At 41.0% G+C, this 72,089-nt stretch overlaps 1 protein-coding gene across 1 annotated transcript; it reads left to right on the top strand.

Annotated features, from left to right (window-relative positions):
* Positions 1-56,712: 56,712 nt before the first annotated feature.
* LOC130177555 (insulin-like growth factor-binding protein 5) lies at positions 56,713-71,406 on the top strand. The gene is made up of 4 exons (XM_056389406.1): positions 56,713-57,437; positions 66,512-66,726; positions 66,938-67,057; positions 67,934-71,406. Exons 1-4 carry the CDS (start codon positions 57,104-57,106, stop codon positions 68,066-68,068), a joined length of 804 nt encoding a protein of 267 aa, XP_056245381.1. The 5' UTR covers positions 56,713-57,103; the 3' UTR covers positions 68,069-71,406.
* Positions 71,407-72,089: the final 683 nt, after the last annotated feature.

The following is a 72,089-nucleotide window of genomic DNA, read 5'->3' as shown; positions in this document are numbered from 1 at the left end:
GTTGTGTGACTTGTTCACTTCCACTGGGTCCTCTCTGTTATTACACCATGCTGCAGTAAATGCTTTGTCAGGTTAAACTTCTCCTTTGGATTAGTTTTTGCATGTTTTTAGCAAAGCACTTCACTGTATCATCACTTTGACAGATCTCGTCTCCCGTTTAATAAACACTATGACAAGACTGACACAGGGGTGAGATTTATGCTGCACAGTGTGGAATGGGCTCGTATGACTGCTGGTGGGAGGCAGCACACAGGCGGACACAGCAGTAGAGAACTTCCTTGGACAGAGAAAAGACTTCAAGGATGTAGACTGGTTGTTTTGGCAAATGCACGTCTAGTTAACTTCCCCACCTCTGATAAAGGGCAGTAGACAGCTGCTTCACTAAGCTTTTCCAAAGGGAAACATCCACGACCGTCTCCCACGCAGTGGATGAGACTGTCCAAAACGGAGCGAGTGTAACTGTCGAGTTGCATAGAAGCACAAACCAAACTTAACATTGGGGGATTTGATATGTGAGATTGAAAAGTATGTTCTAACCTATGTGTGTTTGAAAACCTCTTAACTGTAATTGAGAACACATGAAAAAATGAAAATGATGAGCCTTTTTGAGAGAAGAATTTGATTTCTTCCACTGTCAGTGCATTTAGTTTGGCAGCTGAGAGGAACGTTTCTTGGAGACAAACAAAGAGGAAGGAGCAGTCAAGAAAAGCAGAGTGAAGGCACCTCAGAGAGCAAGCCAGAGGCAGCCAGAGAGAAAGGGAAGAAGGGGATAGATGGTGCGGAGTGAAGAAAGAGACAAGGCGGAATGGCAAACGCTGAAGGAATATCAGGACAACTGCTTGGAAAAGAAAGAGCAGCTCCTCTCACCGAGCTCCTATTTGCTGTGGTACAAATCACTGCTCGGCCCGGCAGGCCCAGAGGGGAAAGCACTTTTCTTCACCTCATCGTCAGGCCTTGGAGTCCCGTTCCACTTTTCCAGATGGCTTCAGCAGCAGCAGCAGCAGCAGCACACTGAGCTGGTCCTGCTTCCTCTGACCCGCCCAGTTATCCCATCTGTCCAACCCAAGCAACCCAGTCACTACTGGCTGCAACTGTTTGGGACTGGGAACTTAATCCTAGTCCCTCACTGGAGACCAATTTGTGAGGTGGTTTGATGGAAATCCCTTCCCCCCTCTCTCTGGCCCTGCTTCTCCTGTGCCCGGCAAATAGCCCTAATTGGTTTATGATTAACCAAGGAGTTGGTGGGAGATGGAGGGAGAATAAATGTCATTTTCTCACTGTTCGTCTGGATGTCGACAGTGTATGCGATGTAACGTGTAAAAGTTTTTTATTTGCTGTAGCTCTATGTACATGCAGGTTGCAGCTCTGGCACATTTATTCCTGGCAGACTGAACACAAAACTCATTCTAGAGGCAGAACGACTGCAATCTATCCGAACTGAGAGACGCAAAGTGGACGGCCAACAGATGCACATTTCATCTGGGGAAACATCTAGCACGTTGAAAAGTTCAGTTTAAAGCTGTTTTATGAATGAATAGAGACAAAAGCTGAATTTCCAGGTCAATTTTGAAGTCAGTCGGTCTCTTGAGTTTCCATTCAGACATATACACAGGCTCACTCTGTGTACGCGGTTAAGCTTACATCTGCACAGTTGGTTTATCAACTGTTGGTGGCAAAGCGAGCAAAGTCGCAATAATTAAATCCTGTCTGAATGAGCCTCTACAGTTCTCAGATTGAGTTGTTAGCTGATCTTTAGCCCCATGTGTTAGCACAGCTTTTCCTTATGTTACTCTGTCACATTGCATTAGGTGTTATTTTTCACCTGTTATCCAGCACTGGATTCTACCCAGAATGATAAAGTGTAAGCTTCGAGCTGCGCCACGCCACAGACAGTTGAGAAAGGAGACGGCGGACTTACAGTCATTTCCTGTGAGCGTGTCACGTAGGTTTCTCCACCTCCTCGCCCCTTTAGGCGACCAGCGGCAGAGGTCTGAGTCTGAAACATGATCACAGATTATGACCGGTTCTTTTGCCCCACAGTTACCCAAATACATATTTTCATTTTACATTTTTTCACAATCCAAAGATCCTCTGAACATTCTGACATCAAAATTGCATTTTTCAGACCCACAGATCAGGAGGAAATTAACTTGAGGCCTGTTTCTGTCTCAGCAACACACTCTTGCGTGATCTGGCAACACAGATTTCTTCCCTCTGTTGGTTCTGGTTTCACAGCTGCAGTGCTGCTGATGTCCCTTTCCAACTGGATAAGCAGAAGTTTAGAGGGACTTACACATGAAACCATGAATTAAAACTTCAAAACTCCAATAAAACTCGTGTTTCTTTGCGTAGTAATACTAGTATTGTTCTTATTATTGAACTGTTTTTGGAGAGAAAACAGGGAGTATTATTAGACTGATATGATCTTGTTTTGTGCTGTATCTTGTTTTGTATTATTGTTGTACTACTTTGACGCAGACAAGGAATCATGACCACGCCCACTTAGGAGACAGGAAGTGTATACCATTTCATACCATTGGCGCTGCTTGTAATGCGTTATCTTTGTTGTACAATGTCTTCGGCCACGCCTCCGTTCTTCTGCTTTAGTGGAAGCAGTGGCCAGTGCAGTATGAGGAAATATTGGGTTTAAATGTTGATTTTGCAAATCTGGACCTGACCTTTCACCTAAGGTTCACATAGAGAACGCTATATGTAACCTAATTAAAATATTACAATAAACAATGTCTTTGTGTAATCAAGGGGGTAATCTGTACAATAAAAGATTCTGATTACCTTTCTAAATGATCATATTTCCTCTCTTGGTCTTGACAAATGTAATAAGTATCTGAGTGACACACTACATCAGGCAACTAGTGTGACACAAATGCTTAATTGAGACGTCCCCCACTCTGCATTCGAGGGCATTTGAGACTATTTATTGAGGCTTTTGGGTCTCTAGGAGACCTCTCAGTTTCCACCAGCTGAAAGGGGCTTTGGAGGGGAGGATGGGGAGCAGGCTGGGAGAGCGCAGCCAAGTGAGAGCCAGGTTTTGGACTCCAGGCCAAAAATTTCCCCAGCTGCTTCCACGGAGCAATATGCAGACCCAGGTGTTCAGACAAGATTTGAAACCCAAGCTCAGTAGTTTAACTGTTCCACATCCCCCAACCCCACACCCCTCTGTTCTGTTTACCCCTCCACAATGCTCCTTAGCCCAGCTCTTTTTCTGGCTAACAAAGGAGTCATTGAACTGCATATATTTGTTGCATATGTCAACACACTGCACATGCTGTTCATTTCTTTGCATTCATGTAATTGTGTCTGTAGTTTTAACTTTGTCTTTGATAGTGTAGCACTTTAGCTTTTATGCACCTAGCAGCTGGAAAATGTGACCCAGTCATATTAGCTGTGCCACTTTCAGTAGTCTGCTTCGCTGGTCGAATTATTTCATTCTATTTTTACTCCTTTTATTGGTTTCAACTCACCTCTTATTTTACTGTTGGATTTAATTGCATTATTTGTTTGTTTTAATTGTGTTTACATGTGTGTAACCTTTTATTTTCCGTGGTAGCTCACCCTTTATGCAGCACATTGTGCTTCCACGTGGAATGAAATGTGCCATATAAATAAAAGTTGCTTGCTTGCTCTGGCATTATATACTGTATGTCTGTGTGTGTGAGACAGTTGCCAGTAAATTTTGATAACAGTGTTAATAATAGTTTTAAAACAGCAGTAAAAATAAAGGGCACAATCTTCAACTTACGAAGCTACAATCATAGACAATAAAACACACACGTGATCAGTTTAGTTCAGTCAGTGTTTTGCCACTGAGTCGGTTTGATTACTGTTTTTTTATTTTGTTGAGTCATTTCATTGTATTTGTGTTACTATACATTTAAGTTTAAATACATATTTCATTGGCTTTACCACTAAAGTAACATGTGACAGTCCAGTTGTTGTCATTTAGGTTGTTTAATGAGATGTTGTTAATGAAGATATTTTCTAAAAGTTCAAAATGGTTCATCTTTATTAAGGCTCAACAGACAAAAGCAGGCAGAGACGAGCAACAGGCGAAGTCAGGGTGTGGGGCAGCGTTCTGCAACATCTCGGCAGCAAAAGCAGGCAAAATGACAAAATCCAAGCACGAGCAGGTGGTCGAAAAACAGACGAAAACAAATCAGCAAGACTGAGATTCTTCAGCATAGAAAGCACAAAAGACAACCTGGCAGAGTCTGAGTGTAAATTAGGAGCAGTTACAGGAACTAGGAGCAGGTGAGTGGGAAGAGTCAGGCGGCTGAAAGACGGGTATGGCTGCAGGGCAGGAGGGACAGGCAGGATCTGACATGACAACAGAGAGAGTAACATGGCAAAGACAGGCAGACAATGAGTGAATGCATGGAAGAACTGTGACATTCTGACGTGTCACATAAGGGAAAACAGGTGTAAATAATAAAATGTTTAATTTTGCTGCTTCAGCCTCAGGGTCCTGGTAAAGTGCTGACTCACTGTCACACTGTCATGGCTGACTGGGACACCTTATTAGAAGATAGCCATCACATGGTGATCCCTAATGTTATCAATGACACCTGTGCTTTTTCTACTGTCATTTGTCAAATTGTTTGCAGTGAAAAAAACCTTTTGAGTCAAGAAAATTCTGACAATTAAAGGGCCACTGTCAATCTCTGTGTCTATCTCTCTGAAAAGCAGGATGAGGCAAATCAGTGGCTTTATTTATTTGAAAGTAAGTATTGAATTCTGGAGTAGTTTCTGACATGTGATCAAGCACTTTTCTCCTTGGTTTCCCCTTGTTACTGGATGTTTCCATCTGATGTTAATAGAAACTTAACACATTATAGCCTACACTATTTCAACCTATATCTCTCTTGTGACAACTCAGCGCATTCTGGCAGCATCAAAGCTAAAACAATGTCAAATTTTTAAATATTAATATTAAAATATAAATAATTTCCTCTTTTCCTGTGTTTTATTTGAAGTGTTGATCTATAAGAAGATATATTTGTGGTTTGAAGAGCCAAAAACCATCTCAGTGTAGTTTTACATCTCCTCTCACAGGCTTCTCTCTGGAGCTCTAGTAACAACAGGTCAGTGACTGTTTTCTGAGTGATCCAATAAAAAATATAGCAGATTTCAGGTTAACACTCAGAGACCCCAAATCCTGCAAGGGTGAATGGTGGGTCCAGGTGGGCGGGGCTTGGGGCATGGCTGAGAAAGGTGACTGCTTTGTTGTGACATCACACAATTCCAGAAGTCCTGACGGCTGGTTTTAAGGCTCAGTTTCTGAATACAGGCTGTGTGCATTTCTCTGTGGACTGAAGCTTTGATACTTTCACAGTGTTAATATAGAAATAGACCTGCTTTATAATCAAAGAAGACATTTATACAACATGGGACCTTTAAGCATTATGTACTTGTACCTCAGTCCTAAATCATTCTTTTCAATGTCAACACTGAATAAGGAAGAGAGTGTAAAAGTGACGAGGACAGAGGGAATAAATGTGGTATTTTAAATAATATTCAATGAATTGTATTCAGCACAGGTGCCAGCGAACTGCCAACACTTTGCTCCTCCCTAAGAGATTAATTCAAAGAAATAAATTAATTCATTAATGCTGACAAATTAAGTAATCCCAGAGCATGAATCACTAATTCAAATATAATCCATTCCATTTGGGATTAGTTGCATGTCGTGTGTTGGATAAGGAGGAGGTAGTAAAATCTACTGTATGCGTGCACGCGCGTGTATTAAGGAGGGGAATTAGGTTAATGAGAAAAGTTCACACAAAGTCCAACCTCCCTGATTCCTTCTTCAGCTTGTAGCACAAAGGCAGGCAGAGTTCACATGCACTTGCAGGGAAGAAAGGCGAGGTGACAGGTTCAAAAGTTCAGACTCACTTTGCATGCCACTACCATTCGGCACACTCTGGTACTTTTTGAGAAGTGAGGGGGAACCTAATTTACTGTGCTGCATCGAGCTCTGGGTGGCAGAAATCTCCACAGGGGAATACCAAAACGGGAATAGGAGAAGAGCGAGGCCGCTGTGAAAACAGAGCCCTTGCTCCTTCCACGTCCCCCCCTTGATGAATTTGTCAAACAGATCCACGATGTCTTACTGAAGACAAACTGTGACACAGCCTCTTTTCAGATGCACTGATCTCTCAATGGTTGTTACCATCACATGAGATACCGTGAAATCAATTCCTTCACCTGTGACCTCTAAAATGCTTTGGGGTATTCAATTGTCACAACAGCAAAATAAAATGAAATATAAAATCCTTAGAACAGAGTTCATTCTCTCACACTACACAATACTATTCTTATACTGGACAATACAAAAGTATTTTTATATCAGCTTTGGCAGATAAAAATCAATCTCAAACAAGACCCTTGGTAAAACCAGGTTCTTAATTCCTCCTCTTACGTGTATATTTTTGAATACTCAGTAAACAGATAAATCATTTGCTTTGGAAGAAGTTGTTCTGTTCCCTCCTGTCCAACGGTGCTTTTGCAGACACTGGTTAAAAAGTAATTCAGCAATTTAGTGTGACACTTGTATAAATTGTAGGGGCTTGTGAAAGACAGATTAAAACTTTTAGTCTGATATGGATAAAAGACAAAGGATCCTACACTTCCCATAATGCAACTCAGTGGCATAGTTCATTAGAGCCTCCCAGGATGGTATACGCCAAGATGTCACATGGCCCACAACCCTATAAGGATAGGTGGTATGAATAATGAATGAATGAATGAATGTACGTAAAATACAAATGTAATGCATATGAAGTGACCCTTTAAGTGCGACCATGACATATTCCACACTAACCCCACCCCTGCCAAAAGTCAGCTTGGTATGGAAAATTAATGGATGGGTAATAAATGTGTATTGTGCTTTCAACTGAATTAAAATGCCTAAAGCAGCATCAGGAATTTAGCATTACTTACTTTTCTGTTTCTAAAAAGCCATTTTGCATTGTTAGAGCTTTTCAACACCTGTTCCGTCTTCAGTATCCAGACTGCATGCCTCAGGTCAGTAGAGGCACACATGAGGGAGGATGATTCATTCCAGGTGTGGATGTGTGTGAGCATCTACAAATGTCTCAGTGTGACTTTGTGTCTATATGTGGGAGATTTAGATGAATTAGATGGAGAGAGCAAAGAAAGAGACCGGCATGAGGTTTCCATTTCCCAGCACGGAGTGACCTATCCACGTCACGGAGCCGCTGCCGTGTGTAGCGGGTAGGCATCCCTGGCCGGTCTCCATCCTCCTTATGGCCTGTCTCCATGCATGGACTGGCTCCCTGCCCACCAGTTCACTTTTAATTATCTTTTAAGTCAAACGCACTGTGAGGAAGTCCAGGAGCACAGTACCAAAACAACACTCCTCTATGGTCACTTTAAATGAGTCGCACAAAGCGACTCTTCATCGCATCCTGCTCTGGATGAAGTTCAGGGTTACGAGACAGTTTTGCATCACATTTCATCCTCATTTTAAAAAAGGTGCTTCTTTCCTGAAGTTTCCATTCTTCAAGATTGCAATACAACCTTGTCTGAGCTGCCTCTGGCTGGACGGACAATATGTGGCTCTGAAGGAAGAATGTTGGAGTGAAAGCTGCATGTTGATTTATGAGGTGATATGAAACTTGACGTTTTTACCGTAGCGCTACTGTCAGGACGCCATGGTCATTAGGCAACAAATTCAGGTCAGTCAGTCAGGCTTGCGACACTTCTCTGTATCTGTCTATTATCAAGCTCCGCTTAACACACAACTCCATCTGTTGTGTTTTATATTCCCTTGCAAGATCCAGCTATGTAGAACCTACAGGTGATTAAAAACACAACTTTGTATCAGGGCAAACATGTCTGACTCCGGGTGAAGCCGCGCAGCTGCAGCTACGTAGGGGTGATTTCGTGTTTTTTTGTGTGTACGTCTTTAATCTGGGTGACAAAATAAATTCTCAGGATTAATTCCTCACAGAGAGATACATCTTGTGCAGCTTGACAAAGGAGGAGAGGCTGTGTTTTGGCAATTCTGCAGAAATACTGACAGCATGAAACAAGAGAAATGACTGAGGGTAAATCCACAAGACCTCGTGTTGACTCAGGATTGCTTACTGAGTCAGATACATTGTCGTGCCATTAGTAAATATTTCTTTCCACTTACTCCCAGACATACAAACACGCACACACACACACAAAAACACACACACACACACACACACACACTCTTTAGCCCATTTTTAAAATAGGATTAAAAGCAAGTCTTAACATGCATTTTTTAAAAGACACAACCGGAGACAAAAAGCAAAACATTCACAACCTCCAGGGCAGAGAGTTTGTCTTTATTATTAGTCCGTGCTTCCAAATGAGAGAAAACACATTATTAATATCTCCCTATATTGTTTTGTTGACGGCAAAGAGCCCTGAGAAATGAACACTATTTTAAGCGCTTTGGTATGCGGTCAGAAGGCCAATTGGACTGCATGTATCATATGCTGAAATCAAGCAGCTGCAAAATTACAGTAGCGTGCCCTCACCGCAACCGACTGGAGCTGTGCAATTAATCAGAGGTTAACCCCACAGCCCCACAAAACTGGTGCATAATCTCTAATTTACGTACCTTCTCTCTTTACAAACACACACACGCACACACACACACACACACACACACACACACATACATACGTACACACAAACAGATTGAAACAGCGAAGCCTCAAATGTAGACACAGACTGAAAGTACTTCCAAAAAGAATGTGGGTAAACACGTTCTATAAGTAGATGTCATACGCTCTATAAGTAGATGTCAGTACACCAAGGCATCTAATAAAAATGTTTTGGAGTATGTCATGCGGAAAATGATAACTCTAGGGAAGAGAGCTGCGAGACATACCTCACATTTACTGAAGAATTGTTAAGAAAGAGCTTCCAGTCCAGCGACAGATTCACAAATGAGGTGCAGAATCACAGAGCGTCTTCCCCGTTTGCCTCCCCACACACACACACACACACACACAAACACGCCCCACCATTAATCATTCCTAATAGCTTTGTTATCTTAGTCTCACCTTCCTGTATTCTTACCCTCTCACTGTGAGGCAGGAAACTGCTGGACAATACCCCATCACTGCATATGAAGCATCTGAAATGAACATTAACTTGAGTAAAGTGTGGTGTGAGGAGGGAATCAAGCAGTGGGTACGGATTACGGTTCAGGTCAGGGTCAGACAAGCACTTAATAATGTAAGGTTATTAAAGTTCACATTAGGAAACAAGGTTTTAGTAATTCAGATTAGAATTGAAATGTGCCGGGAGCTAGCATGAGGCTTGACAGCAAACCACTGAGATAACAGAGGAATCGGGAGCTTGCTAGCCTGTGAGTTAGCAGCAAATGCTAGCTTCAATCCTCGGTGAGATGAGCAGCGGACCAGAAGCCCATTCACATATGACTTTGGCCTCCTCTGATTGGTTAAGGGGGCGATATCTCATTATCTTGAATGAGCCATCTGGGTCACAGAAGCCTTGACAGCACCTCTCCACATTAAGATATGTTTGAAGCATACATCAACAAAAAAAATATAAGAAAATAAATGACATAATGTTGCTTTAAATTTGAAATATTTATCTTATTATATGCTGTTCCTCTCAGCCACTGAGTGCATAGACTGAACTTTCATGCTCTACAGCAAAGATAGTGGGACCTCTGGTGTCTCACCTCAGTGATGTCATCAACCTACCAGGTAACTTAAACATAAATCATTTACATTAGGCCATTAGGCTATAGGCTCATTCTGGCAAATCATTAACATTTCTCAAAAGAAATATGTGAGAAATGTCTCCAACCAAGGCCAATATATCTATATCTTTCCCACAGTAAGGGGCACAACTGAGTTAATATTGTTTTGGTTTCTATGCACATTGTAGAAACTGAGAATGTAAAAGAGGTTGCATTTAGGTGCTTTCAGAAAAATGCTAACACTTGCATCCTAACATGCTGACATTAATCAAGTATAAGGTTAACTGTGTTGCAGCATGTTAGCATGCTAACATTAGCTAATTAGTACAACTGAATTAATATTGGTTACATCCCAAAGACTTCTCACATGACTGTCTCTCTCCTTGCTTATTTTTTCTTTTTTGTCCCAAACTGAGCAGCTGGAGCCAACGCAACAGGTGCAGTGCATCAACCTAAACACATCAAGCATCTCGTCATAAAGATGGCCACCACTTCCAGTCAGTAGTTCTAGAGCGGATAGGGCTGAGGCTGCAGAATTTCCTCCTAGTGGTAGGTAGGTTGGTAGGTATCTTAATGCAGGGTGAAATTTAGATTGGCTGTGGTGTAAAGATTTTGTTTTATTGCTTTTGTTCACCTTCTGTAAACTGGGAAATTTGCTGAAGCAGGAAATATCTTCCAGTGTCTTTGTCTCTCAGCACCAGACACGCATTTGAAATTGCTGTTGTTTTAATTGTTTGAGAGTTTTATTAGCCGTGCTCATCCTGCTGCTGTAGTTTTATTTGGTTTTTATCTGGTTTTAGTCATTGTATTTATTTCACTTCAATCTTAATTGTGGTTCTGCTCATTTATTTAACATGTATGTGAAGACTGAACTGATGTTTTAAAAGTTCTTTTTTTCCCTCTCTATTGCCTGGTTTGACTTGTTTTTATAGTTCAGCTCATTGTACAGTATGTTGGTGTGCTCGCTGCTTTACTTGTACAGAGCAGAGAATTTCATTGTAGTCCACTGTACAATTAATTATGAACTTTTGGAGTCAATTAGTAGTGAGTACAATTTTTTTTACATCTATTGCTAATGTTTATTGCAAGGATGGAGGTAGTGTGTCCTCTACCTAGTTCTCTAACTTTTAACCGCAGCATGTTTTTATGCACATTATAGAAAGTGAGAATTTAAAAGAGTATAAAGTCGAACAAGCAGCTCTGTGAGGCTGAGGTTGTGGAGGATGGACGGGTCAACAAAACACAGGAATATGACACAGGAGAGCAGTGTTCAATTCCCATGTGAAAGTAGCACTTTATATTGTAACCATGACAACAAAGACTGTGCATTGTTGTGGAAGTACTTATTTGAACCCAAATCACAATCTTTTCCCAAACCTAACCAAGTAGTTTTAGTGCCTAAACCTAACTAGCCATGACCATTATTATAGTAACCATGGTCGCCAAAGGTAGGTACACGGCTGTCAGTACAATCCGTTGTAACCGTGGCAACCGAGGTCTGGTACGCATGCCGCAGTAGGGCTCTATTTCAGGAGACACTCCTATGGGTGGTATCAGAGGGTTAAGAAATGTAGCACCAAAAGGTGGACCCACAAATCAACTGATTTCTGTAAAGCCACGCTGCTAGTGAACGTACCCAACACACCTAACAAACTCTAAAAATCACTTAAACTAGCTATTAGACTCATGTCTGTCCTGGTTCCAATTCTTTTGTCAGAGCTTTATCCTCGAAATGTTTGCCTGTAATGACGTGTTGACACTATGACTTCACGGTTTCATCCACAATACTTGTACTTGTATCGCCCCTTGAAAGTACTCACACCACCCCATCAGCACGTGAAATACTGCTGTGTCCTTCGTCCGATGGCAGCATGATGAAGAGACTGCTTTGTGAGCAATAAGCTGGTGTTGTTTGAACAAACTTTGAGTGTGGTATGACTCTGTTTACATGAGCAAATGGAATGAAGTTCTTTTTTTTTCATTTGAGTGAGTCATGGTGTGAATACAACACATTCAATATTTCAACATATTATAAAATCACCTTTTCTTCAAGAAGTCAAATTTGAGTTGCTCATCAACAGATACACAGTCACATACAGTTTTTTTTTATCACAGGTAATATTGCATTCCCACCCACACAAACATATACATACTTACACACACACACACACACACACACACGTACTGAAACAGGGTTCCTGTTTTAAGGGTTCCTTAAGTCTCTGAATGCTGGGTGGTTTTGTGGCTCCATTCAATCAACCGAGCTTTGTAAATTCCTATGATGCTATCCTTTCAATATTCAAGTAGTATTTCATTCATAGCTTGCATTTTTAAAACACAACTGCCTCATTATTTTTCCAGTTTTCTAGTAAGAGCCGTCTATACAGCTGTGTATCTTATTTCCCCAGCACTTTGAAAGAGATTCATTCAGAGATCATTGGTGGAAATGCAACTTTATAATTCCATGTTTCAATGTTCTCCCAAGTCAAACTCATTTTCTCACAAAACCATGAAACATGTATGAGGGAGTCACATTATAAACATCGGGTATCAATTTTTTTCTTTTTTTTTTTTCTTTTTTTTTGCATCTACCTTACCAAGATCTGTATTCCATTTGTTATATATGTTTTGTAGCAATTCTTCATTGATCTCAGCTTTGTCATGAATATTGTCTACAGCACCTAATGAACGTCTCTTTTTATCCCTTTTATATAGAAATTCCCCCTTTCTCAATCGGATGAGTGTACTGAGACATGTGAGATGGGAGGTTTGTAGACATTAATAAGAGTTTATTTCACATTATTAGAAATCTACCATCGATATAAATGTGTTGGGAGACCACCTTAAATGTCATCCTCCTGTTAATTAACATTCCCACACCTCTAGTCTGAAGAGTGAACGCTGCTTCACTCGCTTCCTCCTCTGTATTGTTTTTATCCTAGTTTGAGGTGAAGTTCCTGTAGAAAAACAATGCCAGAGTTCAGTTTCCTCAGATGATATAAAGCTTTGAATTTTTTTTGTACCTTCCAGTAATCCATTCACACTCCAGGCCTGCAACTTGGAAAGCAATCAAATGAGTTTGTACTGGATTTTTTAAGTGACAGGTTCTTATAGAGCTGCAGAGATCATGACAGCTAGAAACAAGGCAACCACAAGGAAACAGCCTACAACTTAAGCACACATGAAAAGACACCCACATATACACAAACATGTAAACACATATTACAAACACCACAAACCCAGACATATTCCCCCGTATCTATCGTTTAAGAACTTGCCCCTACTTTATCTTGGTGTGCAAAATCATGATTAGATATGATCACACGCATACAGACATATATGTAAGCACTCACTGTATAGATACGAGAAGCACCTCACTTATACATGTTTGAGTTTACAAATTACAGAGTTAACATAGGATTAACCGAAGACACTACTGATCTTATGAGTTACATCTGTTTGTGTTCAGACAACAAAAAGGAAATCTGTCTCTTAGTGGTGTTACATTGTCCGTCTTAAAGCAAGAACGTGTGAGTGGGAGAACACGAGCCAGACCGAGAGAGAGCGAGAGGAGGAAGCCCCCGACCCGTCTATTCCTGTCAGATTGTCCACCCTCTAATACCATATGAATCCTCAGGAATGCAGCCCTTACTTGTCCCTGGAAGTACCCTTGTTTGAGTCAGGGATTCTTAGAGCAGTTCATTTAAGTTCATCCTGTTTGGAAGAAATCTTAATCTCCCCTTTTCTTCGTGTCGGTTTCAGTGATGCCTCTTGTTCATCTCATTCTGTTGCAAAGGAAGGAGGAGGGGGAGATCCTTCAACATCCTGGTCATGGATTAGGTTCAGAGTGGATGACATCATTTTCTGGGGCTTTGCCCTGCTATGTGGCATTGTGCTGCCCCTGGACGAGGGGGGAGCTCTAGCAGGGGTACATGCAGTTCACAAACAATATCAGTCTGGAACAGAGAATGGCACCTCTCAGATTTTCCTCTGGGTCCACAACAGAGAGGCCAGCAGGTTGTAAAAGCATATTAATTTATTTTCCCCAAATGATTTTTCTTCTGAAACCAATGGAGTTTCCTGATGTTTTTTAGCTTTCCCCTTTCACTATATCATTATTCATGTTCCAAGTGAAAGATGGTTCTTGCAAGAGCTGAAAGAACAATCACTTTGTTTTGTTTGGGCAAGCCATTTATTTGATGAAGATATAAAAAAAAATACAGGTATTCATATTTTTACTTTGTGCGCAGCCACCTATTTCACTATTTTTTAAATAAGCTCAAACAGGGTCAAAACAAAGGCATATATACATAATCTGATGTCCTTATTTATATTCACACTTGTGAAATGCTTGTGATTTTAGACACGGAGATCTGCTGACTTCTGGTTTCTCACTTTGGGGATTTCACCAGAGGAAGAGCAAAATCAGGAGAAATCAGGATATGTGCAGTTGCGGGATTAGTTTTAAGCCGTGTGTGAAATCCAGTTGGGATAGAGCTTTGTGTGTTTCACTGTTAGTGTAGCGAGAAGTAGCTAATGAGATAACGCTCCCCTGTGAAATTAACTTTCAACCTGCAGATGGTAGCGTGTCAGTTTGAGCCACTGATACATGACGTCATCTTAAAGTTTCTTCACTGCTTTGTGTGTTTGCATTTTGCCACACAGTCAAATGCAGCTTAAATTACGCAGTTCAATTTTCATGCATGGCTCTAATAGCAGTTAATAAAACATCAGCTGAGTACCTTATACACATTTTATATGTCTACATCCATTGAAACAAATACACTATAAAGCTGTGGTGCAAAACCTAAACTGAGAAATGAACAACCAGATATCAGCAATATTCATCTTCTAATGTTTATTCAGATTTTTTACTGTCATCATATTATTTTTTAAACAGTCCACAGTGGCTTTGACTGAGTTTGCAAAGAGATGTGTTTTGCATAAGCAGCCAGAACGGGAAGATAACATCAGTGTTGAGGCCTCCACTTCCCTCTTTTCAAAAGATTATACTTCATGGACAATACACCAGGGGGCTCTTTTATTAGGTTTCACTGTTTCTAATCAAATCCTTTTTGTGTGTTATGCACCACAGAGAACAGTAGCACGGTTGCACTAACTGATGTAATTGCTGACACTCAGGTCATTCAAGATAATCTCATTAATAGGATCCATTAAGAATATCCGCAATGCGACATTGCAACATTTTATCTAGATAAGTTTAAAAACCCTCACTAAGCCAGAGATGCAGGGAGATACAGATATGTGCTGTGGCCATGTAGCTGGCTGTAAGAAATTCAATTCAATTCTTGCTGTCTGTGTTATGAAAGAGTAGAGTAGGCATATTATGACTACTTCTAACTGTAAGCAACAAAGTGATCACCAGGTCTGTGCACAGAGCTGTAGAATTCAGCATTCAGCCTCTAAAGCAAACACGTGACAAGAGTGGTGAATAAAGTTGAAAATACAGGACGCCATTTTTAGACGAGTTAGCAAACCAAACCAGGTGATAAAAAGAGTAAAAATTGGATTTTAGTTTTAAAGATGGAGCGAAAGAGGGTGCCAACAGATGTTGTTCTGGTCACTTGACAAGAGCTTTGGCCATCGTTGTCTTTATAATACAAGATGTTATAATACGTCCTCTGAGCAGCGCTTACGCTTTTTCTAGACTGGTAAGTAATGCCAGCTACGTAGTGATAGCAAAACTTCAGAATAGCTACTTTAAGGTGCTGACCATGTAGTCACAATAGTCCCTGTTTCGAGTCAGCAGCACCCCCCCCCCCCCCCCCCCACTACACCGAAGGCCATCTTACAATCTTATGACCAGAGGTAATCTCATCACCATTAATGTCAGCTTCACATACTTTCTGTGTGGGTAAATACATCTGGGCCCCTGGCTTGCAAGTTCCAGCAAACTGTTCCATTGTTTGACTTGCAAACTGCACGGTAGATAGATAGAAGGATGGATGGATGGATGGATGGATGGTTGATAGATAGATAGATAGATGCTAACCTTGACTGGGGATATGCAGAGTTGTGCAGTTGCATGTTGTATGTCATCAGTGATTCCTTCAACTTCCAATATCCAAGACTTTGGCTCCTAGATCGCAGACTTGAGCCAAAATGGCAAGTTTTTGATTGTATCTCTTTCTTTACTGTTTATTTTTTTTGGATTAGCTTTTCTTACAAAGCTGATTAGACATTGGCCTGATATCCAAGCTTTGGTTTTATTAGATACATTATTATGCAGATCCCTGTGAGTGCAAAATTCCCAGCGGCTGTAATAATGAATAGTGCATATGTTAAAGAGTGAAGATATAATGCAGTGCAAATCAAGTTGTTATCAAAAGGAAACTAATCAAAAAGAGTTTTAGGAAATGAAGGTTTAATATTAGGCATCTGACTTACCCCCAATTAAAGTGGAACCTTTTAATGCCAAGAAGTGCAACACTGCCATATGTAAAGGAGCCAAGTCAGACCACATTGCTTGTGGTTGAAACATCTGCATTTGTTTGCATATGGGTGCTATTTATAACCATTTATTTGATATACTACAGTATATTTAAGGATTTATATTTCTGGATTAATCTCTGTTGTGGAAAACACTGTGTGACTATGAACCTCTTCCAAACAAGGGAGGGGACTTCTGGAATTGTAATTGCATGTATGCTGTGCCTGACCAAACACATAAGAACACACATAAATTTGAAACTGAAGCTCAACACATGGCAGATGATGAACTCCACTTCCAAATCTAACTTCATTAACAAATGATCGTCGTGTTTAATTGCAGGCAAATGGCTCTTGAGCTGGGACGCAGCCCCTGAGACTCATATGTAACAGGTTAAAGTTGAGACCGCAGAGTGGTAGAGTGGGGGCAGGGCAGAACAGGTTTTGAGGTTGAGGAGAGAAGTGTGCATCTGTGTTTGTGTGTTTCTGTGTGTGTGTGTGTGTGTGTTTTAGAGAAAGAGAGAGAGACACAGACTGGGGAAAAGCCAATGTTGAAAGAAGTGTGTGCCTGCATGTGTGTGCATGTTTGTGTTTGAGTGTGTGTGTGTGTGTGTGTGTGTGTGAGATGGAGATAGAGGGAGCAGACAGCATTCACTGAGGCACAAGAGGTCACAGATGTGAGGAGAGAAAGTGCACATTCAGCATTTCCCAGGGAGGTGGGCTGAACTGTGGTGAGACAGTTGGAGAGTTAGGAGATGCAGGTGGTGCTGCTGAACGTGCTGGTGAGCAGCAAACCTGACAAGTCTAATCAGGTCTTATCTGGCTCTCCTGCAATTTCATGGCTGTTTGAACCAAGTGGGCCATGTTCCTCAGATCTTTGGTGGAGGATTTTTATCTGAGAAAAAAGTTTCCATAAAGCATCTTGAAGCTATGTGGAGGGAAAAATGTGATTATCATTTCTACAATGATGACTCAATGCCTTTTGAGTAACTGATGTGTGACTGCGATAATATGGTGTTTAGAAGGTGGGGGTGTGCATTATATCTTATTTTAAAAAGCTAATTTATCAATATGAATATTACAATGGATAAAAGTTGTATAAAGTCATTTACAATAGAAAAATACAGACAGCATTTAAAGAGCCAACACTTTCACATAGTCTTCATTTTTGATTAATCTGATCTCTCATCATATTGTCCTCTTCACTTTCTATATTCAGAACCACTTTCTGAGCTGCACTTTCCATCAGAGGACCTAGTTTACTGTTTACTGCAGTGAACAGTGTTGCAGCAGGAATCAGGCGGACTTTTATGTGTGTGGGTAAAAAAAAACTGTAAACAGATCTGCCACTTTAAAAAACCTTGTTGTTAAACTGTGGCCATGATTTTAGAAATACAGTATAATGGACTTCAAGATTTCATTTTGGCTTTTTAAGATGTTCAGCCTGTGGCTAAAAAAAAAACAAACATTGCCTACCTACCAGGCCACAAGATAATTCTGTAAAGGCCAACCATCTGCATGTTACATTAGTATTATGCATGTGGAAATACATAATTTACACTCAGATTAAAGCTGCATTAGATAACATTGACTTATAGTATTATCACCCTATAAAGTTGCTAGGACTAAAAGGCTTATTTACATAATGATCCAGCAGACATTTTAACTACATTTGGACCCAAGAATCAACCTCCGAGGCTGAAAAATGAAGCCAAAAACTGCAGTTCTTCGAATGGCCACTTGAGGCTGACTCCCAATGACTTGCTTTTGGATCCCCATAGACTACCATGTTAAAATGTCCAACTTTACATCAGAAATAAACATGTTTACAGCCTGGTACCAAAAAACAGTTTTGGTCTCTACAGCTAATTTCCTCCTTCATGACAATGGGGGTGACTTTTTATACAACTCACCTGTTTAAATTTTATTCAGGATTAAAGTTAAGCATAATTGAGGGCGTGGGTGAACGTATGCTTGGCACAAACCGGCATGCACTGAACTCTCGCCCCACCTCTTTGCCCATTTTTGGATTAGCCGGGAGTTAGGTGGAGTCAGACACTGACGAGATGGCGATAATGCAGCAGCCCACTCTGAGCTCTAAAACCACTCTTAAGAAACCTATGGGTGACATCACAGATGCTACGTTCATCTCAATTTACGGTCTATGTTTGGACCTGATGAATGAAAGTCCAATATTCTCTAGCTCTGTTTTGGTCTTGAGGAAAATATCTGTCTCCTTAACTGCTTAATGCTCCACTATGTTCAAAAGCTAGTTGCTAACTGCTATTTGGTGCAGGGCAGGCTGTGCTACTGAATTCAAGCTTTTTCACTGGGGACACCTGCTGGCTGCTGCTGGAAAAAAGGTCAATAAGAACAGAAAGAGTGACCCAGAAGAGTCAAGGTCTAAGCTGCAAAACCAAAACAATGAGCTAAAAGATGCTACAACACCTTGCAGAACTGAGGGGAAGTGAAGAATCAGCTGGTTATTCTGTGTGGATTCATCACTATGAGCAACACTTTCCACATACACACAGCTTTTTGACCTATTGCTGCAATGAAAACTATTTATTAGTGCAGATAAAAAAAAAAAAAAAACATTACTGGCAGAAATGTAATGTCACTTTTACACACAGTTGTCAGCACCTAGCTAAAGGTAATGCATTGTAATACAACAGACCTGCAATAAATCCTCCCTTTATGAAGATTAAACTGTTCAGTTTGTGTTGAAACTATTGTAGAGAGATTGATTCAACTGTATGATCACTTTGTAGGCTGCAGTTTGTGGTGCCTTTGAATTGCTACCACATTGCATGTTAACACACAGAATTTACACTCAGAATAAAAAAAAAACACCAAAGCATAGTTGCAGGGAAAAATGCGTATTACAGTTAAAGCAGAACCACATTTTTTTTAGCTTTTACCAACCCACCCAACACAAAGCAGCAGTGAAGATGGCAGAACTGGGCTCACCACCAATTTTATAAAAAGCTTTTCCTGCTGGCAAATACCAGTGCTCATGAACCACTGCATGATTGACAGCCGTGCTACTGATCGACCTAAATCAAAACAGGCAACTGAAGGTTGAACTTAGCCATTATCTCCAACTCTGAGGCACCAGTAGAAATCCCCTTAAAGACCACTGATGAAATAACAATCTGAGCTTTTTCAGCTTATTCCATTTCTTACATGAAAAACAGCACGTAACACAATGTGTAATTCTGTTGTATTTGTTTTTTCAAACCAATTCGAACTTCCAAATGACAACTTCTTGGAACAACCCCTGTCTGTATATCCACACACACAAAGTCTGATTCCTGGTATAGTACGGTCACCAAGGGGTCAGAGCAAAATCCAAGCAACCATCTGCATTGTGTGCTTAACTGAGTACTACAAAGCCGTGAATGATGTGTTCTGCATGTTTGCTTTTTTTTTTACTTGATTTGACCACTTTGGATTATTGTTGAGGTTTGCCTGGTCATTTTTCAAAGTAGAGTGTGCACATAAACTAACCCCCAACAGCATGAACTGGTTGACTTCAACTGCCCGAGGGCCTTTTGTTTTGTCTGACAAACCACATTCATATCTGGAGGTCAGCTCAATAAATATTACAGATACTCCCTAGCACTTCAGCAAACCAGGCGGCGATTTAACTGTCTGCTTGTGCAACACCAGCCTTGCAATAAAGTATTCTGTGTCTCTGATGAGTGCGTAAGTGAGTGCATAAGTCCTCTCCTCATGTGTTTGCACTAAAATTTCATGACCTTGCCTCCCCCATGTAATCATCCGACAAGGCTCTGACATCTTTGATAAAAGGTTCATGTGGAAAACAAATGTATGTGAATTCCAAGGCCTATTTTCACTGCTGCCTCCTCCAAAGAAGGACTCGCATCCACACCCAAATCTATCACGCTGTAAATATTGTGCTCCTGGAGACCAAGTGAAATAGATGTGCAAGTAACAGGTGCTTCTCAAGAGCAGCATTGGGCTTCTTCTTCTTGGGAAAATATTTCGGCAATCTAGCTATATTTCATGCCGTGTCAAATAATGATGCTCACACAATGTAGCTGAGAGCTCACAAGAGGACCATAGACAAGGTGCACAGTGCTCTTGGCAAAATTCTGATTTCAAAAACAAATAACATTCTCCCTGTGCATATTCTGCCAGAGAACGGTTTCCTGAAACATCACAAATCAGGTTTGGGAGAGAAACGCTCAGGATATTAGAACAAGCAGTCACATTCAGCTGATGTCCTCATTCAGCTCTCAGCAAATTCATAATAAGAACTGCAACCATGTTTGTGTAGACAGGTTTCCATCTATCACCAAGACAAAGAAGCTGGAACTGTTGCTTCAGCTTGGATATACCTTACCTGTACCTAAGTTCTGAGCATCTCAACATTGATGGTTGTGGATACCAAGTCCTCCAGTGCAGTGTTTGGCTATGACGTCATATTGGTTTAGTGGCCACAAATGGAAGTGCAGGTCACGTGATGCTCACAAGGACTATTCGTATTATTACTTTCATGCCTTTTAATCTGACAAATTGTTTTGGTGAGCGCACCTGGTGAGCAACTTTCATTGGTTAGGGGCCATCTTGGAACAAGGTACCCAGTTATATAATACATACCTGGCAGACACAGATTAGCCAGGTTGCATACCTTTAAATCAATCATCAATCAACGTCTTTGATCACAAACTGACAACTGTTTCCCTGAATGGAGAAACAACTGACAAATCAAAGCTTCAGGGAGGTACAACTAGCAATCAACATGGTTTCTTCCCACACATAGCTACGTAGCTATTACCATAAAATATAGTGACTGAAAAATAGCAAAGACAAGGGCGACAAGCGTGAATGACCGTGACATATTCTAGCTCAGGAGTCATCAAGTAAGTCAGCAATTTTTTTCTAATCCATTAGATGGCGGACCAGAACATAATGAAAGGCTAATTTAAGAAACTGAACTTTTCACAATTAAAGCTTACAAGCTATTGTGAGCTTTAATTGTACAAGTTGTTGTAAGTCGACTTCCAACAAATAACTCTTCCTAGCAACTTCTACCACAACTTCAGCATCAACTAAACAGGACATCACTGATTGGTTGGTGGCTACTGATTGGTCAGAGTCAAACAAAATCAAATATCCCTGCAGTTTCTAAAACTAATTTAAAGTGAAACAAAGTTCCAATTAGGTCAGATAGAGATATGTAGTCCAGCCCACCCAAGTGACAATGAGGTTCCTATAATGCAGCTTGTCAGAGCCGTTACTTTTTATTGGTGCTTTTCTTTTACTCTGTTTTTTTTTGGTTTTGTTTTTGTTGTTTTGTTTTGTAAAATTTGGTGATTTTCCTGAATCTTGAGCTTCATCACTCTTATTAACCAACAGAAAAATATCCTTAATGGGAGAGTAGCATTATATAACACACTGCGTTGGTGGTCTCTTTTTAATCAAAGTTTGTGTAATCTCTTTTTTTACAAAACTTCTAAACCTCGAACAATCAACACTGTTTATGAAGATGACATCATTATGTAACAAGCTAAAGGAAGTAACTCATTAATGCCAGCAAAACCACATGGTATTCTGAAAAGGATAGGACATGTTTTACAAGGCAGAGAAAGCAGAGAAGGAAGGGCTGTTAAATGTGACTCGTCCAGATAAGTAATTGCTGCTGATTTTGCCAAAGACATAACATCATAAAAACAGCATCCATTTCGGACTGACTTGGCACACACACACACAACACACACACACACACACACACAACACACACACACACACACACACACACACACACACACACACTACCTCCCTAATGTGAACAATATGAATAAGTCAAATCTGGGTTTGCAGAACTTTAATACATACACCAGGTGGTCTCTTTAAAATCAGTGAGAATAATAAATAGATATGTGCAGTGTATTTGAAAAATCACACTTTTATGTATCTTTATAGTTAAAATTCTGCAGCTTGGATAAGTGATCATCATCATCGTTCAACATAAATGAAAGCTACCATGAAAAACACTGTGCTCCCAACCTGCATGAGTTTATAAGATACGTTTTTAAACCATATTCAGAAGGCAGCAAAAGCAATACAATACTTAACTAGGACTAAATAATCATTCCAATTCACAAACAGTATTGTTAATAATAATTAATGATAGCAATTTTGCTAACTTCAAACAGTAGTTTGGAAAATACACGTATTTGTTTTCTTGGCAAGAGTAGGAAGAGAAGATTGATACACTCCTGAATCCATTTATTACTTGTGCAGCCTTCAGACAGTTGGCTTAGCTTAGCATATAGACTGGAAACAGGGGGAAAAAAACCTATTCTGGCTGTGTCCAAATGAAACAAAATCCACCTTAGTGAGCTTTAGAGGTAGGCGGATCTCATCACCTTCAGACTGTAGCTGCTCCCTCCTTTTTATGTACAGGTATGAAAGTGGTATCAATGTTCTCATCTAAGTCTTGGAAAGAAAGTGAGCAACTGTATTTCACATAATGCCAAACTATTGCACAAGGGTCAACAATTGTTTCAGTTTTAGATCATGTGTGCACCGGAATATTTCAAGGTTTTATTGAGGTTCATGAAAATTCACACTAATATCAAACGCTAGATTAACCATCCAGAGCAGGGCCTTGACCCAGGGTCCCAACAGTTTTTAGTAATTCAATTAACAGTAGCTTTGGGAATATGGGAATAGCCTACACATCAACTGGGCTTTCAGGTGGCTCCTTATTACTTGATCTTGTAGGACATTGTCAAAATCTTTCAGGATCTTTAATAGTTCAGCTGATACTGTGATTATATTGTGCATATTCCCAAATTCATTTCTGTGAAATCATGTCACACAGGAAATCTGTCATATCCCAACATCATAGGAAGACTGTCAACATTGCACAGAAAGGGAAATGAATTGGTGCTTAATAGGGACTTCAGTAGAAGAAATAGAGATAAGAGTTAACATTAGCATTGCTTTGCACTGCTGGAGACAGCTCTTATTGAGTTAATGAATGAAGTTTGATGCTGAACTCACGATATTTCTTCTACACTGGTAAGTAAACAGCTGTTAATGCTAATGTTAGCTATGTAGCAATAGCAGAACTTACAAACAGCTCCTCTAAGGACCTCAAACTGCGTGGCTGAAAACTGAAACTGAAACTCTGGCCTAAACACTGATGGAATTTATCATTAGCAGTTCAAATTCATACTGTGACTTACATCTCCATGCAGTTAATCTAGCTTTCATTTGGCCACAAAGGCATGCACTCATGACACTGTTTTTACTGTATGTCCAAATGTTAGTAACTGCATTAGACATCTGTGTGAACACTGACACAATGTTGCCTCCAGCAGAGAGATCATATAGTTAATGGGGCAATAAATTTCTGTTACAGTTGTTTTCTATTTTTACTGTTCCAGCTTTTTTATGTGGAATCTTTCTTTGGTTTTATAGAGATTGGAAAAGATCGATTTACTGTCTCATTTACTTCAATTTAGTCTCATTTCTCATCTTTGTAGGACATCACTTTTACAGACCCAAAATCCTGCGTTGTTATCTGTCGCCAGTAATCTGTCAGTCGCTGTGTCCGTGTCCTGTCACATCCAGTGGGCCTTTCTGAAGGATCCTGTGATGGATGGGAGGGAGCAGCAGAAACGGACAAAATGCCTCACACTGCAGTCTGTTTCTAGTAAAAGTTTTATGACCGTGTCCTCTCCCTCATTGATGTTATGTCCAGTGACTCAACACACAACAACCAGAAATCAGTCTTGTGACACCTATGGAAGGAAGCTCTAAAGCTGACAGGTTGACAGATATGCAAAAATTGGAAAAATCACATCAGAGATTGATGTTACACAGATTACGTTTTACAAGCGGTCTGGGAAATATCGTTTGGGTTCTTCATTGCTAGAAAAAAAAAAAAAAAACGCACAATAAACTGAGCCACATCTGTAGTTTTTGTTATGACAGCGTTGTGTTACATGAACAGCTGGGGAAAAAGGAAAACAAACCAGCATCTCAAGAGATGAAAATAAATTGTCTTTTTCAAAAGGTAAACACTTCAGTGGAAAATTTAACCTCAGTATTATAGTGTGGACTTGGAAGCAAGAGTAAAAAAAAATCCCATATTTTACATAACTGATGTTTATCTGGAAATCATTCACCACTCCTTTAATAAAGGGTTGTTCAGTAAAGCAAAACCTTTTGATTCAGGTTCACCTTTTGTTTGTTGGGATTATAAAGTAACGGTGGTATCTGGTTGGTTTGTGCCATACACCGTTGTCTGAATGTAGGAATTTAAGGAACTTTTTCCTGCTTTTCTTGAGCTGGCAATGTTCAAAAGCTTTCCATGTGTGTCTAAGTCTCATTCCAAATGAGTGGGTAGCTCTATATTAACACAGAAGGGTGGATCAGAAGGTCTACATAGCCATGTCCTCACCACACAGCAATTCAGAATTTTAACTGTGACAACACATCACTGAAGTCTAATGGGGGGACAAGCCTTAACCGCCTTCAGAGTCCAATGAGTCTTGACATGGTCTCCAGTTAACAGTGATGGATGACATGCAGAATATTTGACTTTGTCGCTCCCCTGCTGTCCCCAAGCTTTGTGTCCTCCACCTCCTCCCCCGGGACGAGCTTGTTAATTCTTGCAGGCTGGTTCCACATTGCCACACCATCAGTCCAACATAAAAAACAGCCAGGTATTGTTCGATCGGAGAGACATTTTTGGAGGTCTGTGTGTGGGCTGGTTAACTAGCTCAGTGCACTGCTCTCTCTTTCCCATTTACAAATCATCAGCAACTTTATACGACCCGGCCTCATTGTGTTCATTAGTCTTTTGTGTCATAGTTTCTAAAGAAAAGCCACGCTATGACGTTGCCTTAATGACCAAACTGTAGACATGGCGTTTGCCAGTTGCTTTGTTAGCCTCTTTGGCCACAGTGTGGTGAGCATAAACGTTGAACAATAGCCCTTTTTGAATCACATCCCCAGAACTGTAAACCTATGAATCACTGTGGCTTTTTCTTGTCCTTCAAGGCGTCATTTGGGTTCAAGGAATTCAGGCCTTGGCAGCTCGTTTTTTTTTTTTTTTTTTAACAAAAGCTGACACTTCAGATTAGGTTTGCATTAGCATTTGTGCTCATCACAATGCTACCCTCCCAAAGCACACCCGAACCTTCGTCATTGCTTGATAATGATGATCCTGTCTCCACCTGTTTATCTTTACTCCATCATTTGATTTGCTCTCAGTCTGGTATGCACAGTGCATCGTTGTGCGCACACAGCAAGCCAGGAAATCAGGACACGGCCTCTATCCAGCAGATGTCAGGACTAATTCACACTCCAAGATGTCAGCTCTAAATCTTATTTACTGCTTGTTATTCTAATGACACATACCCATGCCTTTTTGGCTTCTTTTCAAGGACTTCAAGCACTTGCAGTATGTATAGGCAGTGCTCTTAAAAATGAAGGAACGACTTGGTCATACACACACTTTATTAGCTTGCAGCCTCCATAGAAATTCTCCAAACTGATACTAACAGTCATATAAAAAGTGTGTTTCAAGTTTGGCTCAGCTGAAGTTGCATCTTACAAAAAAACACACTGACACCATAAAAGATAACTGCACATGAGCTATTAACTTGTCCTACTGGGAGGTACTGTGTGTGTAGGCAAAGCCTGACATATCTTATTCCCAGAGTGCAAATTATACAATGACAATCTGGGAGGTCAACTATTCCTCCAGGGTGAAAGGGAACCCAGTACAGCTCTGGCACGTGCTTCAAGTGTTCGGCACACATGGATTTTAATATTGTTCAATTATTCAACCAGTTAAACTCCTGAATTCCTGAGTGAGAACAAAGAAGGTGTCTATTATAAAAACTAATGTTAAATGTAAAAGACTAAACCAGCACACCTAATTAAATAATAAACTGTGTATTGATGTAAAACATATCTCTAAAACAACTAATCCTCCACTGTCTCACTGCTCATGACTGAGCACCAGCATTTGCATTAGATGATATATGACATTTTATATCGGTAATGAAATGACAAGCAAACATTGGAAATGAAAGGGTGAGCTATCAGCCAGCTTACATTAGTTATCTAAACTGTAACTTAAGGTAAAGTAGAAACTAACATTAGTTAGCTAAACTGTAAGTTTAGAAAGTGTAAGAAACTCTGAAAGTAAGAAAGTAAAGTGTATTAAACAAGCTAGATAGTTGCTGCTACTTACATTTACTTGCAGTGTCTGAATTTGCTTATGTGACACACAGGAAAAGAGACTTGAGGACGGAGCTGCTGATAGAGTGACGCAGGCAGACAAAACCTTAGAGATGGTATAGTCCATTTTAGGGGTGCCTGAAATCGAATCACTAGATTCTTCCAGGCATGAATATGGGAAATATATTATACAATACAATACAATATATTTACAATTACAGTTGAGAACATTATATCAATGTTTCAACCCCTCCAAACTGTCGTTTTTACATCTTTTGGGTCAGGGTTAGGTTTTAATAAGGGAGTAAGACCCCAGCAATCACCACCCATTATTTGACCCCTGCTTATTCCTCTGTACCATAGAGCCATTGCTGTCCAAACACAATTAAAAAAACTATTGACTCACACTCTCCGTCTCACATACACTGTTCTGTTACCAGAGCATCAAATTTGTAATAATCCACAACTGTAAATAGTTCCAATTTGCACTATTTACTCCTGTTTCAGCAACTTTTGCTGAAAAGTACAGTACAGGGAATGACTGAGTCTTTTTTTTAATGAAACTATATATTTGTGACCTATTTTTTTAAGATTTGCATTAGAAGCCAATTGGTTTAAGGCTAAATTGGTCATACAGAGCTGGTTGCAGCCCACATATAAGTTATCTAAACTGATATTACAGTCATGTAAAATGTGCATGTGTGCTTCACGTTTGGCTCGACTTAAGTTGCAAAAATACACTGGCACCATTATAGCCTACACATATAACTGCACAGAGGCTATCCTTCAAACTGACTGGAAGAAGTGGCACAACCTCAATTTCTACAAAATAGGCTTGTGACCAGATGTTTGCTGCAGAGAACAAAGTGAGCACCCTCAGCAAGCGCACTTGATTTAAGCAAGCGCACTGTGATTCTCATCAAATCCACTCACAAATTTTGATATTTATGCTTGTGCACAGTCCGATCTGCATGAGTTTAAACACAGACCTGGATAGACAATATAACTATTTAAAGTTACTGCCAGCATGTAAGAAGTAATGGCTAAAATTACATGGTATGACAGGCCTTCTGTTGTTAAGTGCCAGGATTTATTCGTCTTACAGTTACTATATACTCTTGTTTTTTGTGAAATTTGATTGCTGCAGAATGAAGTAAAACACATTTGATAAATGCCTAAAGGGCAACGATGGGCCTTGGTCGTATTTCTTTGAAGCAGTTTTCCCCCACGGGATGAGATGTGAGAACGCCCAACTTGACTTCAAGGAAAGACAACATGGTTTCTCGCCCCGCTTCGGCGGGATGCAGACGCGTGCGCTCCTAAAACAATACTGAGGAGCAGTCAGCTTCATTTACCGTGATAAAGAAAAACACAGCTTTTTCTCTTAAGCTATGGTGGGTGAGCACTTCTCAGAGAATGCTGTAGTAGATGTTTCCACTCAGTGTTTCCATGACTAGTTCTAATGACTAACAGTGGTTCGAGGGTGTCGGTGTTGTCATCTGCTTGGCACTGACAAAGACCGGGCCTTATCGCCACGCTACTTTGACTCTACATTGTCCAAATGTCCATTCCTGTCTGACTACATCTATCATTATGTTTCCTCGTCTGCCTCCCCCCTTCCTCGTCTCCCATACAGTGCCTCTGGTCGTCATCATACCCACAGGGAGTATCGGGCTTCTAACCTCATTGAGGTGTAACTTCTCCCTGAACCAAGAGAATCCTGCATCCGTCAGTAGGAAACAAAAGTGTTCAAGTCATAAACAAGAGAGCCATTAGGGGAACTGTTGTTATAAAGTGAGAAAGCCCTTAGATCATGGGTGAATTAGTCGACAGCACAGATTTCTCTGCGTTCCTACGACCCAGAGCCCAGAAACTGTAACCATCCTAACTAACTAACCATCCTCAAGAGCTTTGAACTCTTTTTGTCTGGTTCCACTCACTATATTCTAAGAACTTATTATGAACATACAGTGATGCTTTGTAAACTCTACCCAGAAGGTTTCTGTTACCAGAACTCAAAATGTTATATCTTTGGACAGTATCAAGCTTGTAGTAACCAGAATTAATTAACGAAGGTAATCAGTTTAAAAATGTGTTCTTCCTTGCAGCTCCTGTTTAAAGGTAGTGTAAAGGTAGAGTGCAGTATTGTGTAGTTTTATTTACAACAAATCCCTTTAAAAAACCAAAACCAACAATGAAGTGATCTCACTGATCCCCAAGTATTGCCATCAAAGCCTGATATGTCTCAATCCTCTGAATCACAGAGCTCCACTCCACACAACAGTGACCTGCACTGTTTACACTATTTACTACAGTTTGAGAACTGTTTGATAAAATCTAATCTGTTCCCGAATCTGTCCCTCTTTTAGGAAATTACCTTTTTGAAGGTATAATGTGTAACTTTTGGTAACAATTAATGTGATGTCTAAAAGTGACTAGATATACAGTGATGTTTACAGTAATTTTCATATTTTAATCATGGTAACGATCCGTTTCATTTGGTCATCGGTCAATGGCGTCATATCTCCTATGTACATGCATCATAGCAACATGCAACATGCAACATGTTGTAGTTGTCAGGTAAAAGCATCAAAATGGACTTTTATCCAGTTTTAAGCCACATTTTTATGATACACCTTTAAGATAACCATTTAAGATTCTAGTCATCGGACAGCTGAGCAAGCTGAGCAAACGTGAGCTGCAGCTTGGCTCCCAGCCCTCCGAGACCTCCTGTGTCCACCGAACAGTGTCGGAGAAACACAGATTTTTAAAGTGAGACTGCTTTATTCAGTGTTGCTACTGTTTTTAATCATCTGGTCTGTTTGTTTGCAAGAGGAGGAGCCCTCTGTGGATATTTCCAGTGAAAACTAACAGGGAGAAGCTGACTGCAATGATGACAATGGTGATGAAGACAACAACTCCCATGAGCCCATGCTACTTCACCAAATGCCAACTTTTATAATTGTTTTGATTGTAATTATATATATTTGTGACTAGTTTTGAAAAACTAATGTCTTCAATAGGAGCCAGTGGGCTTAAGGCTGGGTTCCACAGATAAGGAAGTGAGAGAGCATCAAGAGCCAGACAAACACATTTTGTTTTGAGTCGTCTAAACATGGTTTTGTTTCACTCCATGGGATTTGTTGACAATAACAAAAGTCTAGAATAGCATCGGTCTTATCGTTTAAGGTTAGTAGGACAGCAAGGCCTTGGACCATGATGTTCTGTTTCCTTTGCTGTGTCATTGTGTCTAACACAACACATGTCCCTGAACAGGCTGCAGGCATAAAACAACTGTGGGTACTAAGAATACTTGGTACGAAGAATTCTCCCCTTTAAATAGACATAGATTTAATCCTGATGTTTCAGTATGAATTTGAATTTGGTTTGAATATATTACACATCAAAGGGCTGATTGTTAAAGACAAAACTGTTCAAAAGAAAACAGAGGTGGTTTACTTTTATGGGTTCTCAGTATTTTGCGCTTGTTTGTTGTGTTTGGTCCTTCTGAGAAGTTTTCACAGATTGTTGTGAGATAGTTCATTATATGTGTCACATAAACTTGAATTTTCTTGCAAATACTCCCCAATAAAGGGTCTAATGTGGGCACAGTAGTGTCTGAACAGTATTTCAAGCTTTGGGTTGGTGTTTTGTTTTCTGAAGTCAGACAGTTTGAGAGTTATAGGATTTGTCTAACCCCAAGTTTTATGTGATGTGCCTATGAAAACATGGGCTGAAAAAGACATCTTTTCACCTTACACTTTTCAACCACATTCAAATGTAGATGTATTTTACAGGTGTCTTATTTGAAAAAAGCAGAAAAAACAAGTATTTTCATTTAATGTCTTTTCAACATTTTGCTGGTGGGGCAGGGAGGTACAACAACCAGATGCGTATCTTTAGATATATCAAACTTTGACAGTTTCTGATGCAGTGTTGTAGATATGGTTGTAGGATAATTGTGAACGATGACTATTGTATTGCATTTTATAGATAAGATTATAAATTAGATTTAAAAGAGACCAACAACATTATTGGAGTAATGCTATCTAGCAACTAAAAACCCTGGATTGTGTTTCCTATTGCAGCAATGTGTTAATGTAAACCAGTATATAATTGCATCCCCATCAAAATTAATAACTAAAGTGCTGTATTGGGCAAAATCATTCACGGAAATAGAACACGCTTTCCTGTTGGGAAAGGTACTTTTAATCTAAGGAAGGCCTTTCCTCTCTTATAAGTGAAACATGAAATAACATAAACGTAACATAAAGTCACATATGTCACATACGCTCGCACTCAGGCTCTTGGAAAAGGTCAAAATGAATTTCTTTGGTAATTAGAATCAGTTAGTGTCTTTTTGAGCTCATCATCATGTGACAATAGTGATTTTTGGCAGCTTGACAGATGACAGGTTTGTTTTTGCAGTAAAAGTGTCTTGGACTTTTTCCAAGACGCATGTTAAACAAGCCTAAAGAAACTCCTGCAATTTAAAGAGACACTCGTTAGCCTAGCAACATTAAGGCTACAAACAACCCATAATGGTCTGCTCTGTAGGAGCCAGTGTTGCCCGGGTGCTGTCTCAATTAAAAAACAAACAAACAAACAAACAAAAAAAAAAAACACATCTGATATCACATCGGCCATTCCCACAGGTAATAGGGTTTCAAACTAAGCTACACTGCTTCTGGCTTTGGGTGGGAAGCAAGTGAGGGATTGTGAACTGTACACTGCATTTTTGATTTCTATTAGACTTCAGGAGGACTACTGTTGGGTTTAGAGGGGATAGCATGAACTTCCATGTGCATAAGGAACTGTGGGTGAAGCCTCTCAATGGTTTTCCACAGTGGTTGGTGCAGAAACCCATTTTCTTGAACATGGTTTTGCTAAAAAAAACATACTCTTCTAGACTGGAAACAATTTATTGTTAATTTCCCATGTAATGGCTTTTAATGCATGGCTATTGTGATGGTACAGCAGAGTAGAAATACAGTCAGATTAGTTTAAGTATTGAAATAGACTGTAAATATACTAGTGTAGTTTTTCTGATGTCTTTGAGTTACCCATATCTTCTGGTAATTTTAAATCACAAAGTTGTGTCACTAATGATTTGTAGTACCTGTATTGTACACAATCAGTCTTCATAAATTTGACAATGTGTCTGACAAAACAAAACTGTAAAGAGGAAAAAAAAACAAGAAGAAAAAGAAAACCTTTGTCTTCCCATTCTCTGAACACAATGTGTATCATGTTTTCTCCTATTGTGGCATGATTGTGACATTTAGCGTCACACAATGAAAGACTTGATTGCGCAGACACACTTGCCCTGAGATGCAGAAATACAATCCTGAAATGTCTGACCAGGAGGAAAGAGCAAGAGACAGAAAATTTAAGTATTTTATCCAGCTTCAGGTTCTGCTACGAAAAATGATGTTTCTTTCCCCAAAATCTGCAGCACAAGATCTTCACCGGCTTGACTGTATTACCAATAAACGTGACAATAAACATGATTTTCTACCCTGGCTGTGTTCGTGTATAACCATGCTGTGCATGTCAGTGAAGCATACAGTGTGAGGGAAGGCAATGAAAACCACGGAAAAAAGGGAGTGGGGTCTGTGGCATCATGTTTTACCTTTCTACATCCAGTTGCACGGTACATGAGCATTATCAGATTGAGATTACCATCCATCCCCAGCTGTTCCCTTTCACACTGGCCCCCGCATCCTCCCTACTATCAACTTTACTGCCACCAACCATCCCATTCCTCCCTGTTCTTTCCCTCAGCTGAAATGCAGAGGAGCAGAAAGGGCCAGTGTTTTCAGCAACGATGTGTTGGCTTTACCTCGTGACTTGATCACACTATCCTAACACAGAAAAAAGATTGTATCCAGAGCATGTTTTAGCCTGTTCCTTACACTTTACTAGAAGAGACAGAGGGATGCACATTGACTGTCCATCCAGTTATAGACAATGTGCTTCAAAGCACTAATCCACATGGTTATTTGTTTTCATTTGTCCAGTCCAGACTTAATCAAATCAAATCAAATCAAATCAAATCATGATTATTGAGCAAAGACTACTTTAGCTGTTTGAAAAAAATTTTTTTTTCTTTAAAAACTTTTTTCTCTCTGCACATTTGAAAATATTCTATTATCGTGGCGCAAAAGAGACATGAATTTCAAGAGTTTTTGGTTTTGCAATTAGTGACATACACAGTTGACTTCTATTAGAGTTGTCTTTGAAAAGAGTGTGCCAGAGGACATTTACTCAAAGTTGAACCTTTCTTAGCCTCTGCAGGTCGACCTCCATTTATGTGTCCTAAAATATGGTCAAATCCTCATCCAAGTAACAATTATGAACAATACAATCTACAGCCCGCCGGCCCATGGACGGGCCCAGAACCTTTGTCAATATTGACATGCTATATCTGGATAGCTCCAATAAGTTCTCTACAATTCAAATATCCAGTTCATTTTTCAGTAACTATGAGCACAAAAGAATGATTAATTCAGATTTACCAGCATCATAAACCATGAAGACAGCAAAACCGTGTTGACTGTGTGTCTTAATATACTGACTTATGGATCCTTATGCACTCATTGCATTGGCACTGAGCTTTCTTGTGCACACATGAAAGTTTCTGGTGCCCACCAAAAACTCAAAGATCCCCCCATTCATACGGTTTTGTTTGGCCACATGACAACAGCTGACAGCACAAAGTATGACCAAGTTATTGTTACTCAAATATAACTGATTTTTTAGGCAAGGAGAAAAATTACTTTTTAGGCATGTTTGAACTGATATAGTTTAGGTTGGGATTTAGTCCAATGCTAAAAAAAAATCTAAAAAAAACCTTTCAAATGATGTCTCATAGTTGCATTTTGACCTTTTACTTCTTCTGTTATAAGATTTGGCTTTTGGAAAATGCCAAATAGGTGAGAATTACATTAAAAGGAAGGAGTGGGTGCTAATTAACTACTAATGCACAAATCATTTTGTTGTTCTTGTCCATATTCAAGGCATCGTTCCAAAATTCACAGATTAGGTTGGAAAAACTTAAGAAGGAACCTCACAGCAACATCTAAAGGCTCAAAGGAATCAATGTTCATGAGTCAATCATACGCAGATCACGGTGCATGGTTGCATGGAGCATGGTCCATGACAGAACTCCATGGAAGAAGCTGCAGCTCTCCAAAAAAAAAAAAAACATCACTGCACCCTTGAGGTTTGCCAAAGAGCAGCTTGACATCACTATTTGCGAAAACATTTGAGGCGTTGTTACCTCTGGGTCTGGAAGCTCAACATCGAGGGGAAAATTAATTCCCAAGTTTATCAAGGTTGCTTACGGGATGATGTCAGGGTGGCTCCACCTGCTGAAGCTCAAAGGAAGCTGGCTGATGCAGCAGGACAATGACCCTGAACATCCAAGTAAATCTGCTACAGCATGATGTCAGACAAAGACAATCCACCTGTTGGAGTGATCCAGTCAGAGCCCAGACCTTAACCCAGTACAGATGTTGTGGTATGACCTGAAGAGAGCCGCTCACACCAAACATCCTGACACTATGTCTGAGCCGAAGCAGTTCTGTAAGAGGAATGGTCCAAAATTCCTCATGAACACTGTGCAGGACTGATTAGCAGCTACTAGAAGAGCTGGTTTCAGGTTTTTGGTGCCAAAGGAGGTTTGACCTGTTATTAAATCCAAGGGTTGATTTATTTATTCCACCAGCACTGTGACTGTTTAATGGTGTGTTCAATAAAGACACAGAAGATTATAATTGTGTGATATTATTTTAGGGAGTTTGTCTACATTAGATGACAATCATATCACATTTTATCAGGAATCTAAGTCATTCAAAGGGTTCACATACTTCCTCTTGACACTGCGTTTGGAGGTTCAATACACAACAAATGTCCTCCTGTTGTACCTCTAGTGTTTGAGTCCATATGTCTGAAGACAAGATTTTGAGGTTTTCCCATGGTAACAGTTACATTTCACCTCTGAGGCCATTGTAACTAGAAAAATACCAAAAACTGGATTTCCCCCTTTGCAATGTGAACTAGTTACTGCCCCATGTGTAGGCATTGTACAAGACTGTCGGGGCAAAGAGAGAGTTGATCGTGAGGGGGAAGCTCTTGATTAACCAGTTGATATACAGGATCTGTCAACCCTCAACTATGGTCATGAGGTTTGAGTAGTAACAGAAGGAATGAGGTTGCAGATACAAGCAGTGGAAATGAGTTTCCTCTGCAGAGTGTTAGGCCTTAGCCTCAGGGATGCGAGGAATAGCAGCTAGGACTTCGTAGTAGGATTGCTGCTCCTTCGCACTGAATGGAGCCAGTTGAGGGGGTTTGGATTTCTGGTTTGGAGGCCCCCTGGAAGCTTCTCTGTGGAGTTATTTCAAGCATGCTCAACTGAAAGGAGACCCTGGGGTAGGCCCAGAGCATGCTAGAGGTATTATCCATCTGGCCTGGGAATACCTTGGGATCCATGCAATAGAAGCTGGAGGAAGTAGCTAAGGCATGGGGCATCTGGACTCTGTTGCTTCACTTGCTACCACCACAACCCAGGCCCAGACAAACTACAAAAACTAGTTGAATGAATGGTATAACAAGGTTCATAAACACCAATTCTACAAATAACCATGTTAACGTCAAACAGATAACAAAATGGAAATGAAGAAATTGACCACTGAAGCAACTGAGAACCTTTGGGATGCCAGTTGATGATAACAATGTTGTTTTTGTAGCCATGAATATATACTGTACATTCACTTTCCTTAGCCCCTTGGTTAACCTGTCACTCAATGGCAGCTGTTAACTAGATGAAGATATATCAGATTATGTGAGGTAAGCTGACTAACACTGGTGGCTCCAACCATATGGGGAGAAATAAGGGAACAAAACATGAATGTTGAAAAGGCAGAGGACCACGTAGTATTGTTTGTCGAAAAGTCTTCAACCTCCAGATGCAGCATCGCAACTGCTCAGTGTTGTGGACTGCTGTTTTAACTGCACAACTCACAGGTGTGAATGCATGTAACTGTATGACTGTGAATGAAGCAGCATGTTGTTGGAAAGCAGCAAAGCCCTCTGTGAATACATTTACATTTTTTAACAAATTAAATTTGGAAAATTTGGATCAGCCTTGTAAAAGTTTTACTGCTTACATCACATCATCCAAGATTAAGAATGTTGAGTATATGCAGGAAACCTTGAAGGTTTTGGTTACTGTTAAAAAGGAAAGAGAAAGAGACCACACACTCCTCCCTTCATACGCATTTTGAAATTATATTTATCAAAACTCGATTTCATCCAGAGGGAAAACCAACAGATTATTCATGAGGCAATCTCTGCGAGTATCATTAGCACGTCATCGCGATACAACTCCCCTCTTGGTGCTATCATTACGGCTAATCAGATTAGCATCATTATGTCATTACCTCAGAGTACCTGTGCATCATTTCACTTGATGAAACTCCCAACACATGGAACATCTTACCATACAGACGCCCATAGCAAAGAATATGCTTATACTTAGCAGGCATACGATACTGGTATTACCTCATGCTGGCCTTCACACATGCAAACAAAACACACACTACAAATGCACAGTCCCACAGTCATGCTGTACATACACAATTTTTTATTGTCCCCTTTTATTAATACAGTATGTGTATGCATTTGTTCCCTCTGGAGAATTTAAGGTCCAAGAGATGTTGTTGAAACTTTATTTAAGCCACTTTTTTATGGTTGGTTTGGGTTGTTTTATTTATTGACCCTGTAAACTGCAATGCTTCTTCAATGAACTACTGAAAAACACTTAATGAAACTAATGGAAACATGCAAATACAGCATGACTATGAGGTTTGATGAGAAACTCCACGCTCAGAATCATTCATGACATTTGATTAAGCTCCATGTGGCTTGATTTGCCATGGTCGTGAATGCACGGCATAAGAGACAAAGAAAAACTGGTTGTACGTTTCATGTTTTTTCTAAATGCTGGGGAGAAATATGTATATTCCAATTTTTCATGCCCCATGCATAGGTGAAGCAGCCAACTCCTCAAAACAACAGCAAAAAAAACAAAGAAAAAATCCAGAACTAACAAAAAGTAAAATCACCACACAGCAACTTGTAGAAAAAGGCTGTTTTGTCTTGACTGATGAAGGCACAGTGAAGTAAGCGTGTCAGCACTTTTTGTTAGAGTGGCTCATCACATCTTGTTGTGGCTTGCCAACATTGCAGTGCCTGAGGTGCTAGGAGCCTGTCACGAGAGGAGCAGATTGTGACTCACATGTGTAACTGGATCTGCATGGCACAGAGGCTGCATAGTGCTGCTGCTGCTGCTGCTGCTGGGTGAAAACATGCATCTGCAGCAGCAGATTTTTTTGGCATCTCTGATGAACATGTATTTTGAAATGAAAGACAACAGGTCAGCTCAAATTATAAAATAAGAAATAAAAAAAACGACTTACCTTTCACATATCATGATAACATCTGTTTGGTGCATGTGAGTGGAACAATTTGTGACTTCTTTCAAACACACCACATCTTCTCGGGATCACCTACCAAATATATGTCAGTATCTGGTAAAATATTATGACAAGACCTAAGATTTGTAGTCTAGGCCTCTGTGTCTACTTAAGCATAGCACATAGAAACATCTGTATCATATAAAAACAATAGTAAAACCTAATTAGAATATTGCATTAAGCGCAAATTCATAAATGTCACTCCTTAAATGCACAGCAAAGAAAAACGTGACTTTGCACGACATAGCTGCCGTATATCTTGCAGATCTCAGTAGTCCGAGACCAGAACAATAGTTTAATGGTGCGTTCACAGCAGTCCATGTCGACTCATAAAGTTGGGAAAACATCGTATGACAGAGTTTAGCATGTGTTTGTGTTCAGGTGGTCATCGGTCACTGGTAAATACATCACATTAAGTGGACCAATGAAAATGCCACTGCAAGAGATAAATAATGGCAGACAGGCCCGTACCTGCAGCTTGATATGTTGTTAAAGGCTAAATAGAATAGATGTTAAAGACACTGACATAAAACATTGACAGCTGTATATCATACTGTATGTTGAAGTGAAATGTAAAGACTAGGAGTATAAACTCAGGTATCACAGAGCTTGTCTCAGTTTACCACTGTTATTTAACACTTTTACCAGATGTTTTCGGGCACACTCCCAGAGAGATGGAATTTTCAGACTTGGCAAGGAGCTTCTGAAGTAGTTTTTGTCTCTGTGTGGCTCAGTCCAGGCATTCAGGATGGTGCTGCGGTAAATCCTCTGATTCAGAAAAGACGTACGGGTTCGGCCCACAAACCTGTAGGACCCCCTCTGATGAAAATCAAGTTTTTAAACATGTTAACAACCACGTGATGTTTTTTAGTTAATACAGTCTCATACAGTCATACAGTCTCATAAACACAGATTCAGACAGCCAGGGGTTGATACATCACAAACCTAAGGAACCATCCTGTCAACTTGTGGGGACGGGGGGTGGAGCTAAATAAACCTGAAACCTTGCCAGTACAGAGAGTAAGAGTTTGCATTAGCACAACCACTAACACTGTGTCAGCCGCTTCCAGTTACAAGCTAACAAACATAAACAAATAAAAGATGCCAACTACGCTAACTGTTCTGATCCGTCTGCTAGTCGCCGATTCTGGTCACAACAGACTCCTCATCTGAGTCTGGGTCTGACCGAGGCTCAAACATGCGGCAGAGTCTCTCCATTGCTTCCTCTAACGCTAACCATCATGATACACACTGCTCTTTCATGGTTCACTGACAGCCGCTGCCAGTTACAAGCTAACAAATAACATGAACAAATAATTACGGCAGACATTCTGATACATCTTATAGTTGCTGATTTTGATGCACAACAAGCTCCTCACTCCTCAACAAACTCCTGAGTCTGGGTCTGGCTGAGGGCTCAAACCTTGATACTCTCTGCTCTTTCACCTGTCAACCTAGTAGAGTGGCAGTGGTGGTGGTGGGCGGGGAACAAGGCCTGATCCAGAATTTCTCAATGTGCTAAATATTTACTCTAAAAAAAGAGCACATTTAAATTCTGATGAATGCAAGAGTCCAATTATCATATGTGCTAATACCCCTATAGAACAAGAGGAATTGAATAAAGCAGGACAATTTATATGTAAAAAAAAATGATTTATTCAATATGAATATGGATGTTACATATTATAAATTGTTGAATTACATTTTGTGCAACAGACAAACCAAAACAGAACCCACAAGATTATTACATCATTATTATTGCTACATTATTGCTAAAATAACATAGTGTCCCTTACCATCATGTCATTACGAATTCATTGTGTAGATAAGAACTAAGTGATCAAGAATTGAGCTGCTCACATCACATTTATAGAGAAGTGTGTTGCTGCCACCATGAGAAAAAACGCTCAGTTTTTCACCCTAACAAAAAAAATTCTTGTCATAACAAAATCTTTTTCTCATTATCACAAAATGCTTGCATGTGAGTAACACATACTTTTCTTGTTATTAACACATACCAACTTATCTCATTATAAAAACAAATGTTTCTCCTCATAATGAGATAAGTATGGATGTCTTTATAACAGAAAACATTTACATGTTGCTATGATGATAGAATAAATTGGAGACACTGACAGTGTCATGTTTACATGATTTGATTAAGTTTTCCATGGTTGGGATGTGACGTGATGGCATTCTGCAATTATTGAAGACAGTAGATGGAACTGCACTTCCTTTTTCCTGTATCACCCAGAGGAACGTAGATCATAGATCCAGTGGAACACCTGGATAAAGGATAGTGTTCCCATGAAGAGACCAAAACTAACAAACGTTCGTCCATTTCCAAATTATTCCTGTCTTCCCTCCAGCTCTGTGGCACTCAGCCCCAAGCCGGTTCTTACTGAAGACATAAATGTTTATAGATGGTTCACACATATATAGCTTCATTTATATGAACGCTAAACAATTTCCTTAAACAGCTGGTCACTGTAGTTCTTAGAAAACATTACTCAATCAGAATTAAATAGTCAATTTGATAGGGACTGTTTTCAGCTGCGAATGAATACAGGTTTTGCCAGAGTATTTACAGCAGCAGGACAGTGTATGTGGGATTGGAAAAAAATAAACTACAGTGTGTGTTTCCATGGTAATGAAGGAACCTGTCACCCATTGCAACAGTGTGGCCGACTGATGTGTTTTTAATAGTCTTGGAGACAATGGAGCTCTATGGCACTGAAAAAAATATAGAATGTCTCCAGCCATATCTTTTAAAGTAGTTGTACCCATCGACACTTATTGATATAAAGTACAAATGTGAAAATGTTCCTACTTAACATCTCCAACATAAAGAACGGAAAAAAACAGATTCCATATTTTCAATGAGCAATAAGGTCATCATATGCATTGTTGTGTGCCTCCAACCACTAATTGATTTACTGCTCAGTTAAATTATGAACAGATGTTCATTAATATCAACAGGTACAAGAAAACATCAGTAGTCGGGGAAATAAAATTGATTAGTGGGCACCTCCCCATCACACACACACACACACACACATATACACACTGTGCCGCTTAGCTCTCTGTAATCACTGGACGGGTAAAAGCTTTGGAACATGCTGTTCCTTTTCTGTCAAACTTTTTTATTATTCTTAAATTATAAACATTATTTGCACATCTTCATTCCATGTCCATAAATGCAGATGTAAACAGTTTTGGGTTCATGTTTTGCCATTCAATTATCAACCATTCAAACAGATTTAATGTCTGTGCAAAGACAGTTCATACTGTGTACACAGTGTTGAACAAGGAATACACAGAAATGGAGGCATTTTGAACATTTTGCACCTCAAACTTAAAGTCTTCTGGTCTTTTTTTTCAGTCAGCCCTCGAAGGAAAAGATAAATGTTTCTGATAAAGCAGCACCTACTGCCAACTCCCTCCCTTACTGCTGATCTATGGTCTGCTCCAGACCTCAGAAACAGATGTTCTACAGGTTGCCCTGCTCTGAATGGCTCCTATTGTTGGGGATTAAAACGGAGCAAGTGTCCACACCGGGTCAAAGGTTGGGTTGGGCAAAAGGCACCAGGTTCCACAAGTCTTGACCTCTTAAATGAGTGCAATGTGATACAATGCATGGGTCAGCAGTCACATGCTGAAAGCAGGCCCACATGTTGACGAAGACCCTCTGACCCCCACCGCCTCAGTCCAGCCCCTTGCCACGGCCGTGACGTGTGGCAACTGGGACTCTGCTGGGATAACAAACCCCTTGAGGTTTCTGGGTAATTAGGGGACCCAATCAAGCAAGCCTGGGGCCTGGCATTAGGGATTGTAAGGAGACGAATTTCACCCGCAGGCTTCTTGGTCATCATTTTGATTTACAATGAACACAGACATGCTGTAGTTCTACTTTTAAGTAAATAATGGAGGATAAATACTTTACCAGCTCCAAGCACCAACTCAATAAGTCATTCCTTTGGTGCCATTTGACAACTAGAGAGTCCAAGGATCAACTGATCTGCACTGTCCTGCAAACACAGGAACATGTGGATTTGTGCATCATTTCACAGTGGACCCACTCAAGGATTTGAACGTGCCAAATCATCTTTCATTAGAAACATCTCTTTGGCTTCCACACTTTTAAAATCATTGTAATGTATTTTACACCAATGGTGATTTCTATGGTTGTTTGGTTGAGAAAACAAAACTTCCATCCTCACATGCATTCAGTAAGGTGGAATGATATTTACCACTAATTAGGGACTGCAAGATGACGTACGATGAATGTGTTCGTGTCTCATGACAAATCTATTGCGTCGGTTTAAAGCTGAAGTAGAGCAGATGCACTGTGGACAGTCCAAAATAGCCCCACCACACTGGAGGTTTTTCTGACTTAATAATGTCAACACCAGGGCCCTCGCAAAACCAGATGGAGCCACTTTATTTGTTGGACTGATTGCACCTACTCAAGTTTATCTCCAGCCGTTCACATGGCGGAGCGAGTACGAAGGGAGAGATGTCTGGTCCGGTCAATGTTGTAATTTATGAAGTGCTTTTAAAACCAGGGTTGCCACAAGGTTCTGTGTAACAAAGCACATAAATGCGTGATAACAACATCAGAGGACACTGCATAAATTTTAACATATGAGGCCAGATCTTTTCCCCCTCTCCCCTCCTCTCTCTCTCTTTTTCTCTGAGTGGAAACACGTGAAAGATTAATTATTAAGGTGCACGAAGATCAAGGAGGGACTGATACAGTATGTTTCACCAAGAATGAAAGTTGGGGCCTTTTCCACCTGCAGTATATTTCTTTTTTTTTCTTTCTTTTTTTATGTGTCCTTTTCATTTTTTTTCTATTTCCATTTTATGCTATATTATATTGTACTTTCTACTCCACTACATCGACCTGACAGCTGATCTAGTTACTAGTTACTTTTCAATTTAAGATTATGCATAAAAATAAAGACAGGCTTATAAAATACGATGCAAAATTGCTTACAAGCCCTTTGTGTTTCAGCTCTATTGAGTTGTTAGCAGCCCCCACAAAAGAGACATTTCCAACCTCTTAACTTCTGACATGGTCTCATTGAAATAATTGTTTGAGGCCCAAAGATATTTAAAAAAATTATCCAATATTTCACTAAAAGCAAAGAATAGATATTTAAATTTATGTTTAAAGTGCATACAAATTCTTGTAGCAGCAATTTGTTTCTCTTCTTGCCCCTCCCATTAATCATCTCACAGCCCCTCAGATTTATTGTGTGACCCTTTGGATATAAGGTAGTTAAAACTAGCTGCACCTGGAACATCTTGTAAATAGTAAAATGCTGCTTATGCACTGTTGCATTAATGTTAACAATCTAATAATGTAATAAATGATCATTTATCAGTCACAGGGCCCAAGTGCATTTACTTTTGGTACTTTTTGTACATTTAGCAGCTGGCATTCTGTACTTTTACTTAAGCACATGTTTAAATGCGGGATGTTTACTTATAATTGAGTATTTTTACATTGCAGCTCTGGTGCTGTACTTTATAAGTTTTCTCTGCCGCTGCACATGGTTTCTTACCGGGAGCGGGTGGTGGTGATTGCTGTTGACAAGAGCTTCAGCCATTGTTGTGTTTACAAGACAAGAGCTTAGAATACGTCCTGTGAGCAGTGCTGCTTCTTCAGGGCAGATTGGAGGCCACAGTGAGTCGTTATCAGAAAGTGACAATGGATGGGCCGGGGCTAGTGTTAACACTAGCGTCACAACCCACTGCTGGAGACAGCTCTTGGTGAGTAAAGGAATAAAGTTTGATGCTGAACTCACAACATTTTTTCTCGACTGGTAAGTAAACAGCTGTTAATGCTAATGTTAGGAGCGCAGGCAAAACTTTCAAATAACTTCTTCAAGTAAAGGTTTTGAGTTCTTCCAGTACTGCTCAAAACCAAAAGCAGTTTTGTATCTGTCACATATTTTGATGTATCTGAAAGATGTTTCCTTTCCTGTTGAATCTGACCTAGTTTAACGCCATAGAAATACACAAGTTTATCATAAAGCTAATGAGAGTGTGATATGATGGATTGCTAAGGGTGGAGTGGGACTCACTTTCAGCTTGTGAAAGGAATGTAGACCGGCCTGTCGATGCAGGGAGGTCAGGACTCAGGAGAAGGATTTTGGACAAACAATGAACAAACACAATGTATTTTAGCTAATAATACACATCACTGTATTGTTCTTGTCCATATTGAAAACATCATTCAAACATGTAGGTTGGAAAAAAGTATGTGAACCCCTCGGCTAATGAATCATTGAAAGCTAATTGGAGTCAGGAGTTAGTAAAGATGGAGTCCAACCAATGAAACACCGTTGAAGGTGTGAGTTAGAGCAACTTTGACTTGTAAAAAACACTTAAACATTTTGGGTTTGCTGTTCACAAGAAACATCTGCTGATGTGAACCAGGTCTCACAAGAAACAGATCTCAGAAGAAACGATCAAGTATTGTTATAAAGTTGAGAGGGTTACAAAGTCATCTCAAAGAGTTTAGATCTTCATCAGTCCACAGTCAGACAAACTGTCTATAAATTGAGATGATTTAGTTCTGTGGCTACTCTGCACTAAAAGTGGATGTTCAGCTAAGATGACACTAAAAACACAATGCAAAATTATCAGTAACGTAAAAAAGAACCTCAGAGTAACAGCTAAAGGCTTAAAGGAATCACTGAAGCTGGTTAACATCTCTGTTCATGAGTCGACCATACACAGATCATGGTGCATGTTTGTATGGAGCATGATGTCCATGGCAGGACACCAACAGAGGAAGCTGCTGCTCTCCAAGAAAACAAACATCACTGCACATGAAATTTGCCAAACAGCAGCTTGACTCTCTACAACACTACTGGAAAAATGTTTTGTGGACCACGAAACTAACGTTGAATGGTTTGGGAAGAATATGTAGCTATATGTATGGTGTAAAAGGGGCACTGTGTACCAACATGAAAACAGTACAGGGGATCAAGCATCATGATTTGGGGCTTTGGTGCCTCTGGACCTGGACAGCTCAACATCATCGAAGCAACTCTGTAGGAAAAATGGTCCAGAATTCCTATTGAACATTGTTCAGGTCTGATGAGCATCTACTGGAAGAGTTTGAGGTTATTGGTGCCAAAGGAGGTTCAACTGGTTATTAAATCCAGGATCCACCAGGACTGTGAATGTTGAGTTCAATAAAGCCACGAATAATTACAATTGCTTGTGTGTTATTAGCTAAAAGGAGCTATTTGTAAGTGTTGCTTCATAGCCAGCGTTAGCATTAACAGCTGTTTACTTACCAGTCTACAAGAAACGTTGTGAGATCAGCATCGATCTTCATTCCTTTACACACCACTAGCTGTCACCAGAGGTGGAAAACAACACCAATGTTAACTCTTGTCTCTATCACATTTTTTCTTCTACTGAGGCTTGCATGGTAATCAGCTAGCTCCGGCCTGTCTTGTCACTTTCCGATAGCGACTCACTTTAGCATCCAGTCTGCCCTGAAGATGTAGCGCTTCTCAGGCATAATATAACCTCTTGTATTATAAAGACAACGATGGCTGAAGCTCTTATCAAACAACAATCACCACCACCAAGAAAACGAGAAAGAAAACACGTTCGGTCCCAGAGAAAACATACAAATAGCCCCTTTAAATCACATTGTGTTTGTCCACACTTGTGACCTTGTTCCGGCCATTCCAAACTATTTTAACAGTTTTTCTTGCCAATGTATACAGGGTCCTCCATGAGTAGAACAATAAGTCAGATGCTCTCATTCATTTGAAATGGTGTGATGCCAACACATTGTTTCACACAACCAGGAAGTAGTAAAATGAAAACTGGAGAAAAACTATTTGAAATGAAGCAGAAAACCCTGCTTTTAATAACAATAGATATTTTGTTTTTGATGGTACCAAACTTGGCAACCTCACCATGACAGTGAAGAAGCACAAAGCCATTGGAAACGGCCGTTGTTCACCAAGACACATGACATGGTCGGTATACTCTGCATAACACAACAGTTTGACATGTTGACCCAACATGTTGATTAGCTTCAGAGTTGCTATCTTTAGCTTTGGACTGAGGTAGGCTAGCTGTTTCCCAGTCTTTCCCACATACCAACAAAACCTTTCAAAAAGGCTTTCCCAGAACTATAGTTCAGTCCTTGTCAATCTTCTCACTCTCCGGATGAAATGAGCACATTTAGATCTCTTTTTTATATGATAAACACGAACTATATCTTTTCACTTTCCACTCCTCATCATCACCATTCATGGTGATACAAAAAGATCCACAAACTCAGGAAAATAATGCGGGGAAGAAAAATGTAATTGAGCAGCAGAGGTCGTCTCAGAGGTCAAAACCATAACCACAGACCCTGATGTCTCAGACGTGATATGATGAGCTTATTTCGCTGACTTTGAACAAAATCCTAACTCATGTATCATATTTCGGCACTGCGCCTCGAAAAGCTCCATCGTGCCTTAATTATTGCATGAGGAAGAGGATGTTCCGCTTGAGGACGAATGCTCAACTCTTCACAGAAGTCAGTTGTGCTTTGTATTAAGTTTTTAAGACACAGGATCCATTGGGTATTTTCTGCCTGTACAAATACACCAGTTGGATATGCTTACACTAAATCAAAGTCATGGCCAAACCCATCAGGCTCATTCAATATATCTCCCTCTTTCTCTCCCTCTTTTTCTGTCATCACTGAGTCTCTGCTGTCACTTTTATGGTGTGTATCTTGCTATTTTACACACTCTTTTTTGATACTTAAAGCCAAGATACAACTCACTGGTCCCTGCAGCATGTATGACGTGTTCAGTTCATATTTATTGACAATATTTCACTGAGGCCATATGAAAAAAAAAAGAAATGCAATGCTTCATCCTTCTTTACAAAAACAATAAACCACTTCCAGGTACATGGTTCCAGCATATGTCGAAGGTCTCCTTTTTTTTTTTTTAAAGAGTGTGGCTCTGTGTTGCCAGAGGCTTCCTTGTAAGCTGGTTTTGAAAATGAATGCCTTTATGTTTTGGTTTGGACCCACTGAATAATTTACTATGTAATTACATACTCTGCAAAAGCCTCTGTGTCCACTCAGGCCCGTTTGGGATTCTCTATAGCATTGCAGTCACAACCAGAGCCTTGACCAAATCAAAATTCAAACCCACTCTCTAATCAAAAAGCTGGAAAACTCACATCCAGAGGCAAAGTTTTATGTCTGCAGTTTGCTAAATACCCTTACACCAACAATTGGGGTGTAATTTCTGATTTGCAGCTCAGCCAAATTTCTTTTTGTTTTTTCACTTGAGCCACTGCAAAACAGCGCACAGCTGAAAATGCTGCAGTCTGTGCAGCACTAGTGCAAAACATGTCCTGTTGTTACAGTTGGCAGAGGTTTGCTGAGAAAAGTGACAAGACTCCACTAGAAAACTCCTCTCAGCAATAGGTTTTTGTATGATTGTTGAGACTGAAGGCTTTAAAAAAAATAACAGATTGCAGGTCAGGGGACACCAGCCATGATTCAGAGACTGATGCTTCTTGTGCAATTACAAAATATGGCAAACGCACGACATGTCCCAAGAACAGAGTTGGCATCAGGGCCGATCCAGGCATCTGCATGGATTGGTATCAGCTAAAAATAAATCCAATTATTTTCTTACTGTACTCTGTTGTGTTTTGTCCACCTCAGCCTCCCAGAGTTGCAGCAGCGCTCCCTTTAAAGGGGCTATTTGTAAGTTTTCTCTGAAATGTAGTTTCTTCCCAGGAGCAGGTGGTGGAAATTGGCGCTTGACAAGAATTTCAGCCATCCTTCTCTTTATAATACATGAGGTTATAATACGTCCTCTGAGCAGCGCTACGTCTTCTGGGCAGCCTGGAGGCTACAGTGAATCATTATCGGAAAGTGATGAGACAGGCCGGGGGTAGCTGGTTAGCCTACAGAATTTGGTAGAAAAAAAGACGTGATAGAGACAAGAGTTAACATTGGCAATGCTTTCCACCGCTGAAGACAGCTGTGGGTGAGTAAAGATAAGGAACGTTTCTTCTACACTGGTAGTTCATGGATTTGCTAATAAAATCTGTTATCGCTCCTCCCTTTCATATTGACAAAGAAGATGCGCAGCTTCTCATTTTTAGTCGCCGTTGACGCTTCGACCTGTTATAACGACAGTTGTCACTGGCAACAGGTCACATCAGCTCATATCAATTCTAAAGGGAAGAAGCTTCACTCTGCAACAAAACTGTACGTGAGAAATCTTCTCTCTACTGGATCGTGTTGCATCAGCTTCAGAAGTCGCATTCTCCAGTTAAACTTTGATTTACATCATATCAATGATTTAAGTTCATAACCTCAACAACTTTCAATCAGGACCTCCAGTCTTTGTGAAGAGTGTGTGCCAAATTTACAGAATCAAGTACATATTTAATCAATATTTGATTGGACTCAGGGCCCAAAAAAGTTGACATCCACAATAGGTGAATCTTCTCAAGCCAAAGCACAATGGACGTGTAGTGCTCAGTGAACACTTCTTCACTGCTTCAGGCTGGGATCCATTTCTGCCAACAGCAGTGACTGAGAACATGGGCGAACACTTACCAAAGCTCAATCCATTTTATATCATCTGTGTGCTGTGCACAAATTTGTACTAGTTAAAACACAGCTGATGCACGTGTATTTTAAATCACAAACATACCAGCGTGTTACTTCTTGTTGATTAACACATGTGGACTGCTGTTTTTGTAATTATAACAGGCTGTGGGATGGTTTGGGTTTCACTCACTTGCCTTGTAAAACTTGGGTCTGTGGGTGATTTGTCAGTAAACTTTGTAAACCTGTGTAAACTCACCATGTTATCCATCCTAAAATACTCACACTAGAGATGGGTGGGTCAGTGTTTAAAGTTAACCAACTACAACTTGTTTTGACTATCAACATTAACGGTTGGCAACCAATCCGTGTAAAAACATGATAGTACATTAGCCACTTTTCATAATATAAAGTATCTGTATCGATATTATTCATTCTGGCTCTGGTATTGATTGGAACCATACTGTGTAATATTGCCCATCCTTACTGTACACCTACACATCTACTGGTATGCATAGTCTTTATCCTTAATTCTACCATCTGTTTAAAATAAGCCTACAGTACTTCCAACACAATACACAGCAATACACCACCCATATAGAAATAGATAATAATGGATATTAACATGTAATAAAAATTAGATTTCTGCAGCTGGATATTATTAAGAAAGTCTTACTCTTGCTTACAGGTCAGACAGTCCAGAGGGTCACCATTTAGTCATAATTAACTTACTGACCCCTCAACGCCTTTTACTCTCCTGTGCAAGTCACTAAGCTACTGTTTTGTGTTGTGCTACGTCATTAAAGTTGCACCTGGCCTGCAGCTCTCGGGTCTAACCACTACTCCCACAAACCAAGAATACTGAATATAAAAATTATTAACCGCACTGTTGCATTTTGCACAGCTACTTTGGCCGATTGTATAACACTTGAAAAGGTTGTGAGCACACAGAGATACAGGACATTACGGTTATATATTCACCTCAGCTTTTGCCTGCCAATAGGTGGTTTAGATGAAAATGGGCAGTTGTAACCTCTTAAACCCACTGACCTGCTGCTGGGTCAATCATTACAAACTCTTGCTGTGCAGCCAAACCGACAAACCTTTATTTTAAATTCTAGTGGAAATCCCAAAGTTTTCAAAGATACCAAATTTGTCAGACTGAATTTATGTTTAACGTGAATAAATTGATGCAGAAGGCCTCATGAATATTTTCATTTGAGCAATGAAAAAAAAAAACATCTCTGGAATATTTCCCATGGTGTAAACAACATGCATCTTCAGTGAAGAGTTTAAACGAGCTGATACAGAATATATACTGTTGGATGATGTTGTACAAAACATCTTTCCAACTTAATGGCTATGTAAGGGCAAATAAAAGGAGCACAATGGATGTTAAAAGGTCAAGGCATGTATTTGTCCCTTTGTCTCTCTAGTGATGTCATTGTATCCCTATATCTCAACAATTAAACTGGCAAGTAAAGTGTTATGGTAACAGCTATGAATGATGTCAGAAAATACAAAAATAACACTCAGGCCTTCGCTCAGTGATGCTCAATAAAACAGATTGCTGCTCCCTCAACAAAACAGGAAAATGAGTCAAATAAGTTTGTGGTCTGCAGAAATGTTTGCAGCAGCACAGCAAGGAGTTTAATCCATATTCTCGTTTGTATATAATTGCTTGTCCAAGATGACTTGTTGTCATTTGGAAAGCTGCTGTGTAAAGGACACAAAAGACAACTTTAAATAAGCAGATTTAGCTATGCTAGTAGCGTGGCTGTGTCGATAGTGATGTTGGTCCAGACTGAAAGATCTCAAAGGCATGAGAGTTTGTACAGACATTCATGGTTCCCAGAGGATGAATCCGGCTGACTTCAGTGATCCCTTAACTTTCCACTCAGTGTCATCATGTGCTCAAAATTTAAATTAATCCAAGAGTTTGGTTTATTGAAACATTCCAACAACCCTAGTCACGCTTCCATCAGTCTCAGTGTTAATTAGCATATATTAGCCTGCAAACACTAATTTGGTGACCATAGGCTTGTAAACATCATATCCGCTAACCATTAGCATGTTAGCATTGTAAGCCTGTAATTGGTAGCACGTTGCCATACTATTGTTAGCATGTAGCTCAAAGCACTGCTGTGCAACAGTAGGTTACAACCTCATAGATCTGCTAGCATTTGCTAGAGTCTTGTTTTGTCTAAACTGCTGCTCCATATCATTTCGATTTGCTTTCTTTCTGCCTCCCTGTGCCCAAATCTATCTCACCTACACACACACACACACACACACACACACATACACGCATGTAGGGCCTGGCGTATCATGCTAGCATGCTAATGTGTTTGATCTGCTCTCCAGCTGAGTCCTGGCACTAAGCTTAGTGAGGTTCAGCCTCTGCCAGATTGTCTCTTACTGTCCAAAATGCCATTCATACCCAAAGGTTGGCACATACAGTACCTGAGCTGCCCGGTATCAGAGTCTTTTAGCCTGGAGCTGTTGTAGCATCTGGCACTGAAAGGGGCATGTTGGCACAGCTATGATAAAAGTAATAGGCACCAGTTTTGGCCCCAAAAGGGACTGACAGGAACCTAATTTGCTTGAGAATATTTTCTTTTTCCCTACACTGTTTATTTTATTGCATTCATTAAACTGACTTTTTATTTTTATATAAATGCATAAATACAACTGACTGCTTATATTTAGTTCATTTTCCGATAGCTATTCTAATAAAACATAGCTCTTTTACATAGAAGTTACTAGAAGTCATGTCCGGTCAGTTTTGATTTATTTTCTTTCTTTTTTTTACTTTATTATTTATTTCAGCACAGCACTTCTTTAGTGTATAGTTGTTTTCCATAGTTTCTTGAAATGTTGACATCACAGGAATTCAGTTTAATTTATAGCAAAGAATTATAATGTTGATCTTGTAAGACATTCTGGATGGGAGCATTAGCTAAATACCTAAACTGACAAATTGAAGACATTGTTTGAAAGTGTTTATAAAGAATACTTGAATTCAAATATTTGTCAGTATATTTGTTAGTCACTTTTGACCTGGCCTGCTGCCTCCATGCGCACACATGCTCACGTACACACAATAAAAAACAGAAAACTCTTTTCTCAGGCTGATTGCGCAAGGTGGCCTGTCAATTACAAGCATGAGGAGTGAGATAGTGAAATATGCAGGAGTCAGAGAGAAATGTAGCTTTAAGTGGATCATCTTGGGGGTTGAAGAAGTGAAACAGTGGGGAGGAGAAACCACAAATACATCACCTTTTAACAAAACCAAGCGTTAGCCATTTCAAGCTAAAGGTTTTTGGCCGGGGACCAGGCCACAAAAGGAAAACCATCCCACGGTGCCCGCATGCCCCTCCTCTCAGCCTCTCTCTCTGGCTTCATGCACATGTTTGACTGGGCTTTGTTTTGGAAATGCTTTAGGCCAACCATACATTAATAGACTATAAAAAGACTGCCACTTGTGTAAGGTTTTTACACTTAACAGCCAGCTTATCTCAATCTGCAGTTTCCATCACAGCGCTCAGGTAAGCCTTCGCACGGTCTCACATTGCAAGATCATACAGGTCTTCTCATGGTCACACTGAGGCAATCCGACGTTAATGGAAACCCACGGGGCGCTTGTTGCCGCAAAGTTCACCGCCCTGTTGACAAGGCCACCATAGCAACACTGTCAAGATGCAGTCCAAGCGAGGACTGCAGTCCAAGCGAGGAGCAAGCTGAAGGCTTCTCAGTATTTAGTGAGTTAAAAAAGCTCTGTGCGCGCACACACACACACACACACACACACACACTTCCAAACGATCTGGTGTTTTAGAAAATAAACCACATTTATGAGATTTATTTATTTATTTCAGGAATGAGTTGGGAGTTGCTTTGTGTGAGCCAATGCACAAAAACAGCTAAAACCACCAACTTTTCTTTCCAGTCATTTACGAAATGAGATTTAGTCTGGTCGTGTGGATTTCAAATGTTTCAAGGCTGATACTGATATCAGTGTCTTTGTATTGGAGATATCAATAGCTCATATTTTTTGCACTGATATTCAATATGGTTCATTAAAATTTGACCATATTAATGCACCAAAAAGTCAATATTTTCACTCTTCACCGCAAACAAAAGACTCTGAAACAGCATTTATACCATAATAACATATTCAAGCTCTCCAGTGAAACCCAGACAAATGAAATAATTTTGGGTTTAGGAGCTCTTTGCAGCACAGAGATCCGCTGCTTTCACAAAGAATAAAACCGCCCTCGGCCATTATGTCTGTAAATCAAAGCTCTTTGTGTGCCCAGTGTGTTGGTCAAATCCCTTCTTTCCTTTCCTTCTTCATTGCTTTCTATCATGCACACTCACATTTGCACGTCCTCATGTCTTTCTCACACTTTTATAGAAGTTACTGACTCCAGAACAGCCTATTCGTTTTATTCTGCAGTTTAAATGACACACTGCAGACCGCTAACAGGTTTATTCCCGGAGCCGTGCTGTCTGGTCTCAACAGATATACACAACAACACCTTTCTGTATGTCCTTGGAAATGGGACTGTTTGTGTGCCCAGGAGTGTTTGTGTATCACGCACTCCTCTTGTGTATATGTAAAGTGACGACTTGACAAAGTGGAACAAGAAAAATTACAAGCCGCGTACTCTGGCATTCGTTATTTTCCATCTATGGGGAATGCAAGGACGTAAAACACAAATACACCTGACCACACAAACACACACACACGCAGGCACATTCACACACACACACACACACACACACACACACATAAACATACAATTTAACTCATACTCCACATATGCATACAGTAAGTACTGCACGTCACACGATGTTTGTTCACACAGTACAAGAGCTTAGCATACTGGCAGATAACGCTGACATAATAAAATCAGTAGTAAGCAATGTGCAAACCATGCCTGTTGGTTTTTAGTTAAATACAAAGCAGATAGTGTTGAAACATCTGTGGCTTACATCCAGACTACTCACAAATATCTATCCACAGCCATGAAAACAACCCCAGCCACCAAATGTTTTGCATTTGCTGAATATTGGAAAGTAATTCAATAATAAGTTTGATGCATTAACCAATGAATGACATTCTTCTGGGAGAAGGTGAATCCATTGATTTGCCATAAAAAAACAAAACAAACACGGCTGAACCTCTTTGCTGCTGAACTCTCAGGATGTATCCATCAACCAGTTAGAAGTAACTTTTAAACAAAGCCATATTATTACAAACTACATCTGACTATCCCAGGAATTATGTTCATATTGGACAATTGTGAAGGTCATGGTTTATGTCCAGTAGCAACAATCGTTGCCATTGGCAGGAAGTGGTGTGACCTTTAAGGGAGAAAGTAGGGTTGTGGACAATGGGCTCAAGAATAGACATGTGGAGCAAGATCCAAATGTCAGGCAGGAGACGAAAGTTTGTGCCAACAATTAACATTTCGTGGAATGTAAGTAAGTACATCTATTCAAATGATGCACTTAAGTGCAAATTTGAAGTGCTTGAATGTTACACAGGTTTGTCCATTTCATTCCATTATCATTTAATTTTATTCTACTATACAATTTCAGTATAATTCAGAGAGACAAATTATACTATGATCAAACTTCCCAACAGTATGTATAATAGTTCAAATTAGCTCCACCTCAACCAATTAACAAAATTAAACTACACTTAAACATTAATGCAGTCAATAGGTATGGCCACTTTTACTTTTGATACTTGATAAGTGGATTTTGTTACTAATAATAATGTACTTAAATAACATTTTGAATACAGGACTATACTTGTTACAGAGTATTTTTACTTAAGTTAAGTTTTGCCATCAAGCCTCTTTCTGGTGCTACAGTTGAAACTAATATAATATTATAAGAATATTTATAAGATGCAAAATGTCTTGTGAGGCCAAATTGGCAAAAGATCTTAGGAAGAGGGTTAAGTCTTTGTTGCACTGACTCGTGTGAGATTTAAGGTTGCTCTGCTTTCAGCTACACCCACCAGTGATGTCACACTGCACCATGGTACAATACTACATCACCTTTGTACTGTGAACAATTCAACCACTAGATGGCAACAAATGCAGGATTTTCATGAAATCTGAAGAAATCTGTGACGTTTTCTTGTGTCCAGTTTCAACTACAACAACAATGATAGAACTTAACTTATCAAAATAAAAATAGAAAAACTCTTGTAAGACATTTACTCCATCTTATCCCCCCTTTGATAATAGCTGAGATCCAGCAGAAACATCCACCAATAAAATAACGTAACTAATGCTGCTCAGCACTTTCTGGTTTTGGAGTGGGAGCCGAGCTTTAAGCCTCCGTTACGTAGATCCATTATGATGCTTCAGCCCAAGTAGTCCAAATGACGCTCACTTGGACTCCATTTACACTGCTGAGCCGCTGAAATTGCCAGTAGTTAAGTAGCGTAGATGTAGTCTGGGAAAGTGCAGTGCCAGGTGATGAGTCTTCTGGCATTCAAACGATGCTACCGCACAAAGAAACCACTCAGTCTTTGAGAGTTTGCACTTTGGGTCCAGAGTGAAACTTCATCATTGCTTAAGTAGAATGATGCGTGGATAGAAGAAGGGAGGGGCAGATGGATTGATACATGAACAGATATTTGAGGAATTATGATTAGCAGTGAGAAAGAAAACAACAACACTGCTTCCCCTCACGACATGTATAATATTGTTCATCTTTAAATGGAGAATATTCTCCTTGACATTTGTCGTCCTGTCTCCTCATCCATCGTCTCATGCCCAGATGAGATTTGGTGGATGCATCATTAATCCACACTGCTTTACTGTCTTAATCCCATTCATTATCGCTGCTCGGGTTTGGCCAAAGTAGCTCAGATTTATGTCTTACTTCGCTCTTGCAGGGGTTTTGCCGCTCCTGCTGGTTTTGGAGGGAACACTGACTCACCACAACTTTTTTCTCCGGGGTTGGCTGCTGAAACGTTCAGCCGTCACAATTCACTCAGCGCAGTTTCTGTGGCTGCTGGATTCATGTGTGACCTCTATTTTTTTTTTTTTTTTTTTTTAGGATTTGTCCCTGTGTGTTAAATTCTGACAAAAACTTCAGCCCGTTCCAGATGTTTACGGTTGAATGCAGAAGATGGGAAGTGATAGCACGGATGGAGGCATGTAAGGGAAACCAGAGGAAAAAGCCATGAAGGAAAAAAAAAAAAAAAAAAAAAACAGTCCAGATATGTAAACAGTGGTTATGGAAGCCTTCAACATCCCCTGTAAACCGCGTTTTAAACAATCATGGCTGAACTGAAATAAAGGAAACACTAAACATGTGCCATACTAATGTTGTGGTGAATCACATTTTTGAGAGCGGTTCCAAAGGAAATTAGAAAAAATGCCCATGTGAAGTTGATTTCATATAAGTGAGATTATGTAATTATTCAGTCACTGATTCCATGGGGAACGTTTCATTTTCAGTATGAAATAAATACTTCAGCAGCTCTATTTTTAGCTTCATGCGCACCAATCCAGCAGCTGCATGTACTCTGTGAGTCTACTGTACAGAGTCGAGTACATTATTAGGGCCATGGTTTGCAGTTATGTGTCATTAATGTGGTCATTTCTCTGATTTCTAAGCTACATGCAGAGGACAGGAGGATGAGCTCCTCCACAGAGTTTATCATTGTTAACAGCGCCTTCTAGTGGTCAACTGCTAAACTGGCGTCACTTCTCTGTGGATCCTCAGTTTAAAAAGAAAAAAAAAAAAAAGCCACGTTTGGGAAATTACTTTTATCAATGTGAGAGTGGATGTAGTGAGGACTAACGGATACAGCTTCCTGAATGTTACTGCAGGACGGGGGTGGAGGGGGGGGCGGGGGGTGGTCAGCTTTTAAACCTGCAGAGATGGAAAGAGCAGCCCTCACTGAGACTGGTTCAGGCTGCATATATGTGGTGCAAGAGAAAGAAAAGCACACGCTGAAGCAATCAGGCATTATTCTGCGTGCAGGCTATAAAATCATAGAGCCCAGTTGCACTTAAGTTGTCAGGCTGTTGCCTCAAATCTCAGAGTTCGTGACACCCCCCCCCCCTTTTTTTTCTCTTTTCTTCTCTGCACATGACTTTCTATTTTTCCTCTTGTATATATATATGTGTGTGTGTGTGTGTGTGTGTGTGTGTGTCAAAGAGAGAGAGGGAGAGAAAATGGGGCGTGTAGGTTGGTTCCCCTCCTGGCTACATTTGCAACATAAATGGTGTCCAATGGAAGCAACAGGTGCATGCTCTAAAGGTGACTTATCAGTGCCAGTGTCCTCTGCACAGCCCCAGTCGGTGTTTCAGTGAGGTGCTGGTCACTCCTCTGACAGACTCTTCGTTTTTTCTTGTCTGTTCCGACCATGAATGCAAAGCAGCACAGCTCCGCTCTGCTCCCCCTTACTAAACTGAGGATATTCCATTGAAACCCGTGAGAATGAGGCACTTATGACTCAAGTATAGGGGGGTTACCGATGATTAATCTTTTATGGCCAGGGAAGAATCATGATGTAAGAAAATGATTTTTCCTTCCGAATAAAAAAAGTTTTTTTTTTTTTCAAAAGAAAAGACGGTTTTCAAATCTAGGAATCTGTAATTCAAACTCCATCATTTTCAGTTAAATTTGGCACAGTGATCTTGAATTAGATGCCATTTGTAAATCTATTATTTATAACGTTGTTTATATCGGTCTCCAGGGGAATTATCTCAGTCATTGTAAAAAAAAAAAAAAAAAAAATAAGCTTGTTTGACACTAAAGTGAGATTTTATGGCTCAATATGAGTGTGGATGACTTGTTGATTATGACATATTTTGCACTTTGAAAGAAAATTTACAGCTACAAGCCTCCAGCCAGTCAAAACCTGCTGATGAAATGTTTTGATGAGGTTTTTGCGTTTTGCCTCTTGTACCTCGGCATCAGTTCAGCATTCAGGGTGAAAGAGCGATCCTCGTCCTGCTGCTGCTGCTGCTGCTGCTGCTGAAAAAAAAAAATGTTTGGCCGCCTGCCAAGCCGTGGAACAAGTGCGCCTCCCTTCCCTGCTGTTTAGCGTATTCATAGTTAGGGGTTTGGGCTCGGCTGTTTTTAAAAAGGCAAGGCAGCTCTCAAGTTGATCAGTCTGCTCAGGAAACCTCTGGTGGAGAAAGTATTGGAGTCCAAGCTGAAGGGGGAGAGAAGTTGAGATTTTGTGCAAAGAATTGCTTTGCTCATGCAGAGGACAGTACCTCGGGAAAAATATAGCACACATATTTGAAACTTGTCATTTGAACTCTTTTTGCACGGTGCACAGCTCCAAGCCTGTAATTAATGTTTTGGTTTTTTTTTTTCTAAATAGATAGCAACACTCTTGGATAAAGACTCTTGGCTTTAGCTGTAAAAATCGGATTATCTGACTGAGGCATTGTGTTCATTAGACCAGTCTACTTTTTCCCCTCCTCTTCGCATTTGAGGTTTATGCTATAACTGAAGAGAAGACCAACAATGATTCTGAGTTTTTGCCTCTTGGTGACATTTATCTTGGGGCTGTCCGGGTGCTTGGGCTCATACGTGCCGTGCGAGCCTTGTGACCAGAAGGCGCTGTCCATGTGCCCTCCGGTCCCGGTCGGCTGCCAGCTGGTCAAGGAGCCGGGCTGCGGCTGCTGCCTAACGTGCGCCCTGTCTGAGGGGCAGGCGTGCGGCGTTTACACCGGGACGTGCACCCAGGGCCTCCGCTGCCTGCCGAGGAGCGGGGAGGAGAAGCCCCTGCACGCCCTTCTCCACGGCAGGGGAGTGTGCACCAACGAGAAAGGATACAAACCTGCTCACCCGCCCATAGGTAAGAGCCGCACCGGCTGGCTGGCTGAATGAATGCATGCCGGGAACCAGCCTTTAAAATCAGTAGAGTTGTTGAAAAGTCTCCTGTAGCGCAGGACAGTCTCCCCTCTCCTCTGTGGATCTGTGTTTAATAACATCTCGTCCCATGCGGGAATCCACTGTGTGCTGTTGTGCGTGTGGTATTGCAATGTCTAGTGGCTACAACAGAGAATCTTTCACGACAGATCCAACAGCTTTCGGTCAGTTATATTTTGGGTTTTTCTTTATTTTCCTCCCTTTCCTCCCACACATAGGGACCCTGTGTGGTTCCCTTCCCTCACCCGAAGACCCGCTGTTGTGGCTCAGGAGTAGCCGGTACCGGTGCTCTCTGACAGACCGTTTGTTTGACAGATGGTTTGAGGTGCCATCTGATTAACTTTTATCCACTGCCTTGATTAAACTGGCTGCAGGAGCTTATTCCTGCTCTTCTCTCTCTTTGTGGAGACATAGCGAATGCACCTTGATGGCCGCAGGCTCAGCATCCAGCTGTACTGTCACCGTAGAGTTAGGCTGCGCGTAATGACTCTTTACAGTAAAAAACACGGGGTGAACAAAAAGGAAGAAGAAAAAAAAAAAAAACTCTGGTTGTGTGCCCGGTGCCGGATAATCTGCTGCGGGCGGCTCGACGCTCCGCTGCGGAAAGCGCACATGGTGTGATCCCGGGCTGAGCAGAGCGTGTAGCGGGACAGTGTCTGTCGAACTGCGGTTTAGCAAGACCTAAGAGAGGCTGACACTGATCCAGGCAGCTCCATGTTTTTTTTTTTTAATATATATATATATATATATATATTTACATTTCAATTACTAAACGCATTTCCTTTAAGAACTCTCTCCGTCTCTGCTGTTGATCTTGGCAAAAACAAATGTTCAAAAACTTTATCAAAAGCGTTCTGTGAGCCAAAGCAGCGCTTATTTATGTGAGGAATATTGAGAGGGAAAATGAGGAAACCCCTAAAGTGGAGCTTATTCTGCAAATTGCCGCCTTTAATATTCAGCACTTTAACAAGTGTCTGTCAAACGCCGCGATTTTCCATCCTCACGCCGGAGCGCACTCGAGTCTCATGTCTTTCATTCCCAATATCACTCGCACCTAACCACTCGAGATGTGGAGAGCGATCCAGGCTGGAGGGGAAACGCGTGGGGAACAGAGCGACCACATGAGGTGCACAAACTTTTGGGTTCTTGTTGAAGCAGAATTCAGATAGATTTAGGTCTTCGGGCTGTACCCCTAGGGTGGTGTTTAGAGTCGGATTACCACTAAATCTGTAGCCTGTGCGTGAGAGAGAGACGCAGAGAGAGAGAGAGAAAAGAGACAGAAAGAGAGGCAGAGAGACAGACAGTCTGACAGACAGAGAGCCAGAGCCAATAGCCTTGAATGATTAAAGACATTTCTTGGTGCAGCAGAGAGGTCCACTGTCACTCAGAGTTTTAGCAGCTTGTCAACAACTAGATAAGTAGGTGGTAACCACAAAGGTTTTGGCCACATGCCTCATTCTATAAAATAGGCTACCACTGGGCTCATTTTGGCTGTTGACAGAATCATTAGGGTGTTTGCAGCCTCTTAATGACATTAGAGCAGAATGTGGTGTGGAGTCTGAAAATACACAGGAAACCACGTTTTGCAAAGCATTGATCGCTGAGTCCATGTAAAGGTAGGCTGTGTGTTTGTGTATGTGTTTCAAGTGTGTGTGTGTGTGTATTTCAAGTGTGTGTGTGTGTGTTTACTTTCACGTGTACTTGGGTGGGGTTGTGTGGGTGTCTGGGTGTGCATTGTTGTGAGTGATGACACCTCCGGCAGTTTTGTCTCACTCTGGCTTTGCATGCACACACACACACACACACACACACACACAGGCACACACACACACACACACACGGAACCTAACTTCTTTGTTGGCCCACAGAGGTAATCAGAGCATCTTTTCCTGCCTCTGGCGCTGCATTCATTGCATTGGCGCTCAGTCACAACGCAGTGATTCAGCAGAATGCCTCCGGCTCTCTCTTTCCTCTGAAGGGCCTTCTGTCAAACAGCTCCGCCGATGGGAACTGTTGAGGTGAGCTTCTGGTTTCCTGTGGTGTGGGGTTGCAGCTGTCTGTGTGCTGTACCAGCTGAGCAAGGCAAACACAGGGAGGAGGAGGAGGAGGAGGAGGAGGAGGAGGAGGAGCTCAAGTGTCCGCCACACTCAGGAGGCCATGAGAGGTGCAGCCTACTAAATATTGACTGGGGCAGCTAAACAATGGGAGAGAGGAATCTTTGCTATCCTACAGCACCCCCCCCCCCCCCCCCCCCCCATCCTCCCTCCCTCATGTAAGAAAAAGAATCCTGGACCATCACTCTCTGCGTCTGGGTTCAAGTCCCAGCAGCGCATTAATTCATGTTTTGCTTGCACTGTGATCCCAGAAGTTGCGTGGATTGTAAAGCACAGGAGGTGGTATATGTGCTGTGTGTGGGGGGGCGCACTCAGATTTTTGTCAAACCCCCCCCCCCCCCCCCCACACACACACCCTATGAGTGAATCAGATCCCGGAAAGCTTGCCAACAGATATGACTTCATGGCAGCAGGCCCCCTCGTCCTTCAAGCTCCTGAAAGGGGCCTTATGTTTGAACAGATTGCTCTGTGCCAAGAAACAAAAGATGATTAGGGAGTGGCTCCAAATCCAGAATACTCCACACAGACACGGACGAGAAACGCTATGCCCCTTATTAGCATAGCAACAGGAAACCTGCTCCTGTAATGCTTTACATTTGTCTTGGCTCTTCAGATGCAGCTCTAACCTGTTGCCAGAGAGTTATTTCAGTGGGTTTTCCTCATGTCACATGTATTTGTCATCAATATTTACAGTCAAGCAACTGCGGGCGGACTCATGCTTAATGTTTGCCAGAGAACTTCGTGTATGTATGTATGTACGTGCGCTAACAGTGTTACCTTCACGTTTCTAAGCGGCGTACAAAATCACTTGTCATCACATACTTTTAGAAAGCACTTCAATTCTGAGAATCACCATCTGCTTTTCCCATGTCCACATCATCACTGACACAGCTGGTTATTGGGTCGTAGCTGAGGAACTGAAGCGTGCGGTAAAAAAAAAACAAAAAAAAACGCTGATTCCTCTTCTTCTTCTTCTTCCTCTCTCTGACCATACGGTATACACACTTAAGAGAGAGCACGGTGGCTGGTTGTCATTAGTCCATCTGCTGTGGACGTTGCGTGCTCATACAGACATGCCACATTGGATATAGCTCTGGTCACGTGTGGTCCCAGCTGCCTGACAGCTTCATGATGGGCTCATGTGAAAGGAAAGACTGCATGTGGCTTTCCATCCGTCTCACCTTGAACATCTGAGACAGCGCAGTGAAAGCTTAGCATGCTGCAACTGATCTGTTGCAGGTGCTAGGGAGAATTATTGGAAAGGTCATTTTGTCACGATATCACAGGAGGACTTCAAGTACAAAAAAAACAAAAAAAAACAAACAAAAAAAAAAAACATGTAATTCATGGAAAATGTGATGCCAGGAAACAGGTAGAGAAGCTGTTTCGTAGATATGACACTGAGACTGTTGATGTAGAGCTGGTTTTGTCTGTTTTTTTTTTTTTTTTTTTTTTAAGTCTACGTCTTTGGACCTATCACTGGCAAGCCACTAACCTCTTTGGCACACTTGTCTGATTTCCCCCTGTAAAACTTTAGAGAGATATTCGTGCTGCTTATTGGTCACTGACACCTATCCTGCTGCTGGTGGCGGCAGCAGCTGTGAAAGAAATCAACACTCACTGTCGTCCTCCCCGCGCTGCAGGCATGCGATTCAAAATAGGCAGGGACGGCCACATGCTGGGCTTTAGAATGATGTCACGTGTTTAGACGTGACCTGTCCGCTGTGATCTCACCCACTGACACCTGGTCGCACGCCAGCATGGTGCGAGGAAGGACCAGAATCATCGCTCTGTCTCCGCTGAGTCGGACGGAGTTTCTGAAAAGTCCAGTCGCTGGCAGGACAAGAAAGAAAGAAAGAAAAAAAAAAACAGTCCTCTTAAGTTTCTGAGGAGTTGAAAAACAATGGAGGCTCCGGTGACTCCTCTGAAACCTTTTGTTGTAGCCAGTCCCAGCTAGTAAGCTCATCCTTTGCATTGAATAGCGCCTCCTCCTAAATGCGTCATGATTATTGAAATTGTTGGTATTGTTTTGATCACCTAGAAGCACTTTTCAAGATAAAAAAAAATAACACCATCACTCTGTCCGATCCCACAAAACAACGTGTCGAACGCAAATGAATCTACTTTTACACCCACTGTGATGTTTCTTTCTATGCTGCCTTGTACAGTGCCGCTCCGCTCTCGCCAAAATAGCTGCCTCTGCCGCTGGGGAGTCAGAACATCGTCACACCCAGCAATTGTGTTGTGGCGACCGTGACCCAAAAAAAGAGGTTGCGTCCGTCCGTGCGGCTTGTTGCAAACCCAAACTCAGATGTGGGAAGAGACCTCAGACCAAAATTAGGAATGTACGGCAGAAGCGCCGTGCGCCTCGCTCTGATAATGTGCTTTTCACATGTCCGCTTGCGACGCGGACCGAGCGTTTATTTACACTGTGGGAGCTGTAAACAGGTCAGAAAGTTTGCTTACCTATAGGAGCATTTCCCACTTGGAAGGATTGTGCATCCTCTCATAAGTCCCTGTTTTGTGATTTATAATCCTTGAATTGTTCTTGTTGCTATTTATACCCTACATTCAGAAAAGCAGGAAACTTTTTGATTGCAATGAACATATTCTGTGTGCACAATACCATGGGAAGAGTTATTTCCTGCATATTCAGTGGCTGATTGAGTGCGTGCACAACAGAAATTCCTGTGAAACAACAGGACATAAGGCTCAAAACATAATTCCCTTACTCCTGTGGTCAAACAAATGTGCAATCACGGACAGACCGTTTGATAAAAGTTTGTGCGCTTCTGTCAAGTCGTGCAGAGGATGTAACTCACTGGCTTTTTGGATCAAAACCGCTATCACCTTATGAAGGTCCTACCTGCCAACCAGACTTTTATTTTAGTCGAATCGTGCTTCGCTCCCACGATACTAACTTTGTCACCTCATCTGCAAATTCTTTCTAGCGGTGGTAACTTTGCTACAGTTTTGAAAAAGCCTGTCTGACCCATTTCTCTTGGTCATCCGGACCGTCAAGTTTTGTTGCACTGCACACACACACACACACACACACATACCCTCAAGGACTTACACAACTCCACTGGGTAGTTCACACCTCCCTTTCTGCTCTAGAAACTACAGGGTTATCAGGCCATGGCCTTCTTTCAAATATTAAGTAGCTGAGGCCGTCTGAGGCTGAGGGATAGTTTACTAACGTTGTGCTTTATATGACACAGGGCCCTCAGGCTCATTTTATCCCCACAATTATCTTGTCATACCCCCTGTTGAGATTAAACAGCACCGCTATTCACCACTCTCTTACTTCTTGTAAAGATGTAATTTCAGATGCTGCACAGAGACTGACTTAATCAAAGGCAGGATGAAACAAACGTGGTGTAATGCTGGGAAATTCAATGAAAGGTGGGAGAATCTATTGTCCAGTCTTTGTTTTTTTTTTTATCTAAACGGTATTATTATAGTCTTAAAGATCAGGTGGAGAGAAAAATCCAAAGAAGGGGTAGCTTATCTTTCATGCTTGGACTGCAGCCTGTAAGAAACTTGGGATATTCATGAAGCATAATTGTGTGCAGATGTTAATTTTTAAACAGAGAAGTATCAGGTGCACCTCCTTTGGCTTCTCCGCTCCTCTCGTCCTAATGAAATCTTTAGCTGGAGCGGGGGGGGGGGGGGGGGGGGGGGGGTAGCAGCACAGCTTTGGGCTCAGCTGAATGGAAGAGCCGCACATGACTTGGCTCACTTGGCTCCGGTCCAGCATCTTGGCTGAGTTTCAGGAGTTAAACACAGACCCCTCTAAGCCTCCTTTACAAGCCGGGTACCCTGAGCATGGAAAAACTGAGTTTTTGTGGCTGCACTGAAGAGCCCACTTCAGAAGAGATGAATTTAGTGATTTTTTTTTTTTTTTCAAGTGGAGGAGAAAAGAAGTCAGACACCATTGTCTTTTACAAAAGCTATATGAATTTTTAAAAGCCCACATTTCTGACATTGTTTTCTAAGGACACTTCTTCTCAAAGTGACTGACTCGTGTGAGGTGGGCGTAATTGACGTGCCATGGCTCAGACCTTTCTTAGTCTGGCCATTTATATGCCCAAATGAGGTATGAAACAAGAATGCATGTTAAAAATGCATGTTTTTTTTGTTTGTTTTTTTTTTTTTTCTACGGCATATTTCACTGCCAAATATGTGGCATTTTAATCAAGTGCCCTGAGAAATTATTGGGCTGTACAGCAGAAATAAAGAGTTTTTCCACAGTGGTCGCATGCATGGTGTACATAGGAATGCTTGTTTGACGTATTTATTTATAGCAAGTAATAGCCTCGTAGTCTGAATGGGGAGACACAAGGACATATCTAAACACAAACCAAGGCCTGCCAAGTCATGAGTTGTGAGATTAATTTCAAAGAGATGGCAGTGCAGCACAGAAGCCAAAGACCCAATTCTGGTAATCACCCCCCCCCCACCCCTCCCATCTCCCTCCTCCCCTTCCAGAAACTCCAGACGCTCATGCTGTGTCAGGTTCTTTGAACATCAGTTTCTCGGAGCTCGTTGTCCTTGTTACGTCTCAGTGCCTTTTCTCCACAGTGGCTGTGCGCTAACGGGCCCAGTCAGCAGAGTTACGGCAACTTGTTAAATCACATTTTCCGACGTATTCTCTATACAAGCACACGAGTATGGAGGTTGATTTGTCTTTCAGCAGCAGTTGGCCTATAGTCCGCAGCCAACATTCCTCTCTGGTTCAGTGCGTCTGGCCCTGTGCACCACGGCGGGTTTCCTTGTCAGATAAATATAACCAGGGTCATCCACTGGCACCATTGCTTCAGCCAGTTGGGGCCTGGCAAAGTCCCCACAATAACTCTGTACTTATGGTACAGCTAAGCCAAGGTGGGGGGTGGGGGGGCAGAGTGGCTTCTTTCTGTGGCCTCAGAGAACCTCTGGCTGGGGGTTCAGGCTTAAGAGGCTGAGCCCCCAAAGATAGGAGAGGGGGGTTGGGGGCAAGGTTAAGGATAAAGGACCTCAACCTGTGAATATCCTATCAACAGGGACTTTCAGATCTCTGACACTATAGTGCCCCCTGGGGGAGCTGAAATCACGTCTTAAGTAACTGCATAAAATGTGACAGAAATGTACAAGCATTTATACGAGTCCACAGAGCAACTGGATTTTCCTCAGCTTGACATTTGAATCAGCTTAATGTGGGACACGTCGCCATAAAGTTACTACACTCAGAGGTCTCAGTCCCTGTTGCAGTTTCGCAGCCCAGATAATGTGTTAGCAGATTTTCCAGGCACAGTGTCGGGGCGACCGTGCGACGTGTGATGCAGTTTTCCCAAGTCGGAGAGCTCCGGACGCTCACAAACATGAGCTGATCTGTATCTGTGTGTCTGTGTTTATGTCTCACTGATATGCCAAAGAGAGTAGATTAGTGGGCAAATATCTGGTGTCTTTCATGTTCTCACGGATTTAGGTCAGCATCGCTTCTCAATAACTGTGATAAGTAACTAATTATAAGTGGAGGCTGTAGGGGGTTGGACAGTGTTGGTGGGTGAGTTTAGTTACAGTTGTATTGTAGCTGAAGGAGTTCATCAGCTGTTGATCTTAGCTCCAGCCTCCCCTCCTCTGTAAACAAATGTTAAGCAACATTTGGTGGCACAAACCCCGGGAAAGCACCTGGTGTTGTATTTATGTGGGAGGCTGCTGAATCTCACTGTATGCAGAGAGGAAATGAGCATATAATAGTGAGCATTGCAAAAATGATATAAAATTTTCACCTTTTGACTTTTTTCTTCCAGTGATATTTTTATTGGTTCATCTTGACGCTTGATTGTGGCTCTATAATGACTGGTTTTAGATGTTGTGGAGATGTTTTACATTCCTGAATCCTACATTCTGGTTCAAATAAAAGTTTAAGACCAGTTTCATATGAAATAACCCTGGAGATGAAATAAACAAACACACGTAATTTGAAAAGTGGTGCAACAAGAAACAACTTGCTATGAGCTGAGATGATGGCATTTCTCTAAAACTAAACGAGTCAGTATTTCAATATTAACAGTGGATCAAGGGATTATGAGTAATAAAAAAACGGTGGGACTTTCAAAAACTTTGCGGTTCCTTTCAGCTCTGCGCAGCGTTTAAGAGTCTTTCAGTTCCTTGTTTTGGTTTTACAGCCTGCAGACTTCATTGTTTTGCTTGAGTCACAAATCTTTCTTAAGTGTTGTTTCCAGCTAATGCTCTGATAAATACAGCATGTTGTTGACTACACCAGAACCGAGGGTCACACAGGAGAAGAAACTAGCTACTGAAGATAAGGGATCATTGAGAGCCAGTTGATGGAGCAGCTACAGAGCTAGAAAGATAGTGAACATTTGACTTACAGTAAATTACATAACAGAACTCTAAAGAAATGCTAATGACTGCTGGATGTGTAAAGACACAATATTTTGCTAACATGTTGACCGTAACAACTTCTATGGTGATAAAATACCGATGTTGGCTTTATTCATTTACATTTCTCTTCATTTTGAGCAGCGTGCAAGTTCAACACACCCAGCCTGGTTTTAGCAAATGGCATATGAATGACATGCCAGCTTCCTTAAGTCATTCTGTTCTGTTATCACTGTGTCATTTCATGCAACATCATTTCTCTGTTGACTCATTACTCCCTAACATTCCAACAAACCCAAACCAGAATGATGTCAAATGAACTGAAAATATGTAGACATGACACACGACATGTCTCTGAAGGTGGGGTGCTGTTTAAATACAATCCCATGACATCACATAGACCGGCCAGCCATACACGACAGTACATTAATCCACGGCTTCATCTTTGTTACAGGTTTAAAAATGTGACATTAACTGACCCGTCTTCCATTGATTGCAGATCGTGAGTCTCGAGAACACGAGGACACCATGACCACAGAGATTACAGAGGAGCTGCAGCCAGCCAAAGTGCCGCTCCTTCCTAAAGACATTGTGAACAGTAAAAAAGTCCATGCGCTGCGCAAGGAGCAAAAGAGGAAGCTGGGCAAGCAGCGCTCCATGGGCTCCCCCATGGACTACTCCCCCCTGCCCATCGACAAGCATGAGCCTGAATTTGTAAGTATTCAGTGTTAGTTTGATCCTGTATCATGTTTTAAAGGCAACGTGGTTAGAGTCGGGACATTTCTGACACTGCGACAGACAGCTGCTCCCTTGTAACCACTTCCTACATAGTTACATCTTAATACATGTTTAACTGGTGTAATTGGAGAATGGCCTCCAATGACTGTGCTGCTTGATTGTAACCCTGTGCTGCCTCACTCCAAAGGGTCCATGCAGAAGAAAACTGGATGGGATCATTCAGGGGATGAAGGACACTTCTCGTGTAATGGCTCTATCTTTGTACCTCCCCAACTGCGACAGAAAAGGATTCTTCAAGCGCAAGCAGGTGAGTTTGCCTCTGAAAGGTCTTTGCACTTCAATTTTGCATTAAAGGTCCTATATTGTATAAAAGTAGATGTTCATGTGTTGTTTGATTATAAAGCAGGTCTAGGTTCTATATTAATACTGTGAAAGTATCAAAGCCTCAGTCCACAGAGAAATACACACAGCCTGTATTCAGAAACTGAGCCTTAAAACCAGCCGTCAGGACTTCTGTAACTTTGTGATGTCACAACAAAGCAGTCACCACTCCCCGCCCACCTGAACCCATCATCCAACCTTTGGTTTCTCTGAGTGTTTACCTGAAATCTGCTATATTTTTATTAGATCACTCAGAAAACAGTCAGCCAGTCAGAAGATAGGCTCAGAGCCTCCTCTCTTCTGATTGGCTCACTGACCTGTTGATACTAGAGCTCCAGAGAGAAGCCCGAGAGAGGAGATGTAAAACTACATTGATATGGTTTTTAGTTCTTAAAACCACAAATATATCTTCTTGGATGGATCAACACTTCAAATAAAACACAAGAGGAAAATATGGAGCTTTAATGTCAGAGAGCCTTCCAAAGTACATTGCATGCACTGTACTTTTAAGGCCTTTAAGGTCTTTAAAACAGCAAAATATTTTCAGTAAAATCAGTTAATATCAATGGAATTAGTGGATTCACTCGCTGCGATTAAGTAAATCCTCAAGAATCTGTTGGCAACCAAGCTAACAGGTGAAAAAATAACCTTACAAGTTCACAGACTAGCCCTTCCAGTAGTCACTACGTTTCAAGGCTACTAGTCTATTTCGCAAAGGACTTCATGGTGTGACTTTCTGTGGTGAACAGGCCCTCACCCTCACCTTTTTTTATAACCCGTCTACCTTTCTTCTGGTCCACAGTGTAAACCATCTCGCGGCCGCAAACGAGGCATCTGCTGGTGCGTGGACAAGTATGGCGTCCAGCTCCCCGGCACAGACTACAGCGGAGGGGACATTCAGTGTAAAGACCTGGAGAGTGGCAACAACAATGAGTGAAAAGGGGAAGACCACCCTCGAACCCCTACCACCAACCCCCACCCCCTAACCACCACGTGACCCAGGGCCCACGCCTCCTCTCTGAATCACACCTGTATGCTCCGCCCTCTGTTCACTTCAAGATTTTTGTTTTGTTTTTTTTGTTTTGTTTTTTCAAATTGAACAAAAAAGGAAGAAAAAAAAAATCCAAACGAAAGAACAGGCTGAACAAAAGACACCTGTAATTTTTTTTTCTTTTCTTTTCTGTTGTTGACCAAGCACTCGTCGTCGAATGAGGGGGAAAAGTCCCGGAAGATTTAAATAGAGCCCTTGACTTATTGCTCATGGGACCCCTCGTATGAGCCGGGTCCCCTGATTGCAGATCCATGAAAATATATGCACACAATGGATATATTTTTATAGAAGCTGGGGGTTTCAATACAACACTTTGTATGATGTAACATTAACACAAAATCATTTTGAAGAAAAAAAAAAAAAAAAGCATCAGGCACATTGATTGAAAACAGATCCGTTTTTAGGCTGTGGAACATGATGCTACTGTGGAACTGATGATTGGCTGTTGAGTATTTTTGTTGGTTTGTTTTTTTTGTATGTTTTTCCAAAAAGAAAGAAAGAAAAGCAACAAGTGATAGAGATATGCTTTAACAGTTGACTCTATCTGGGTATGTGGTTCTGTCAGAGCACTTATGAATAGGGGAACCTGCTTAGATATGTGTAACTTCACAAAGCGATGCATGCATGAATGTGCGTATGTATGTATACAGTGCGAGTGCGTGGTATGTATCAGCCTATGTTGGTGTATGATGGAGTGAGCCTATTACAAAAAACAAAAAAAGAATGTTCTAATTTCTTTCCTTTTTGTTTTTTTTTGGTTTTTGTTTTGTTTTTTTTGTCACAAGTATTGCTAGCGCTTGAAGTGGTCTTGGGGCTGGCCTTCTCTTTATTGTAAAGCACGTCTCGGGACAGACACGGAGCATTCGTAAAACAAAAGAGCGAGCAGATCGTCACAGATGAACCTACGTTAAGTGGCTCTTCGACAATGTAGCTAGCCTGATATGCCAACTGTGCCTATTTTGAACAGACAATGCCATGCAGGGCGACACAAAGCTTAGAGAGAGCGCTGACTCTACTGGTGAAATAAAGATTCTCCCGTTTCTGTGACGGGACTCGAGTTTGACTTCGACCTTTTCGACGACGCGTTCGGCGCGTAAACCGAACTTGCCAGTCAAGGCCGGTCGCTTCTCTGATTCAGTTGTGTGAAGTGTAGTTTTGTATGGTTTTGTTTGTGCTGTTGTTCTTTGCCTTCAGTGAAGTAAAAAGACCACCCACTTTTGAGCCATGTTCCTTTATCAAGTGGTTTCCCCTCAGTACTGCTACTACAGTGTAACCATGGTGTATTACATTACTTTTAAATATAGTTATTGAATGTTGTTTTTCCTGTAGAGACAAAAAGTATGACAACAATGTAATTGTGCTTGGAAAAAAAAAGATTTTTAGCCTGTAAAGAATTTGCATAGGTCCTTGTAGCCTGACCCTGAGTCATTCGACTTACTGGGCAGTCAAAGAAGCTAACCCCCTGCAGCCCTTCTGCGCACATGCCCCCATGCAAAGGTTATCTACCTACATCTAAGGGGAGCATGATGAAAATAAAAATGCTACAGGTTATAACAGGGTCATTTAAGTAGAGTTGTTCTCTCTCTGTGTGCAAGTCACAGTGCCTTCCTACATGCAAATACATTAAATAGTGACGTGAAAGTGACATGGATATCATACAGGGCAATTTGCTTTCTCACACTGCCCCCCACCCCCCCCCCCCCCCCCACCCCACTTCCCCCCAGGGCTGATACTTGATACAACAAATAGGTCTAGGTTTAGTTTTGATCAAGAGAAGAACAGTGAATGTGGTAGGTCCTGTAAATGGTGTCAGCGAACACATTTGCAATCTGCCTGTACCTCGGGGCATATTCTGGACAAGAATGACGCTGTGTACCCGCAGTTGGTTCGACCTCCCTCTTTCTCTGACAACCGATAAGCTAGGATTCTTGCTTTTTTTTCATGTGAATGCCAATGTATATGATTGCCAGAGAGGGGAAGCCAAAGGATGCTTGGAGGTAAATCAACCATTTCCTTTGCTGCAACAAAAGGGAAATGATATGTGCATCCTAAATGGTTTCCGGGTTGTGAATATATTATCAAGGCTCCTAAGCCCCTCTTCCAACACCAAATCCCAACTACCACTTTCGAAAAAAAAAAAAAAGCAGCTTGCACTTATTTCAGTTACTCACTATTGATATTGACACACAACGACGTCCTAAGATGTGGTATCATGAAGTTAGTGGAACAAATAATAAATAAAAAAAAAAAAAAAAAACAGCCACAAAAGCTAAATGTTGTGTTATCTTGTGCTTACCTTGTAAAGGTGGTGCTTTGAGGTAATATTTGTCGACAGGGGCTGTGCAGCCCATGCCTGGGACCTCCGATACAGAAACATCTTTTAGGGAAAAAAAAAAAATAGCTTGAAACGTGACACACAGCTAGAGATGTTCTCATGGCCTACTGCACAGAGAGAGGGGGAAAGAGACAGAGGAGAGAGGGAAGAGGAAGAGCGAGCGCCATGGGCAGTGGTCATAATCAGGGCCTAGCCACTTCCCCCAATACGGGGCCACCAACTGCATGACATTAGATACAGTTAGCAAGACAGTTATCAGGACTCAGAGTCATTGAAATCTGGGGAATGCAGTACTGCAACCAGGAGTGTGAAGGAGTATTAGAATCTGAAATACTCTCTGAAATGTCTGATATCTGGGACCCTTTAATGTCTGGATCAATCAAGGGTTTGAAAACTGAAATGTTCCAGGTTGAGGTTCAGGAGAAAAAAAAAAAGGTCTCCTCTTTCTTGCATCAGCAGCTTCCTGTCTCTCGCACCTGGTTGCGAGTAGTGACTCCCTCAGGTTTCTCCTCTCCTGCTTGGTTTAAAATCCATATTCACATGTCATACTTCAGTAGTACAGTAATTACAGTACAGCTTTTTTCTGAATACATAACACTTTTTGGTTGTAATGAGACAACACAATTGGTTTTTATAATTTGGTGTTCACTGGCTTGTGAAATAGACCCATCGGTGGCAGGAGGATAGTGGGAAATAAAATGGTCAGTATTTGGAACTACATAAGACAAATAAAAAATAAAAAGAAAAAAAGAAAAAAAATCTCAAATTATTAAAGTGAATATCACTGTGTAATATTTATTCAACTTGTAATTTATGTACTCTTTTAACCTTTGTCTTTTTTTTTGTTATGACAAAGCATTTATTTAAATAAAGTTATGTATTCATTTAAGCATCCTGGTGAGGTTTTCATTTCTACTGTTTTGTGGGGGTTTTTTTGTTTTGTTTTGTTTTTTTTTAAGAGGAGTAAGTGGCCGCTAAATTGGCTTGAAATGTGCAGTTTGAAGTGGAATCATCCTGATAGTAAACACCGACTAATCTCCAAGGCACGAGCTGATAAACCTCTTAGACATAAGTCTGAGAGTCCCAGGGAAGCCCACAGGATCTCATGCAGAATGCAGGATGTGACTTTATAAAGCTTCGCCCGAGGGCAAGTCACCTGGTTTTCAACACCATAGTCAAAAAGATTGCACAGGAACAAGGAAGTCATTTAACATGAGTTTGAACTTCAAGAGGGAGGGGGGGGACATCTAGTGGAACCAGCTCTGACTGGGAAGAAGAGATTTGTAGCCTGGAGGAAGCTTCAACATGTTATGGAAAACCTACATTTATCACCACTTCAAGGCAGAATGGACTCCCCTGAGACACACCCATTGACATGCAGCTAAACACAAGTGCATACACAGACACAAGGTGTGGACAGAATATGATAAACTCAACTGAATTAGCTGTAAGTCAAAGGTGAACACACAACGGGACCACCTGGTTGAATAAAGGTTAAAAATCGCTGGCAATGATACCAGCTTTTGATTAGCTATTTGCTCTGCATGCATCCGCACAGAGGGGTGTCTGGTC

Source organism: Seriola aureovittata, chromosome 11 (genome assembly GCF_021018895.1).
Source record: "Seriola aureovittata isolate HTS-2021-v1 ecotype China chromosome 11, ASM2101889v1, whole genome shotgun sequence".
NCBI classification, from domain to species: Eukaryota; Metazoa; Chordata; class Actinopteri; order Carangiformes; family Carangidae; genus Seriola; species Seriola aureovittata.
This window is presented reverse-complemented; position numbering and strand designations above follow the sequence as displayed.

Excerpts from the sequence above, each read along its gene's own strand:
- LOC130177555 (XM_056389406.1), top strand. The coding sequence starts at position 57,104 with ATGATTCTGAGTTTTTGCCTCTTGGTGACATTTATCTTGGGGCTGTCC. Across the intron at positions 57,438-66,511 it reads ACCTGCTCACCCGCCCATAG|ATCGTGAGTCTCGAGAACAC; the intron begins GTAAGAGCCGCA and ends CATTGATTGCAG. Across the intron at positions 66,727-66,937 it reads ACAAGCATGAGCCTGAATTT|GGTCCATGCAGAAGAAAACT; the intron begins GTAAGTATTCAG and ends CTCACTCCAAAG.